The 72089-nt window shown below is 36.5% G+C and overlaps 6 protein-coding genes and 1 long non-coding RNA gene across 8 annotated transcripts in view; 6 read left to right on the plus strand and 1 right to left on the minus strand.

Moving 5' to 3' along the window:
- The first annotated feature begins 5882 nt into the window (after positions 1–5882).
- Positions 5883–14180, plus strand: LOC105444493. Its single transcript, XM_030995720.1, has 3 exons — positions 5883–6224; positions 7371–7469; positions 13975–14180. Exons 1-3 carry the CDS (start codon positions 5924–5926, stop codon positions 14178–14180), a joined length of 606 nt encoding a protein of 201 aa, XP_030851580.1. The 5' UTR covers positions 5883–5923.
- A 1997-nt stretch (positions 14181–16177) lies between these two features.
- On the plus strand, positions 16178–17172 carry LOC115928469 (E-selectin-like). The gene is made up of 2 exons (XM_030995684.1): positions 16178–16361; positions 16925–17172. The coding sequence occupies exons 1-2, from the start codon at positions 16301–16303 to the stop codon at positions 17128–17130; spliced, it is 267 nt and encodes an 88-aa protein (XP_030851544.1). The 5' UTR covers positions 16178–16300; the 3' UTR covers positions 17131–17172.
- A 330-nt stretch (positions 17173–17502) lies between these two features.
- LOC115928464 (E-selectin-like) lies at positions 17503–19100 on the plus strand. The gene is made up of 3 exons (XM_030995675.1): positions 17503–17681; positions 18154–18336; positions 18894–19100. Exons 1-3 carry the CDS (start codon positions 17534–17536, stop codon positions 19097–19099), a joined length of 537 nt encoding a protein of 178 aa, XP_030851535.1. The 5' UTR covers positions 17503–17533; the 3' UTR covers position 19100.
- Positions 19101–21691: 2591 nt separating this feature from the next.
- LOC115928486 lies at positions 21692–28434 on the plus strand. The gene is made up of 7 exons (XM_030995721.1): positions 21692–22311; positions 22972–23106; positions 24263–24517; positions 24880–24989; positions 25389–25605; positions 27719–27838; positions 28283–28434. The coding sequence occupies exons 1-7, from the start codon at positions 22023–22025 to the stop codon at positions 28432–28434; spliced, it is 1278 nt and encodes a 425-aa protein (XP_030851581.1). The 5' UTR covers positions 21692–22022.
- An 875-nt stretch (positions 28435–29309) lies between these two features.
- Positions 29310–54426, plus strand: LOC105445830 (adhesion G-protein coupled receptor G6-like). Of its 2 annotated transcripts, XM_030996477.1 has the most exons (8): positions 29310–29452; positions 36456–36638; positions 46446–46808; positions 47056–47196; positions 48075–48184; positions 48899–49182; positions 49669–49735; positions 52094–54426. In XM_030996477.1, the coding sequence occupies exons 1-8, from the start codon at positions 29333–29335 to the stop codon at positions 52680–52682; spliced, it is 1857 nt and encodes a 618-aa protein (XP_030852337.1). In that variant the 5' UTR covers positions 29310–29332; the 3' UTR covers positions 52683–54426. The 2 variants fall into 2 exon arrangements, with proteins under 2 accessions (XP_030852337.1, XP_030852338.1); XM_030996478.1 differs by lacking the exon at positions 47056–47196.
- On the plus strand, positions 37363–40762 carry LOC115928697. Its single transcript, XR_004066186.1, has 3 exons — positions 37363–37492; positions 39954–40030; positions 40471–40762. It is a non-coding gene; the product is annotated as an uncharacterized LOC115928697 (long non-coding RNA).
- A 12651-nt stretch (positions 54427–67077) lies between the features above and the next one.
- LOC105443285 (adhesion G-protein coupled receptor G6-like) overlaps positions 67078–72089 on the minus strand; it is a 9600-nt gene continuing 4588 nt past the window's right edge. The window contains exons 6-11 of the mRNA XM_030995663.1: positions 72025–72089; positions 71279–71391; positions 70152–70435; positions 68766–68832; positions 68047–68305; positions 67078–67854 (exon numbers count right to left, since the gene is read on the minus strand). The exon at positions 72025–72089 is cut by the window's right edge and continues 100 nt beyond it. Of these exons, the coding sequence (XP_030851523.1) occupies positions 67222–67854; positions 68047–68305; positions 68766–68832; positions 70152–70435; positions 71279–71391; positions 72025–72089 (1421 nt within the window). The 3' untranslated portion in view covers positions 67078–67221. The remainder of the gene's footprint in view (positions 67855–68046; positions 68306–68765; positions 68833–70151; positions 70436–71278; positions 71392–72024) is intronic.

The following is a 72089-nucleotide window of genomic DNA, read 5'->3' on the forward strand; positions in this document are numbered from 1 at the left end:
GAGTCGAAAACGGTACAACGAATCGTCCGCTTTCTCTAATAATTTAAGGAAATGTCAAAGCTTCCGCGCATCGCGCTAAAGGGGGAAAAACTGAATTCAGATAAGGATAAAGAGTCGAGAACAGTACAACGAATCGTTTGCTTTCTCTCATATTTTAAGGAAACGTCAAAACTTCAGCGATTCGCATGGGAGGGGGAAAAACTGAATTCAGATAAGGATTAAGAGTCGAGAACAGTACAACGAATCGTTTGCTTTCTCTCATACTTTAAGGAAACGACAAAACTTCAGCGGTTCGCACGGGAGGGGGGGGGGGGGGGAAAACTGAATTCAGATAAGGATTAAGAGTCGAGAACAGTACATTGAATCGTTTGCTTTCTCTCATAATTTTTGCTTTCTCTGAAAATTTTGTGGATACATTAAAGTTGATTGATATTTTGAAAGTGAGAAATGGAATGAAAAAGCAATTTACGTATAGACAATTTAATCCTTTTATGCGACTTGATTATTGGTTTGTATCCGAAAAACTAGATGAAATAATATCAAAATGCAATATAATATCATCTATAGCTCCTGATCATTCAGCTGTACAACTAAACCTTTTTAATTTACCTTCGAATGATATCAAATACAAGGGTTCTTATTGGAAATTTAATAATAGTTTATGTAAAGATGATAAGTTCATTGTGTTAATGAAAACCGCAATCACTGAACTGAAAGAGGACTATAAAACAGAAATAGAAAGTAAAAGAGTTTCATGGGATTTTTTGAAAATGAAAAACAGTTTTATCAGAAAATATTCGAAAGAAAAAGCAAAGCTAAGAAAGGAAAAAAATTGGGAATCTAGAAATAGAAATACTCTCCCTTGAAGACGATCTTTTGAAAGCAGTAAATAATGAGAAGATTGCATCTTTAGAACTGAAATGAAGAGAATTAAAAGCATGCTATGATTATATTAATGAAGGACTTAAAATTCGTTCTAGAGCATCGTACTATGAAAGAGGAGAAACAAATACTAATTACTTTACCCAATTAATGGAATCAAATAAGAGAAAAACAGTAATCAGAAAATTAATGATAAATGAAGAGAAAATAAGTTTTGATCAGAGAGATTAATTAAAGAAATACACAATTTGTATAGCAAACTATATGCGCATTCCACGGTAAATTCCAATTCTAGTGATGCTTTTTTCACAGATCTACCCAAACTAAATCCTCATTCTAAGGATATTTGTAAAGCGAAAGTTACAGAGAGGGAATGTATGGCAGTTTTGAAAGAAATGACATTTAACAAAACACCAGGTAACGATGGTTTAAGTGTTGAATTTTATTCATTATTTTGGCCGGTAATAGGAGACGTAGTGGTCGGTGCTTTGAATGAATCCTTTTGTGAGGGGGGAACTCTCCCAATCACAAAACAGGCAGTAATTACTTTAATTCATAAAGAAGGCAAAGATCTGTTACAAATTAAAAACTACAGACCCATTTCCTTACTTAATGTGGACTACAAGATTTTACCAAAGTTCTTTCAACAAGAATTAAAAAAGTATTACCAGAAGTTATTTGGATTGATCAGGTGGGATATCTAAAGGGCAGAAATATAGGTGAAGCTATTCGGTTAATTGACGACATGATCTTTCATACAACTCAAAATAAAATACCTGCTCATTTATTAGCGATAGATTTTGAAAAAGCGTTTGACTCGGTTTCACACATGTTTTTACAAAAGGTCTTAGTAGCCTTTGGTTTTGGACCGATATTTTGTAAATGGGTGAAAATAATTTATAATAAGGCTCAAAGTCGTGTTTTCAATGGACACGTATCAACTGGATATTTTTCTATTCAGAAAGGTGTAAGACAAGGTGATCCTTTGTCTGCCTATTTATTTTTACTTTGCATTGAGATTCTTGCTCGCGCAATCCGCAACGACTCGGCTATTCATGGGATTCCATTTGATGATATTCACGTTAAACAAATTCTTTATGCAGATGACATGTCGTTGTTTGTTCAAGATATTGAATCTTTTAATAGACTAAACTCATTGTTTACTAGTTTTGTAGATATGTCTGGATTGAAGATGAATAGAAACAAAACCTTTGTATTATTGTTGGATCCTAACGCGGATAAAGATGTAATAGATCCATTTGGTAAGATAGTAAACATTGTAAAGATATTAGGTATACAGTTTACGTTAGACGTGGAAAGCCAGGAAAAAAATAATTACAAAGAAATCTTAAGTAAAATTAAAAAGCTGCTTATGTGGTGGAAACAAAGAGATTTGACTTTGATGGGGAAAATTCAACTAATTAAGACTTTTGTTCTATCAAAATTAATATATGTATCAACACTCATACCTGTACCGCCTTGGGCATTCCGTGAAATTGAAGTGTTAATATTTTATTTTTTATGGAATGGAAAAGATCAAATCAAACGGAGTACTATGTTTTTAGATTACGATAAGGGAGGTCTTAAATTGACAGATTTGCAATTATTTATTCGAACACAAAGAATCATGTGGATGAAAAGACTTATAACAGGAGACTCAAATATGATTTGGAAACGTTATTTTAAATACCTGACTAGAAAATATGGCGGCCTCTTGATATTTTTCAGTAATGTATCGCCAGAATTACTTGCACTGTCATTACCAGATTTTTACCGTAGCATGCTTGAGGCTTGGCTGGGTACAAAAGCCTTTTTGCTTAAGAACGAAATTTCAAAAAGAAATCAAATTATTTACAATAATAGATGCATCCGCATTCAGGGGCAAATATATTTCCATGAAGACTTATTTCTAAAAAATGTTTTTAAAATACATCATATTGTTGATAAGAAAGGTGAATTGAAATCTATGACAGAATTTAAGATAATGGGTTTAAACAACATTGAAATAAATATAATAAAACAGTTATATGAAGGCATTCCATTCTCATGGAAAACTCTTTTGAATATATCTGAACATTCTTGTGAGGATACTGAATTAAGTTTAGAATTCACTATTAACGGAAACCCTCACTTTTTGCAAGGCAAAACATCAAAATATATCTATAGTACCTTGTTAAAAATGAGAACGGAAAAATCTTATGCTACATGCAACTTAGAACGTACATATAATATGGTCGAAAATGACACGAGAACAATTTTCTTAAGACCCCGAAGATCCACTCTGGACAGAAAGCTGAGGGAATTTCAATATAAATGTTTTATCATTTAATTTATACAAATAAGCATCTATACACTTTCAAACATGCAGTGAGCAATCTTTGCTCCTTTTGCAATAAACACGAAGAAACCTATGAGCATCTGTTTTTACCTGTGAAAAGGTAGCAAATATTTGAAAGTACTGCGGTGACCTCTTTGCTTTATCAGCGTTAACAAATCTACACTGGCAAGAAATTCATATCGGGATAAAAAGATCCAATGCGGGAGAAGAACAACTGTTAAATCACATTATTCTTTTAACAAAACATATGGTTTTTAAATATAGTTCAACTAAAAATAGACCCCCAATTCCTCAAGAAATTAAAAAAAAGAATTATAGAAAATAAGCAAGAAGAAAAGGAATTAGCGGGGGAGAGGGGCACTTTAACACTTCCACAGTTGAGGACGGCGAGACAAATACTTCTTTCTCAGACTCAGATATTTTTTTTTTTAAATTGGTCTTAAAGGCCCGGTCACACAGAGGGGACGCACGGGGGACGCACGGCCAGCTCATTGGAAATTTGCAATTTGGGCCAGTGCGTTGTCGTTCGCTAGGCGTGCGTCATCATTCGTTACTCGTTCGTCGAGCGCGCTGGACCAACGCTGGACAAGCGCTATGCATTCGTCGTCATTCGCTGTGTGCGTCGGTTTTTTTTTTAGCATGCTCAAAAGTGTGCGCGGAGCTCGACGCATGAATGTACACGCCAAAGGCACGCCAGACATGCGTGGAGCGCGCTAGACCAGCGCCAGACATACGCGAGCACACGCCCTGTATACGCACAGCGCGCTAGCTACACGCTGTGCATTTTTTTTTAAAGCTCGCTAGCTTTTCCAAAATCATGACAAAAGTTAGGCACACGACCTTTTCCGATTTCCAATGCGCGGGCCGTGCGTCGTAGAACGCAGTGCATGCGTGGACCATTCGTCCAGCGTGCTAGCAACACGCTGTGCATTCGTGGAAGTTGTTATCATGTGCGCTCTGTGTACGGTATGTATGCGCTCAGCGCGCTAGCAACACGCAATGCATTTGATGTCAGCTCGCTGTAGCTTCGACAAAAGTTGGGCGCACGACAACGCACTGGCCAAAATTGCAAATTTCCCATGCGCTGGCCGTGCGTTCCCCATGCGTCCTCTCTGTGTGACCGGGCCTTTAGGAAAAGGAAGAGACGGGATTTCCAACAAACGCGTAGATGTGAATGCTCGGGAAGGGAGGGGGGTTTTGTTGAGCTTTGAAAAAAAATTAAGGAAAGGTCAAAGCTTCAGCGCTTCGCGCGAGAGGGGAAAACTGAATTCAGAGAAATAGGGCTTATTAAGAGTCAAAAACGGTACAACGATTCGTCTGCTTTCTCTAGTAATTTAAGGAAATGTCTAAGCTTTTCGCGCTTCGCGCGGGAAAGGGGAAACTAAATTTAGACAAGGATTAAGAGTCGAAAACGGTACAACGAATCGTCTGCTTTCTCTAATAATTCAAGGAAACGTCAAAGCTTCCGCGTATCGCGCATCGATGCCGTTCCCTATAATAAATTAAATCACATATAGGAGTAGTTTTCTTATTCATCGAACGAGCATTCCAATGACTGACGCATATTCTTTGGACTGTCGCAAGGGCTAAGGCTATGTCTTGGCTTGAAGTAACAGCATTTGTCTTAGCATTTTTATGGAATGGCTGTTTAAAGGGAACCTAAACCACGGGATTAATGCTTTCACTATTCTTCCCGTCACTTTATCGCACAGTTATGAATGTTCATGTATTAAAAGTAAAAGTAGCATCTTACTCCAGATGATTCAAACAATCATTTCATGTCTATATGTGCTTTTCATTGTGGGTTTGGGGGATTTTTTTAAAAAGAGCAAATCTCCCATTGAGTTTCAACATATGTTAGGTCTCGATCAAAGCGGCAGATCACATTATTCGTCTTCTCGACGATTTCAATGTCTAGTTCAAATTGAAGTTCTGCTTTACAAAAAAAGAAGTCCGTTGAAGAATGAGGACGTCGCGAAACAACAGCAAATCAAATAAAGTGAATGTGAATGTTCAAACTTTAATTCAGGTCCTCGTGGTCCATTTCATACCTGGGAGTGCAAATCAGATTTAAGTTAATATAACAAGCAACACCACCACCTGATGATTTATTAAATTTGTTTTGTTTTGTTAAACAACATATCTTTTATGTGGTAGGTGTGTCTACACAGTCATCAGAGTTGAAAGGCAATTCTTTAAGTAGACAAGTCCGACATATCCAATCAGCATCTGACTGAAAATTGTTATATACTGTTTAAGAAAATTTTATATATTATACAGGGATACTTCTTACCCACGATAACAATCTGCTTCGCTCTTCACAAAGAGGAAACTTGGAGAGTTTCAACGTCATTATCACAGCGGATTGTTACTTTCTTGTCGTCATTCGTGAGACTCGTAATTCTGTCATCTGATGTCCATTTTGTTTCCGTGTTTTGTACAGAATACATGATTTTCCCGGTAAAATCATTTATGGATAATATAAAGTAACCTTTTCGAGAGAGGCTCCCAAATTTTTCAGTGCTAGTTGAAGGAGCTTATATATCAATCTTCAGTTGACGAACCTTTCATAATCATGTATGGATGCAAAAGTCTTTTTTTTTTCTTACATTAATTTTTCCCCTTCTTCTCTCTCTTGTCTTTAATTTTTTAACAGATAATTCAGCTACATATCTGCAGGAAGACGAATCACATTTCATAAACATGCCTTTCACCAGCACTAGCCGATTGTACAATGCATTCTTGCTACAGACACATTCAACGTATGGTTTTCGAATCGTGTTCCAATATTTGTATCTCGAGTATGATGGTGATGAAGTCCAAATAGGGACAGGTAACGATCCGTCTGACATACAGTCTGTCATCAAAACTATCCATGGATCTACACAATACGCTCCTGATGATCTCTATGTAGGTACTAATGAGATGTGGTTTACTATCATAGCAACAAAGAGTTTTACTAGGGTTAGAATCGACGTTGAGATCATCGCCATTGACCTATCAAGTAAGTGTGTGATTAGTCTCGATTTGTCTTCTAATGATAATAATAACTAGTATTTAGTACCCTGTCCACAGTACACTAAATCAAAGCTTTTAAACAAAATGATCATACATTTACTGAATGTCATCAGAAAAGGTACATACACAATGTTCAAAAGGGATATGGATAAGAAAAGGGCTTAACTTAACTATTTAGGGAAGAGGTATGTTTTTGAGAGTTTGTTTAATAGGTCTGTGTAATTTTCTGCTTTAATGAAAGAGGGGTTATTTTCCATTCTTTGAATGCAGTTACAGTAAATGTGCGATCGCCAGCTTTGCTTTGCTAGGAATGGTAAACAGAAATGATTTTTGAGAAGAGCGAAGATTAGTGCGAAATGTGTTATGAGATGTAAAGCAATCTTTGATGTATATACATTATTGGAATATACTGTTGGAAATCACTGCATCGCTCAATGTACTTCATTATCTAGTCATTCCAACAATAAGACCGACCCAGATCGACTAGGGACCGAACAAATAATTACATCGTCATGATAATCCCCAATGGCCAATGCAATTGATGGTATGGAGTCGGTTTGAAAATAATACGACAAACATAATGAACAGTTGTTCTTTTGTGTAATATTATATTTAGTTAATGTATTTCCATGTTTTTGTTTAACTTATTTTTATAGTTGATTTTATCATTACCTATTATAATTCAGTTTTGTCATGTTATTTGACTCCATTACCATACAATGCCTACAATTATCATTAATGAACTGTTTTTCTTTTGTATAAACCTATACTCAGTTAACGTATTCCCATGTTTTTTTAAAACTTATTTTGTAGTTGATTTCTATTATTATCTAAACCATGCATACATTGTGTTAAATGTTTAATAATCCGATATTGTACAGTTCTAATTGTAATCTATGTAATGTTTTAATGTGCTGTTTTTATAATCAGGGCTCTGTGGAAGACCAGGTTTTATTTTTTGTATACTGAACAGACTACCCTGAATAAAGAAGTGAAATAAATAAATAAATAAATAAATAGCATGTGACTAGACGATACACAATGTCCCCTATTGAAGCAGGGGTAAAAAAACTGAAAATTTCAAGCATTATGAGCTGTCTAAATATATTTTCTATTTTCTATCTTCTACCAGCCTTATTTGATTGTTCGAGCTCCAACATGAGCGTGTCACCGACTGTCCTGTGCGATGGGATTTACCACTGCGATCACTTCGAGGACGAATTAGCATGCAGTAAGTCAAAGCACAACTGATGATATATTCTCTATGTGCTAAACATATTTCCCCTTATTATATTTTCTAAATGCCTTCACGATTACTTTAATGCAATTATTGTTTTTATTTTTTCATTTGGTTAGCAATTGACTTGCTTATGCGTTTCTATAATTGGCAAGTCATGAAAAATTTGTAGAAATTAGGGTGTAGGAGTTCAAATTTCTATATTAATCAGAACCAAAAGAGGTTTTCCACAGGTTCGGAAGTATGGGGTGCTTTAGGAGTGTATGTCGCACAGACTTCTAATGAAAACCGTTAGTTAGTGCATGTGTTGCGCTAAATTCGGTTTGAGGACGTAAACTCGTAGTGACGTTATTTTCATTACATAATCAAATGTCCAATTTTGTAAAAAGTGAAAATGACCTTGAAAAATGTAAAGTAACGAAAAGAAAGAAAGAAAAGAGAAGAGATGAAAAACGGAGAAAAAAAGAAAAAGAGGGAGGAGAGGAAAGAAAGGAAAGAAGGGAAAAGAAAGAAAGGAAAGAAGGGAAAAGAAAGAAAAGAAAGAAAAGGAAAAAGAAGAAAAAAAGAGAAAAGGGAAAAAAAAGGGGGTAAAAGAGAGGAGAGAGGGGGAGGTAAGAGCCTGAGAGAGGAGGAGTGGGAGTAAAAGAGAGAGCGGGTTGTTGGGTGGAGTCGTCTCGTCGAGGGAGCAAGAAAGACACGGGTAAATATGTTGCTGTGTCGGGTCAGCTGTGTCGGTTTTTGCTCGATCCTCGTGTACTATATCAATGCAGAAGTTTAAAGTCGGTGAGATGTATATTGTTGGTCGGCCGACAAGTTTGTTCCCCTACGAACTGTGACTTTTTATCCGCTGTGACGACTTCGAGACTGACTACAACTACAATACTTGTATTTTCTCGAAGTTTCACTTTCCTATAATATCAGCTAAAGAAATCAGAGGTTTAACATTATCTGGGAAACTAAATTCAAACAAGGATTAAGAGTCAACAACGGTACGACGAATCGTCTTCCTTTCTGTTTATTTTGGGCTCGTTACTGTGAGCCCCCAGGATCAAAACCGTGTCGATGTGCTATCTTAGGGCCCTTTTATGAGGCATTAATCCCCATTACTGTCAGTTATGACTAAGGACGTAGGTCCCCTAGTTGATTAGCAAAGTAGCACACACATGCTTTAGCAGTCACGCAAAACAAACACTCCCGTATTGTCATTCAATAAAATCTAAGAATGTATACTATTATCTAGATCTATTAGGTATAAAACAAAATCATTCAATAAATTGGGGTAAAAAAATAATTATTCCACCATTATGACCAACAGTGTAGTATACAAATATTGACTGCTCATGAGGATGATGGTGTGAATTATATACCTCACTTAATAAATCCAGCCATCTGATTGATCGAAATTGTAGTCATGGTTTTAACCATTCCCGTAAATAAACGATAAATGCCAAACCCATGTAATAGTTCTTTAAAAAAATCCCAGCAAAATTCCAGTTACCATGGTTACCGGGAAAATAGTTCAGTCTTGGTAAAATACCCATAGGTTCACAGGTTAAAAAATGGTTTGAGCGATCGCGGATACCTTATGTGTGCGAAGAATTGGTCATGCCCATGAATTTTGATAATCATTTTTCAAAGTAAAATTTTCACAATAAAATCAGACAGTCGTTTAAACACGTAGACATTAGTAATACTTTTACTAATTCTAAGCTCAGGTTTCGTACATCTAGTCACGAAACTATATTGAAATCGCGGCTATAATGATGCAAACCCACAGATAACAATTTCAAAGTATCAAATCTCTTCGACTCGAGCTCAGCTAGCTCATCTCAGCTCAACTCACACACACTGCAGGTGGCAATGCACTGTATTGTACGCAGAAGCGTCGCTAGACCTATTTCAGTGGGGGGGGGGGGGGGGGGGGGAGGGGTGTACAGGCCAACGATCACCGACAAAACTAGCCACCAATTACCGATAAAATTAAATGTCCCAATATCTAAATTGTTTTTCCTATATGAACTATCTATAGTAATTGCGTATGCGCAAATGATCATTTTCCTCGACGACATAAATATACGAATTATTTCGTCAACTTAGTCAACATCAAAGCTATATATTCTAATGCAGGTGCGGAGCTAGGATCTTATTTTAGGGAGGGGCGGTAGTGAGCAAGCGAATCAGTTAAAGAGCGCGCGAAGCGCGCTCATTAGGGGATGTCGATGTTAGGCCTCCCGCACGAAGCGTGGAAGCTTAGACGTTTCCTTAAATTATTAGGAAAAGAAGACGATTTATTGAACCGATCTCGACTGTTAATCCTTGTCTGAAAGAAGTTTCCCCCCCCCTCCCGCACGAAGCGCGAAAGCTTTGGCGTTTCATTAAATTATTATATAATGTAGTAATTTGATGTACCGCTCTCGATGTTAATCCTTGTCTGAATTCAGTTTCTCCCCCTCCCGCGCGAAGCGCGGAAGTTTTGGCGTTTCATTAAATTATTAGAGAAAGTAGGCGATTCGTTGAACAGTGCTCGACTCTTAATCCTTGTCTGAATTCAGTTTCTCCCCCTCCCGCGCAAAGCGCGGAAGTTTTGACGTATCATTAAATTATTAGAAAAAGCAGACGATTCGGAGTCGGCCTACTGTTCTCGACTCTTAATCCGTATCTGAATTCAGTTTTCCCCGCGCGGAAGTTTTTACGTTTCATTAAATTATAAGGGGAAAGTAGACGATTCGTTGAACCGTGCTCTAGTCTTAATCCTTGTCTGAATGAAATTACCCCCTCCCGCGCAAAGCGCGGAAGTTTTGACGTTTCATTCAATTATTAGAGAAAGAAGACGATTCATTATAAGGTTTCCGACTCTTAATAAGCCCTAATTGTCTGGATTCAGTTTCCCCCTTTGGCGCGAAGCGCGGAAGCTTTGACGTTTCCTTAAATTATTAGAGAAAGCAGACGATTGGTTGTACCGTTTTCGACTCTTAATCCTTATCTGAATTCAGTTCCCCCCTTCCAGTGCGAAAAGCTTAGACGTTTGATTTAATTATTAGAGAAAGAAGACGATTCGTTGCACCGTTTTCGACTCTTATTTAAGCTCTATTTATCTGAATTCAGTTTCACCCTCTTGCGCGAAGCGCAGAAGCTTTGACGTTTCCTTAAATTATGAGAGAAAGAAGACGATTCGTTGAACCGTTCTCGACTCGTCTAAATGTAGTTTTCCTCTCCCGCGCGAAGCGCGAAAATTTTTGCGTTTCATCAAAATATAGAGAAAGGAAAACGATTCGTTGTACTGTTCTCGACTCTTAATCCTTATCTGAATTCAGTCCCCCCCCCCCCCCCCTGCGCGAATCGCGGAAGCTTAGACGTTTCCCATTAAATTATTAGAGAAAGAAAACGATTCGTTGTACCGTTCTCGACTCGTCTAAATGAAGTTTTCCTCTCCCGCGCGAAGCGCGAAAATTTTTGCGTTTCATCAAAATATAGAGAAAGGAAAACGATTCGTTGTACTGTTCTCGACTCTTAATCCTTATCTGAATTCAGTCCCCCCCCCCCTGCGCGAATCGCGGAAGCTTAGACGTTTCCCATTAAATTATTAGAGAAAGAAAACGATTCGTTGTACCGTTCTCGACTCGTCTAAATGAAGTTTTCCCCACCCGCGCGAAGCGCGAAAATTTTGGCGTTTCATCAAAAGTAGACAAAGGAAGACGATTCGTCGTACCGTTGTTGACTCTTAATCCTTGTTTGAATTAGTTTCCCCAAAAATTTTAAACCTCATGATTTCTTAAGCTGATATTATAGGAAAGGGAAACTTCGAGAAAATACAAGTATTGTAGTTGTAGTCACTCACGAAGTCGTCATAGCGGATACAAAGTCACAGTTCGTAGGGAAAAAAACTTGTCGGCCGACCGACAATATACATCTCACCGACTTCAAACTTCTGCATTTCATTTCATTTTATTTCATTTATTTTCCACTTCTCATAAAAAAAACATATAACAATTTACATTCAATATCTGATTAAATACAACAAAACAAAACAAGAAAATAACATAACAATATTAACAAAAATTTAAGCACCTACAACTTATACTTGAGACTTTGGTGGAGCCAACAGAGGCCATTGGCCTGTCAAGGGCTGGTCTCCATGAATAAATTAAAACATATATTGGTAGGTACAGAACATAATTGAGTGCACAACAAAAGGGGAACAGGCGGTCTGTGTGATGGAAAAGTATACACAAAGAATATTTGAGCATAAATAATTTAGGTGTTGTAGTAATTATTTAAAAACAACAACAACATATTTAGACATTTCAAAAGGCATTGTTTGTATTTGCCTTTGAAAGAGGCAAGCGAAGGGCTGTTTTTTTTATGTCATCAGATAATGAATTCCATAGTTGAAGTCCCAAGTGTCGGACCGTTTGTCTGGACGACTCATACTTTAACAATTGAACACGTGGTCTATTGGAATATCTGGTATTGTACGGATGCATTTCAGAGTTTAACATGAACATATTATTAAAAACCTCAGGCAGCAAGTTGTTTAAATATTTGTACATAAATAATGCAGTTTGCAATTCACAAATGTCAAACATATTTAAGACTTTAAGTTTCTTAAAAAGAGGATCACTTTGTGTTCTGGGATGAGAGTTAGTTATTGCACGTAGAGCTCTTTTTTGCAATACATATAGCTTATTTATTAAAGTATTTGAACATTTCCCCCATACTATATTACAATAAGAAATGTATGGCAAGATCAATGTGTTATATAAATTGGTTAAAATTCTCAGAGAATCAAAGGCCTAATTCTATACAATACTCCAATTGCTTGTGCTATTTTCCCCATGATTTCATCAATATGACAAGACCAAGTCAGGCTGTCATCTACAGCAATTCCAGGAAATTGTATGCAGTATACTTTATCAATCTTTTAATTATTGATGTATATATCCTCAATTTCATCATCAAGATGTCTATTTATGTTCTTAAACACCATACATTGAGTTTTTTTTTAATTGATCATAAACTTGTTTGCTGCAAACCATTGGTCATTTTTTGGAATTTCTGTACGAATAATGGCATTTAGTTCATTTATACTTTTTCCTTTTAAAAACAAAGTGGTGTCATCAGCAAATATTGTAGGGCAAATGAGTTGAGTAACATATTGAACATCATAAATGTAAAGCAGAAATAGAAGGGGGCCTAATATTGAACCTTGGGGTACACCTACAGAAATCTTGAGTAAAGACGACTTTATATCATCCAAGTAAACAAACTGACTTCTGTTATTAAAATAGCTTCTTATCCATTCTAGACATACTCCCCTTATTCCATAATATTCTATTTTTTTTTAATAATATGACATGGTTGATACTATCAAATGCTTTAGAAAAGGTCAATGAAGATACTAAAGGCAATATGTTTACTTTCAAAGGCATTATTTATATTATCAATAAATTTTAGTAACGCCAGGGCGGTAGAATGTCCTGAGCGAAACCCAAATTGTCTATTATATAAAATATTATATTTATTTATGAATGACATCAATTTAGTATAAACTAATTTTTCAAGGATTTCTGCAAAAATGGACAAAAGAGAAATAGGTCGATAATTTGAACTTAGATTCTTTTCTCCACCCTTATATATAGGCAAAACTTTTGCTAATTTTAACTTGTCGGGGAAGTGAACACTTTGTAGAGATACATATTAAATATAAGTTAAAGGCATAGCAATTATATGTATACATTTCTTGAGAACTAGATACTAGCTAACAACGGTTACCGATATTATTGCATTCATCCATTTTTTTTTTTTTTTTTTGGGGGGGGGGGGGTAAAAGAAACTTGGAATAGGTATGTGGAATCATGGCCATGAGGGAGGTTTGGAAGAAGAAAATGCTATTTTTAGTAAGAATTTATCTTACGTTACAATTTCGTAATGGACACATAGATGATCTACCTTACATTCCAATCATGCAATGCGAATTACCAATATGAACGGATGAGTGTTTATAGTGTTGAAGGTTCAAGGAGAAGAGAGGCATATCTTCAACCTGCCTAACCCATCGAAAATGCAGGCCTACTATGAGCGTTGAAATCGAAATGTAAGTCACGTATAGTGTTATGCTTACAGGTTAAGTATGGGTCCATTATAATGAACGAGATTTTAAGATTGTAGCATATCTGATGAATGTGAATTATGTTGTGTTTGCCTTCTTATTACGTCATTCCTATGTAGAAGGATATCTTTAGAAATGACATATGATAGCAGTGGCGGTCCAGGGCGCCCCACGTTCATTTTACCTTTTTTGGCGCTCAAGGGGGTGGGGGTGTGATTTCTCAAATTTTCGAGGGCCAACAACAAAATAAATTAGTGCTCACTACCCCTACGAATACAAGCGATAATTGTCCTTGAGTTAATTTCTAGAAACAAAATTGCAATCTTTTCCTATGTATTGTAACCGGGCAATGTGTACGCATGTTTCATTATTATTTTCTTGTCTCGGCAGTTGTTACGTGTAACATCCCAGCTTTTCCGGCAAACCTCACCACGGATAACACACAATGCGGAACAGAGATGAAAATAGACTACAATGCATCGTGTATGTATGAATGTCAGCCCGGATATGACATCATTGGTAACTCGTCTGTCATCTGTCAGGCTAGTGGGGCGCTGTCCGCCGATCTACCAACTTGTGAAGGCATGTCAATCTGACAATTCTTATCAAAAAACTAACACGAATAACTTGAAATATGTTTGAGCTCTAGTAACTACGGAAGCGTTAAAGTGCCATTCTACTTGACGACATGACAAGATATTTCATCTTGTCAAGTCGACTTAATATCCATATCATGTCGACATGTAAAGATATTTAACCTATTATGTCGACTTATCAACTTTTATTAGTCGACATGGCGAAATAAATTATCTTGCCAAGTCGACTTCACAAAAAGTTCATGTCGTCATGGCGACATAAGTTATCTTACCAAGTCGACTACCCAAAAAGTAATGTCGACATGGCGAAATAAATTATCTTGCCAAGTCGACTTCACAAAAAGTTCATGTCGTCATGGCGACATAAGTTATCTTACCAAGTCGACTACCCAAAAAGTAATGTCGTCATGGCGACATAAGTTATCTTGCATGCACCATCAATGGTGATCGTGAGGCGATCGAGGGACCGGGATCAGGACTAAAGTCACTAGACCTAGACTAGTCGACTGTGAATGAACTACACGTACGCGCACTGCATGAAATAGTCGTCACACTACATATCTCGCCATGACGACATATACTTTTGGGGAAGTCGACTTGGTGAGATAATTTATGTCGCTATTACGAGATGAACTTTTTTGTGAAGTCGACTTGGCAAGATAATACATGTCGCCATGACGACATGAACTTTTTGTGAAGTCGACTTGGCAAGATAATTTATTCGCCATGTCGACATTACTTTTTGGGTAGTCGACTTGGTAAGATAATATATGTCGCCATGACGACATGTATTTTTTTAGAAGTCGACTTGGTAAAATAACTTATGTCGCCATGACGACATGAACTTTTTGTGAAATCGACTTGGCAAGATAATTTATTTCGCCATGTCGACTAATAAAAGTTGATAAGTCGACATGGTAGGTTAAATATCTTTACATGTCGACATGATATGGACATTAAGTCGACTTGACAAGATGATTTATCTCGTCATGTCGTCAAGTAGAATGGCACTTTAACGCTTCCGTAGGTAACATAGTCCAGGACTGACTATGATAGTTCTAAATGGTTGTTTTTCTATTGACAGTTTGCAGCAAAAAGCTGATTACTTTTTGAAAGTTCGCTATAATTTATGGATTGACTAACCAAAATGTAATATGACTTGGACAACTTTTCTTCAGTCAGATTGTGCACTTGTATGGATCTCAATACTTAAAATGCACCTTAGCTTGTAGAGATTATGGGAAAGAAGAAGACCAAGACTCAATGGCATTACATTGGTACAAGCGAATCCCTCGAACGAAACCTAAACATTTTATTATTATTTTCTTCAACAGTTGTATCCTGCTCCATACCTGAGCTTCCACCACGTCTATCTCCTCTGACGTCACAATGCAATGCAGGACTATCCATCCATTACACAGAAAGCTGTTCATATTCATGTGATGTGGGATATAGTCTTGTTGGATCTGCATCAGTAACATGTCTGGCAAACATGTCTCTCTCTGATGTTTTGCCTTCATGTGAAGGTAAAAACTTTTTTTCTATTTGTCAAATGAGGGTAGATTTTTGTGGAAGATTTAAATTTGTATATTATTTTCTCAATGACTGATTGTTGGAGATTTCTGAAGGATTCATGGTCAAAAGCCATTTGCTGAGTTGGGTTGTTTACCCTGATATGTAAAGAGAATGCTTACACAGAAACACAACAACCTGTATAATGCCCCTGATATATACAAGTTTAGCGATATAACATATATTTTAAAGGAAGACTAATATGAAGGTAAAATCTTTCTATCAGTTTTTCAAATGAGAAATGTTCGAGAATAAAACCTGTATCAGGTTCTCCGAATGATCACTTTCCAAACAGCCGAATCTGTTATAATTATTGTGCACAACCATACATTATAAATGCTCTTCTCCTCACTCAGTAAAATTTAAACATGTATTTTTTCATCAATTAGTTTACCTGCCATTATTATTATCAACATTTATGTGCAGTTGAGACCTGTAACGTACCACAGTTGCCACCCAACCTTTCATCTTCATGCACGGAGGGACAGAATGTGGCATACAATACAACATGTGAATTTTCCTGCAACATTGGGTACGACCTTATTGGGATGTCATCTCTAGACTGCCTAGCCAACGGAACCTTCTCTGATGATATTCCAACATGTCAAAGTAAGATCATTCATTTGTCAATATAAGATTTTACAATGTAAATCTATTAAGTGATACATGTAATCATTCTGTTATGTGATGCCCAAAGTGAATTAACATGCAATAAGTGAGTTTCACGAATATGAAATGTACCGTTCTGCTTCATATTTACAGTTCTAGTCTGTCCGCTACTAGAAAATTAATCTGTTCAGGTGAAGTGTCTTCGGGGTTTGCAATCACATGGATTGCGAGGAACAATACAGATACAATATCTTGTGTAATAATGACTTAAGTGCCTTGACGGGAATAGAACCCACGACCTTCGCATCTACAGTCAAGTGCTTAAACAACTCAAAATTATAGACTTTCTCACAAAGCAACGAAAGGCAAAATCGAAAGCCTTTTGAATTGTGTGAATATCACACTTCAATGTTGGGCAATTCATACATAATTTCTACACCAATACATGCAAGAATTGGAATTGTCCTTGGGTTAATTTCTGGAAAGACTTTGCGATCGTTTCCTATGTATTGTAACCGGGCAATGTGTACGCAAGTTTCTTTATTATTTTCTTGTCTCGGCAGTTGTAACGTGTAACATCCCAGCTTTTCCGGCAAACCTAACCACGGATAACACACAATGCGGTACAGAGATGATGATAGACTACAATACATCGTGCATGTATGAATGTCAGCCCGGATATGACATCATTGGTAACTCGTCTGTCAACTGTCAGGCTAGTGGGGCGTTGTCCGCTGATCTACCAACTTGTGAAGGCATGTCAATCTGACAATTCTTATCAGAAAACTGACACGAATAACTTGAAACATTTATGAGTTCTAGTAACATAGTCCAGGACTGACTATGATAGTGCTAAATGTTTGTTTTTATATTGACAGTTTGCAGCAAAAAGCTGATTACTTTTTGAAAGTTCGCTATAATTTATGGATTGACTAACCAAAATTTAATATGACTTTGACAACTTTTCTTCAGTAAGATTGTGCATTTGCATGGATCTCAATACTTGAAATGCCCCTTAGCTTGTAGAGCTAATGGGAAAGAAGAAGACCAAGAATCAATGGCATTACATTGGTACAAGCGAATCCCTCGAACGAAACCTAAACATCTTTATTAATTTTTCTTTAACAGTTGTATCCTGCTCCATACCTGAGCTTCTAACACGTCTATCTCCTATGACGTCACAATGCAATGCAGCACTATCCATCCATTACACAGAAAGCTGTTCATATTCATGTGATGTGGGATATAGTCTTGTTGGATCTGCATCAGTAACATGTCTGGCAAACATGTCTCTCTCTGATTTTTTGCCTTCATGTGAAGGTAAAAACTTTTTTTCTATTTTTCAAATGAGGGTAGATTTTTGTGGAAGATTTAAATTTGTATATTATTTTCTCAATGACTGATTGTTGGATATTTCTGAAGGATTCGTGGTCAAAAGCCATTTGCTGAGTTGGGTTGTTTACCCTGATATGTAAAGAGAATGCTTACACAGAAACACAACAACCTGTATAATGCCCCTGATAAATACAAGTTTAGCGATATAACATATATTTTAAAGGAAGACTAATATGAAGGTAAAATCTTTCTATCAGTTTTTCAAATGAGAAATGTTCGAGAATAAAACCTGTATCAGGTTCTCCGAATGATCTCTTTCCAAACAGCCGAATCTGTTATAATTATTGTGCACAACCATACATTATAAATGCTCTTCTCCTCACTCAGTAAAATTTAAACATGTATTTTTTCATCAATTAGTTTACCTGCCATTATTATTATCAACATTTATGTGCAGTTGAGACCTGTAACGTACCACAGCTGCCACCCAACCTTTCATCGTCATGCACGGAGGGACAGAATGTTGCATACAATACAACATGTGAATTTTCCTGCAACACTGGGTACGACCTTATTGGGATGTCATCTCTAGATTGCCTTGCCAACAGAACCTTCTCTGATGATATTCCAACATGTCAAAGTAAGATCATTCATTTGTCGATATAAGATTTTACAATGTAAATCTATTAATTGATACATGTAATCATTCTGTTGTGTGATGCTCAAAGTGAATTACCATGCAATAAGTGAGTTTCACGAATATGAAATGTACCGTTCTGCTTCATATTTACAGTTGTAGTCTGTCCGCTACTAGAAAATTAATCTGTTCAGGTGAAGTGTCTTCGGGGTTTGCAATCACATGGATTGCGAGGAACAATACAGATACAATATCTTGTGTAATAATGACTTAAGTGCCTTGACGGGAATAGAATCCACGACCTTCGCATCTACAGTAAAGTGTTCGAACAACTCAAAATTATAGACTTTCACTAAAAGCAACGAGAGGCAAAATCAGTATCCTTTTGAAATGTGTGAATATCACATTTCAAAGTTATGCAATTCAAACATAATTTGTACACGAAGACAAGCGGGAATTGTCCTTGAGTTAATTTCTGGAAAAACTTTGCAATCGTTTTCTATGTATTGTAACCGGGCAATGTGTACGCATGTTTCATTATTATTTTCTTGTCTCGGCAGTTGTTACGTGTAACATCCCAGCTTTTCCGGCAAACCTCACCATGGATAACACACAATGCGGTACAGAGATGATGATAGACTACAACACATCGTGCATGTATGAATGTCAGCCCGGATATGAACTCGTTGGTAACTCGTTTGTCATCTGTCAGGCTAGTGGGGTGCTGTCCGCCGAGCTACCAACTTGTGAAGGCATGTCAATCTGACAATTCTTTTCAGAAAACTAACACGAATAACTTGAAACATTTATGAGTTCTAGTAACTTAGTCCAGGACTGACTATGATAGTGCTAAATGTTTGTTTTTATCTTGAAAGTTTGCAGCAAAAAGCTGATTACTTTTTGAAAGTTCGCTTTAATTTATGGATTGACTAACCAAAATGTAATATGACTTGGACAACTTTTCTTGAGTCAGATTGTGCATTTGCATGGATCTCAATACTTGAAATGCACCTTAGCTTGTAGAGATCATGGGAAAGAAGAAGACCAAGACTCAATGGCATTACATTGGTACAAGCGAATCCCTCGAACGAAACCTAAACATCTTTATTATCTTTTCTTTAACAGTTGTATCCTGCTACATACCCGAGCTTCTACCACGTCTATCTCCTATGACGTCACAATGCGATGCAGGACTATCCATCAATTACAGAGAAAGGTGTTCATATTCATGTGATGTGGGATATAGTCTTGTTGGATCTGCATCAGTAACATGTCTGGCAAACATGTCTCTCTCTGATTTGTTGCCTTCATGTGAAGGTAAAAAACTTTTTTTCAATTTTTCAAATGAGGGTAGAGTTTGGTTGAAGACTTAAATTTGTATTTTCTTTTCTCAATGAATAATTGTTGGAGACATCTGAAGGATTCATGGTCAAAAATCATTTGCTGAGTTGGGTTGTTTGTCCTAATATGTAAAGAGAATGCTTACACAGTAACACAACAACCTGTCTAATGCCCCTGGTAAATACAAGTTTAGCGATTTAATATATATTTTAAAGGAAGACTAATTTGTGTAACACAATTTAGGGTGGGCTTGTCTATTATGACGAATATAACTGTCTGATTTTCGAGAATAAAACCTGTATCAGGTTCTTCGAATGATCTCTTTCCAAACGGCCGATTCTGTTATAATCATTGTGCACAACCATACCTTATAAATGCTCTTCTCCTCACTCGGTAAACTTTAACCATGTATTTTTTTCATCAATTAGTTTACGTGCTATTATTGTTATCAAAATTTATGTGCAGTTGAGACCTGTAACGTACCACAGCTGCCCCCCAACCTTTCATCTTCATGCACGGAGGGACAGAATGTGGCATACGATACAACATGTTCATTTTCCTGCAACATTGGGTATGACCTTATTGGGATGTCATCTCTAAACTGCCTTGCCAACAGAACCTTCTCTGATGATATTCCACATGTCAAAGTAAGACCATTCATTTTCAATGTTAGATTTTACAATGTAGATCTATTAAGTGATACATGTAATCATTCTGTGTGTGATGCTCGAAGTTAATTCTCGTAATAAAAATAATAAAAACAATATTTATAAAGCGCAACATATCCATCTCTAGAGATGCTCAAGGCGCATACATATAATTTAAATTAATATTCAACATACTTAATATTAAAGAAATATTAAATGTTAACTTACATTAGATCACACAACTTTATGGTGCCATGGTACATACAACGTGGCATAGTGTGATTATTCGCTTTGCATGTATTGTATGGAAAGAACATTGAAATTTAACAATATGCATTGAGCATCAGGTGAGTATTAAGCCCAGTTTTGAAAGTAGAAAGAGTGTTGGTCGTCTGAATAGAGAAAGGTAACTTATTCCACAAAGAAGGAGTTGCTGATGCAAATGCTCTATCCCACCCAATTTCTTTTGGTACGTATTTCGTTAAGCCTAATATTGTGATGCGATGAACGTAAACCAGAACGAATATGAAATGTACCGTTCTGCTTCATATTTTCAGTTGTAGTTTGTCCGCTACCAGAAGTCTGTTCACGTGAAGTGTCTTCGGGGTATGCAAACACATGGATTGCGAGGAACAATACAGATAAAATATCTTGTGTAATGACTGAAGTGCCTTGCCAGGGATAGAACCCACGACCTTCGCATCTACAGTAAAGTGTTCGAACAACTCAAAATTATAGACTTTCACTAAAAGCAACGAGAGGCAAAATAAAAAGCCTTTTGAAATGTGTGAATATCACATTTCAATGTACAGTTATGCAATTCAAACATAATTTCTACACGAATACAAGCGGGAATTGTCCTTGAGTTAATTTTTGGAAAAACTTTGCAATCGTTTCCTTTGTATTGTAACCGGGCAATGTGTACGCATGTTTCATTACTATTTTCTTGTCTCGGCAGTTGTTACGTGTAACATTCCAGCTTTTCCGGCAAACCTCACCACGGATAACACACAATGCGGTACAGAGATGACGATAGACTACAACACATCGTGCATGTATGAATGTCAGCCCGGATATGACCTCCTTGGTAACTCGTCTGTCATCTGTCAGGCTAGTGGGGTGCTGTCCGCCGAGCTACCAACTTGTGAAGGCATGTCCATCTGACAATTCTTATCAGAAAATTCACACGAATAACTTGAAACATCTTTTAGTTCGTGTTACAAAGTCCAGGACTGACTGTGATAGTTCTAAATGTTAAAACAAAAATCCTGTGTGCAATGTATATGTCTCTATGTTATTGCTTGAACTTTGTGTAGGAAATCTTCAGGAAAAAACTATAATTATTTGGATTTCGTATATTCTCAAGATGATCATTTCGTATATAAACGCACCCAATGTGTTACATAATAGTTTTCTCAGCGAAATGATTACAATTTGTTGACTTATTAGATCGAGACGCTGAACATCTGTGATCTAATAAGTTATTCCAATGATTTGTATAGCAAGCCAGAGATTGACAGAGCTAGGTTCGGGTGGAGGCTTCATCGAATCGTGTTTTAGTGTCAAAGTAGTGTCAGCATGCAGACTAGCGTATGAACACATTTGCCCCTCTCGACCCAGGTGTAATGATGGCACTGTTAACATTGATGAGGCTAACCTCGTTAAAAAATTATATTATACCCGTAAACTGAATTTTCATTAATGTGTATCATATCTCCCTGTATACTTCCAGTTATTGACATATGTCAAAGGTTCACACCCTGCCCAAGGGTCTCAACCTGTAATGGGGGTATCAATAGCTACGACTGTGTGTGTAACGCTGGATACACACCCGTTAAGGATGACAGGACTCCATTTACCTGTGTGAACATCGACGAATGTGCCGGGTCACCCCAAGTGTGTGACAGTAACGCATTGTGCAACGATCTAAGTGGCAGGTACTTGTGCACCTGTATGGAGGGATTCACCGGCACCGGGACCTCTTGCACAGGTATAGTACTTACACAAAGTACTGTACTTGTGCCATAAATATTTTGGACCAGACCACTGTCATGAATGAGCTTTCAAGAGTGACAAATATGATATATTTCTGTTTCAGGAAGAAAAAATGTAGTTAGTTTTTATAGTGAAAATAAATTGATTAATATGGTGGTATCAATATTCAAAATATGCACTTTGACGCTTTATATCGTAATTTCCCATTCACATATAGTCCATTCTCTTCAGGAATAGGATATGTATTTCTTTATTAAGCCCCCCTCCAAACTAAAAATAATGAAAAATAAACAAATCAAACAAAAATAGGACTTTCAGAATTAATAGGAACTGGTAAAAGTTTGTCGATTATTTGTATGTCAGCTTAAATAAGTATCGCAGAAGAAATGTCCCCTGAATCGGGTTTCTATATATTATTGGAAATATAACAAGAGAGCGTTGACAAATTTAGTCAAGATTGTGTTGTGTATTCCCATATAAGCCGTACCCATTTCTATATGAAGTGCATGTGATCTCCACAGAGAGTGTAAATTTTGTATCATTTTGATGATTCCAGAAACTCACATACAACCTTTTCTGAATCTTTAACAAGCGATCACATGTCTTAAGTAACTCAACTTTATCTTTGAATGTCACGGTTTAACTTCACCCACAGCCACTGAACCTTGTGCTCTGTCACCTTGTCTAAATGGAGGCACTTGTACGACTAGCGACGATGGAGCATCGTATGTTTGCACGTGTGCAGAATCATACACTGATGTTCATTGTAACACTCAAATGAGGGAGGAAGGTAAGATAGATGTGGGTATGTGCGTATGTGAGTGGGTGTGTGTATATGTGTGGGTGCGTGTGCGCATGTGTATATATACATTGCGTTCCCCAGAAAAACCATACCTCAAAGCAAAGGGGAATTGTGAGAAAAACTATGATCTATATTAAAAATTGTTTATTGCTCTTCATAAAGTAGAAGTAATATGCTTCCAAATTATACTATGATTGCGATAAATCATAGCTGCTTCAATGAGCAACATTTTTTAAAATAAAAATGGCATGTCAATATCCATTCTGTTCCATAATTATATCCACATATATCAGTATATTTAACATGGTTCAACCAAACGGTAAAGGCATCCGCACGTATCTCGTTATATCTTTAATCATTTTGATGATTCCAGAAAATCACAATATAAACTTTTAAACTGTCATCATGTGCTATATCATAAATCTTTCCGAATCTTTCTCAAGCAAGCAATCAGATGGCTCCAACAGCTCCAGTTGCTAAGAAAGGCTCCAAGAAGCCTTTGGGCACGATGTCTTTGGGCATGATGGTAACCCTCTTGGCGTGGAGTACTTAGAATAATTTTCAGCCCCTGGTCATCTTCAGCTTTTATTGTAAAGAAAAAATAGTCCAAGCAAAATACATATGTATGTTTGTGTGTGTGTATTTAATGTTGTGAGCGTGTATGTGAGAGTGTGTGGGTGTATATAGAATGTTTCACATGTATGTATGTGTATGCATACTTTGATTCATATTTATATTAATATGACACCGGATTTAGTCTTGACAAATTATCGAAATGGTTCAGTGAATCAAGACCATGCACACCTCATAAATTTGTATCGCATACTTTTGAATAAACATTATTTCTCTCAAACCACATCTACTCGTCATTACGAAATATTTCATGATACATACAAAATACATTTTTTTTTAATATGAATACTTTCGAATAAACAATACTTCTCGTGAACCCTATCTACCCATCATAGGGGAATATTCTATGATACATGCAAACACTTTTAAAATCTTTATATCAAATACTTTCGATACTTTTGAATAACCAATACTTCTGTAGAATCCTATCATGGAATACTTTATGATGCATAAGAAATATAGTATTGTTTAATATATATATATATATATAATGATTAAATCACATTTTTAGGACCTCTTGCGGTTTTCACGAACCCGTTGTCTCAGATGGTAGATGTAGAGAAGCGGGTCACCTTTTCCTGTTCCATCCACAACGCGCGAAGGTACATGTGGTACAAGGACAGTGTCCCCATCTTGGGCAGTGAGAACAGGTCCCCGTTAGTTATCAGTCCAGCTCTGGCCGAGGAACAGGGATACTATTATTGCACTGCTGTCGGGGAGGACGGCAAAACTTTGACCACAAAACAAGCTTTGTTGACAGTCAATGGTTAGTTTGGAGTCTGTAGTTGGCGATTATGTTTGAAGAACCTAGTGCGATCTTTAACTCTCCTAGTCTTATCTCCTACTCATATCTTTATCATACTTGATATTTTGGACCGCACGTCCGCCGCGGCAAATGTGACCTAGGCATAACTTTAAAAAATTAATTCGATGGGGGTAATGTAACTATATTTATCTTTTATATCAAAGTCAGTGCACTTCTTTAGATGCCCCATGTGTCAATCGTTTATGTAATACTCTATGTTTAGTTTAACATGTTGCCTAATTTATATAATACACTGTAGTTAATTATTAAAAGGTTTCTATTGCTTTTTTAAAAATTCGTTATGAATTTTGTTTCACTTCCAGGTGTTGATAACTATGTAGTAATGGCGTCATTCAACAAGACTTTCAACAGCAGTCTTTTGGATAGATCTTCCTTATACTTTCAGCAGCTCTCAAAGGAATTAACCAAGTTTGTGAGTATGAATATTAGATTATCTGATCTGCTGACTTATTAACATTCTAAACAATTATCTTTTGTCTAAAATATCTGAAAATTTAATTTATCATAAATTTCGATCATCTACAAACATTTATATGTCATTTATCTAAAAAGAAATCTCCATTTATTCATTATTTCATTCAGATACAATACATATATCTATATCAAACATTTTATAGCCGTGCATTACCCCCTTACATCTCTGCTTTTTGGCTATTCACCTCTTACAGTGTACTTAACACTGTTTAGTGCATTCGTCCATACAAAATATTCCCGCAAGGAACCAAATTTGAATTCGATTCCTTTATATTCTAATCCAAGTTGCATAGATTAGGTTGGCTGGCACTCAAATGATATTCTGTGTTGCTTTCAGATCCTGACACCTCTCCAGAATAATTTTGAAGCCACCGTTGCAGTTGGAGTAAACATCTTCTCACCTGGAAGCGTGAATGCACAATTCGGTGTCTATGTATATAATGGTTCAGTACCCGATGGTGAACAACTGTCCATCATCAGTTCTACAATTACAAGCCTTGCTGAGGGGAACCCTAACTTCCTGGACCCAGCCTCTGTTCAATCATTTAGTGCAGGTGAGCTTTATCATTACGGTAAATGTTTGCTGATAACCTGATCGCCAATACTACGTCAACTCAAGGGCAATTTAAATAACCTAGCTACTGTATATTCTAAAGTAATCATGGTCGGGTTTGGTAATATATCATTGTAATTTTCGCGCATTTTTTTTTAGAGCTGATGGACAGGCTTTTTTTCTTCAAGTAAAGGCTGTTTGAATTGCCATAAGTTGATTTCTCGAAGGTAGTTGCGATCGGGTTCGATGTACATGTGTTTTCTGTAATTTCAAGCTATTTTCCTTTTGTGTATATATGAAAGTTAATGTTGCTCTATCTTTATAGCATTTAATGTAGTTGCTAGAGTCCACATTTAGAGCTGCTTATATCTTATAGCATCTGATATAAATTTATTAGATACAATTTCTACGAATCTAACAACGTTTCATTACATAAAAACTAAAAACGCTCCTTTGGTAATAACCTCCTTTATAGGTTTTTGTGCTGCCCAGTCACCATTGCTTTCAATACTTCTACTTTCTTAAATGAATTATATACCAGGGTTGGGCGGTAAATACCGAAGGCGGTAATTACCGGCGGTAAATACCGGTAAATACCGTCCGGTGAATAAGATGCGCGTCCGGTATATATGTAAAAAACGGGAAATATGATTTTAATTATCTATTTATTAATAATTTTACTTGTTTATAGCCTCATAACTGAAAATATTGTTCTGAAATAATTAGCAGCACAATACTCATAGTAGGAACACACAAACAGATTTATAAAATCCTCACTGCATACATGTACACACCCAAACAAATGGCATTTTGTTCATATGCTAATTAATAGGTATTCATGAATATGGTAATTAGCAACTGGGAACCAAAACCTTTATACAAGATACTTTTATTGTATAGTTTAAGATATTTGAATAAAATCAGTGAAAACTTGAACAAAATTCGGGCAAGAATAAGGAAGTTAACGCTTTTTGAAATGACTAGTCACTAGAGGACGATATTGAAATTGATGACATCATTTGTGGACAACTCTCCATGCCTTTTGTACATCAAATTTCATGTTTTTCCTTCTTTCTTGTGACTGAGATAATAGAATGCAAAATGATATTCTACTTCACATGTTATGAAATCCGATCAAGAACACAAATAAATAGGAAAAAAACGAAAGAATTGTGAAATTTGATGTACAAAAGGCATGGAGAGTTGTCCACAAATGATCTCATCAAATTGAATATCGCCCTCTAGTGACTAGTCATTTTAAAAAGCTTTAAGTTCCTTATTCCTTGCCCGATTTTTGTTCAATTTTTCACTGATTTTATTCAAATATCTTAAACTTTACAATAAAAGTAACTTAGTATAAAGGTTTTGGTTCCCTTTAATGAAGAACATAATATCTAGATTAGGTGTATATTTGGTATTTTTTTCCTGTATTTTTTTCCAGCATTACATAATTACAGACATAGACAAACACACGAACAAACACACACACACACACACACACACACACATAGTACACACAAGAGCAACCATACTCACCGCCATTGTTATTATGTTCAAAATTGGACAATCCCTATGAACAAGTGAGTGGAAAAATATATTTCCCGGTAGTGGTAAAAAAAAAAAGTGGTAAATACCGGTAAAAAGCGGTAAATACCGGTAAATACCGCTTATTTTCCGGCGTCCGGGAAATAAGCCTCTGAAGCGGGAAATATGCCAACCCTGTTATATACATAACGAATGGAAATAAGACGTAGGTATTACAGGTAACTACATCATAGATGATCCATTATGATAGCCACTAATAACCAAAAGGGCGTGTCTGTATTACGGGTATTTATGATTAATGCCCTTTTGTTCTGAGTAGAGTATTGTCGCTGGCAGAATATTTTGTGTTTTATTTATTTCGATTTGTCTAACAAAATTATGCATTTGGCCGCAAGGCTGTTTTTTTTAGCAAGTTCGTGCACAAAAGAAGACAATATTACCCAAACTGACATCGATAACAACTGCATAAATTATTTACAAAGAAAATAAAGAAAAATTACAAAAGAAATTGTTGTAAAGTACATACATTTTCCACCTACAATCAACATCTATTCTGATGATCTTCACAGTGACCTGTGCAGCCGGGGCCTATATGACAACATATGGCTATGTGGCCATGTTTGATAGTGGTGTCATCGGAAGCAGAGCTAACTCAACCGATACAAAATGCCCTGATTATACCGTAAATCGTAAGTCATTTTCATCAACGGATAGTTCATGTTCTTGTATCTGTTTGCCTGTGAAAGAATGGCCAAGAATGGCCAAAAAGTATCTATCGATTGTAAAAGGTTTTGGAAATAGTCTTATGTGAAAATAAAAAAAACGGTCTACTTTGGAACGAGAAAAGAAAATCAACGTGCAGTAAAACCCTCCTGCAGGGAAACTGTGGTGATTTTGTTTTCGTTGGGATTTATTCAATACAATACGTTTAACCATTTCATATTTGCTACCAGATAGTAGATCAATCTAAACATTTAACTGCAGGAATGTAAAGTTGATAACCTTCTGAACTCAAAATATGGTAATTGATTTGATATCCTTTGTTTATTTGTGTATATTTCTATTTATGTAACAGTTGCCATGTACATAGCATAAGTCGATATCGTGAACATCAACCTTTTATGTTTCCGCAGGGGATCATCGTATAGAAGCCAATTGTTCTGGTGACACTATTCGAGCTTGTGTTTGGAAACCCGTGATGAACTGTGGAAGAAACTCGACTGCTGATGAACTTCTCATGATCGTAAAAAAGGTTCGTTACGGTCTTTTCCTGTCAGGAACGTAACGTAGCTATGATTCTTTGCCAGAATAAGGTGATAGAGAAACATATTGTTCCTGCAATATCAAAAGGTGGAGGTGTTGTGGTCCAGTGGATAAGTATCTGGACTGTCAACCACAAGTTTTGGGTTCGAATCCCTGTCGTAGCCTTTAGTCCTTTGGCAAGACATGAATCTACATTTGGCACACTCCACCCACGAAACCCGGTAGGAATTAGTTCCCTGAAATGCTCGAGCGCTGTAATGGCAGCCGTGCTAAATCCAGGGTAGTAATCTAGGAGCCCCAGGAGTAGCAGTATATCAGCCCTGAGCGCTGTACAATACTTCAGTAACACTATTATTAGTAGTAAGGACAAATCGGCCAGGTATTCCCCGACATCGAAGGGGTAAAGCTTCGCATGAAATGAAAATGGAATTGACGCCTCTTGTTTTTACAGCTGTAGCGATTAACCGGACCGAACTTATATCCGCTGAATAATTCATGTGCTAAATGTTCTCTACTTTCTTTCGATACAGTAATTAAAGTAATTTGTTTCAACGCTCCAAGAGTCATGTTGTACCAGCAAAGCTAGAGCAGGACGAGCCTTTAGCGATCTGAAACATATTTCAGTTCTACGATACACCTTAAGGCGCCATGTAACGATCACTCATTAGAAGAAACCCTGATCAGATCACAAAATCCCTGCCGATTTAAAAGTCGTCGATTTGTTGATACATAAAAGAAAACAGAACCAGATTTTCATTTCATTCAATAGATATTGATCATAGTTTCATCTCAATTTTAGAAGCTTCATTGCAAGTTTCATTATAAAATGATATATTAAAAAAGTTTGTTAGCATTATAGTTGTTAATAAACTGATTGCCTCTGATTTTGGCAGGCTGAAGTCACAGCGGACAATGCAGAAATGATACTTGAAGAAGTGGCAGAAATAACGACCATGACTGAAACCATTTCTAAGGAAGGTCTGAAGATTGTGGCAGATATCCTCGAAGATATCATAGGAATAAATTCTACTGATGTGCAGGTGGGTAGGAGATCAGTCATCGCACGTGCATGACTAACATAATTTGGTTGAATGGCTTTTTTGTTTAACTCTCTGTTGAGAAAGCTGTAATGTTTCTTTAATTTCATGCTGTTTCAGGAAAACATAACAAAAATAGGCTGATGACATTACAGCTACACCTTATGCAAATAATGGATTAAGTAACGTAGCACAACAACCTAAATAACTTAGGTGGAGCAAATACAAAGGTTTTTGTTCGGACACTGTTCTAATACAGGGAATGCTAGTGTGACCAGCTGTCAACGCTAATTTGTTGATACCCGAATGGATATTTTTTCCCAATTCCACAAAATATATATATATATATATATATACAAACGTGTCAGACAATATAAGGTATAAGGTACTTACGTAGGCTTACATCGTTGTATAAAATACAGCTGTGGTGTCTGAAGCTTTTGAAAATCAATACTTGCCTGAAACCTAAAAGAAAACCGTGTTTTAAAGGTAAAGACCAGTTTTGGAAATGCCCCCCTTTCAAAAAATGAAATAGACGCTCTTATTACCAATATTGAGAAAGAATATATTTTGACAAATTTTGCCGAGAAGCCGCTACTAAATTATATATTTTTTTAATTAGTATATCTATTTGGACCTGATAGATATCGCGCACGTATCACGCACGTGTAGCGTAGTACCATATACATCTTTCTGTGTACAGTGCTTGTAACTTTACAAAGACTGGGCCAAATTTCTTATCATTTTGGTGATTCCAGAACCTTGCAGTAAACACCAATACTAATATGCTAGATAGTCAACCTTTTCTGATCGATTCCACAACGTTTCTTTCACAATGCAATAGCATGACCAGAACTGATCTTTATCTTTAATACTTCAAAGAAGGAAAGTGTGAGATTTGGAGTTTGAAAAGTTGGATTCCCTACAAATTCAGAATCACTAATTAAGGTGGATAAAAATCCAAAACAAATTCAAAATCAGAATTGTAGCAGCGGGATCGTGACAGTTATAGGACTATTAACGTCACTTTACAAGACACTAATCTGCATTCATTTGAAACTCTCCACCTAGGAGATAATTCGTACCTGCTAGGTAGCCAGTGTAACTGTTTTTGTCATTGCTCAATGTTGATGCATCCCAGGTCGAAATTCCAGTTGATACCAGTTGAAACCAGTAAGGATTTCCAACTGGTATCTACTGGTTTGAAATGGTCTCAACTGGTACCAGTTGATACCAGTTGATACAATTTGGAAACCAGAAATACCAGTCGACATCTGAGACCAGTTGATATTACCAGTTGCTTTACCAGTTGAAAACCAGTAGATGATAACCAGTTGATTTACCAGTTGAAAACCAGTTGATTTACCAGTTGAGAACCAGTAGATGATTACCAGTTGATTTACCAGTTGAAACCAGTAGATGATCACCAGTTGATGTACCACTTAAAAATCCAGTAGATGATTACCAGTTGAAAACCAGTAGATGATAACCAGTTGATTTACCAGTTGAAAAAAACTACGAATACCAGTTGATTTACAAGTTCAATGTATCTCATGCATATTCATGATTAATTTGCATGTTTTCACAGAAAATATAATTATCGTGATCTGTCAAGCAAATGTGACAATGCACATACATTTTGTGATTCATATTTTCTTAGTTAGTTATTGACAAATATATTACACATGTCTGATCATGTTTTTCATTTAATTTAAGACTTAAAAATTAGATATTGATATATGTAATTACTAACCAGGAAATAAAGTGTATAAATTTGTATATATCTATGCACGACCTAAAAATGTCAACTCACATAACGTCTTACGTCTTTCGGATGGTGACGTTAAAGGTCGGTCCCAGACGTAAATAATCATATCTGATTGATACACGTCTGTAAAAACCAAATTACACACACACACACACACACACACACACACACACACATCTGTAATCTTCTTCAAATTATCATTGGGATGGGGTAATTGCAAGATATAGTATGTGTGGTCAAGTTGCATTGGTGGCCAGATGCTAATAATGATTATTAATTATGAGTCGATTACTGGATATATCAACTGGTAAATCAACTGGTAAATCAACTGGTAATTCAACTAGAAATTCAACTGGTAATCCAACTGGTAAATCAACTAGTAAATCAACTGGTCCCAGTTAGCGTTGTTTCAAATTATTTCTATATTAAAAACCAGTTGAACCTACTGGTTTCAACTGGTACCAGTTGACTACTGGTTTTTACTGGTACCAGTTGCTTCTGGTTTCAACTGGAATTCCGACCTGGGATATGAACGGTGAAAAATGGTAGGAACACTCCCTAAGAAGTGGGGAGTGTACACATTTGTCTGTGGGCTTGAAATCCAGAAAGGGGGGGGGATACTAATATACATATATGGACTGCTTTGAGGGGCACGATTATAGAGCATGTTGTGATTTTGAAACTGCACTTTGCAGGAGGCGTAGTGTAGTCTTAAGATCACAAAGGAGCCAAAGTTTTATCCGAGACCCACAGATTCATCGGTCAATTATTGTGTATTTATATGTCGCATTAGAAAAAATAGCATTTTCCCCAAAATACCCCCTTCAAAATTTCTAATTTCCAGTATTCACTGCCCGTTCTTGCACTGTACGCGCGAATAGATTGTGTGCTCTGTCAATATATTTCGCTATTAATACTGCCCAGCATATACAAGAGAATTTAATGCCTGCAGTTCTTACTAATCAAAAGCATAGAATCATGCAGTATGCGGTACATAACACTTCGCCATGAAGCCGTTCAGACATAACTCTGTAAACCGCGGCATTCAATAATTTATGGATAAGATGCAAAACGCTTTACATGTCTGTACCATATAGCACTGAACTCTGCTAGTATGCGCGTAAGACCTTTGATGCGCGCAGTTGCTATTCATTTACGCGTTTTATAAGATGATGAAGCGGATCCTAATCAAATGATTGGTTGAGAGCGTACACGTGACCTGGTATTTATTTTGTCTAACACGTAATTTTACATATGACCGGTCATTAGTGAATACTTATATCTTCTTATAAAACAAATAATACAAATCATTTTGTTCGGGCATTAGTAAAATTACTCACACTCGGTACCTTCGAAACATTCCAAACACCAGACTGTTCCAATACCTTGTATGGGTAATTCTTACTAATGCCCTCACTGCTGTGTATTATAAAACGGGTTCAAGAATGTAGCCAATGAGAAGCGTCGAAGTGGATCACCTGTGTGTGCATTAACTTTTAGCATATGTACGGGGAATGCATTTTGGCGATAACGACCGTCAAATTATCGACTTAATACTCATATTGTAGACCCATCTTATGTAACAAATAGCACGGCTTGATTTTAGCTCGAACATTAGTGATATGCTCTGCACTTGGTTAAGTCACAGTGAGACGGACAATGAACTCTACAATTTATAGAGTCTCGATCATTATCCTAATGTGACTTAACCTGCGCACAGTGCGTATTTACTAATGCACTCGCAAAATTGTATTATTTGTATATTACAAGACGGATTCTAGAATCTAAGCACTCCGCTTGGTCAATTGACATCACGTGGGCGTGTATTAGTTTGTACCATCGTGCAAAAAAAGCTCCCATCAAAAACTGATAACACACGCTCGATACCTGCCGATATCGCTTTCGCTTAATTCAGTCAAATTTAATTTGTGCATAATTGTCAAGATCTAGATCTAGATATAGAATACTCTAGTCCTAGATCTACAGTGTAGTTAGATATAGATCTAATATCTTTCTCTTCTCTAGATCTAGACTATATCGTAAGAATGTATTGCCGACCCGTCTTATTAAACAAAATCATGTTTTGCTCGTGTGTTAGGGCAGTTCCAGTGCACTCAGTTTAGTCAGTGCGATATCGATAACGCACTGCCCTGCGGGCGCGTGCGTTATCACCTACTATGGCCCTGCGCTAACACACTCGCAACATTATTTGTATACTAATCTAAAGATAGATATAACGTTAGATTTCACACAAACGAAATAAAGTTGTCTACTCACCCAATTGTATATCTATATCTTGCAGAACTTGTCACTGTTTCCAAAAAATCCAACATAATCCAATAAGTCATCCATATAACTTTAAATTTTAAAGACTTCCAACGGGTCAAAAGTCACAATCAGCTGTTCAACAACCACGAACGCAACATATTTACACAAGCTAGGGTGCGGTTTTTGTCTACTTGTTAATCATTCGTTCGTGTCTCCTTAGATCAAGATTAATGTAATCTTGATCTTCGGAGTAGTTGCTACAACCGGCCGTGTCAGACACGTTGCCCCGGGGTGCGAGACTCTTGTAGCGTGCCCCCATTTAAAACAATTATACAATAACAGTTAACATTACATTAAATTAATGGTATGAAACTATTAAAATTACTCTCATGTTACGGGAAAAAATATTGCATATATATATTATGAATCAATGGATTTGGTCGATCCAGTTCGATGGCAATGTTAATGATCTTCCCAGTATGATGAAAGTGATACTGCACAACCTTTTCCTGGTCGAAATCTAGTTTGTTTGACACAAAATTCAAAGTTTGACTTTGAGGCGCAGACTGTTAATGTTGGTCCTGTGACTGTGAGTGTGACTTGTTGGGGGTTCTGGACTTCAAGCTCACCACTAGTCTCTGACTCTGGTCCAACTCTTAGATCTACGCGTTGAAGTTGAGGCTGAGGCTGAGCTGAAACGTCCGGCGCAGATCTAACGTTAGTTAGATGATGATGATGATGATTGTACATGATGGTCCTGTAGGTGGACCAGATCTTTGAGTCGAACCAGGTCCAGGACCAAATCTAGAACTAGGTCTAGAGCTTGGAGTAGAGAACCTTACTGTAGCTACAAAGTCTGTGACTTGGTGGCATTTCTCTGACAAGCACGAGCTTTTTGCCTTTTGTGTCCCTCTGCAACTCGAGAGTAATGTTTAAGACTGATCTTACTTTTATGTTCAGATACAGTCATGATATGCCTCGCTTCAAAACCGTGCTCATCTAATGAAGTGATAGTTGTAGCTCTAAGGCAGTGGTTCGTGTAGATTCTAGACGCGTTAGCTTCAATGCTATAAAAGGTGTTCATTTTGTTCCCCAAAGTGTGTCTGCCAACAACCTGATGATCATACCACGGCACACTTTGTTGTTCTTGTTCTACCGACCCGTATCCAGCATTGACATCTTCAGCCTTTCAGGAGCTCTTGATTTTGGCTGTTGCCAAAAATAGGAAAAGTCAGGGTTCAAATGTGAAATGTAATCACAAAACGTCTTCACGGGGCAAGTTTCATTCTTTGTATTATACATGCGACCATACTGGCTCATTCTGTCATCATCTTTGTCTCCTCAGTACAAATTTTGGTCAACTGGTTCTTTGCAAAATAAACGTACCTTCTATTATAAGAATTCGTAGCAATGCCAAAACCATCTATCTTTAGATCTTTAACATTTTCTCTGCCTCTGCTACACATATTTTAACATTAATTTTATAAATACAGCGTTCTGGAGACCTCAAGGAGTAGAACTGTCCAACGCTCGCAAAAAATAATTTTGCTTAAAGGTACTATGTCCCATTTGCAGCCCCCCCCCCCCCAAAAAAAAAGTTAAATTCCAACGGCATTTGAAAGATAATACTAATTTAGAACTTCCCTAAAAAAGGTGGGGCTTGAAAATGTCTTCAAGTGGGAAAATAACGACTATTAGTTGTCAAATCGACTTAGGAGCTATAGAGCCTATATATGTAATAGTCTTGATTTTCAGACCACTGTACCGAATGGTCATACGTTTTATGCGGCGCAAAGATGAAATCAGTTGAGTTTTGGCCATCACAAGAAGTGGGTTACTGATGTAGACAAATGCTCATGTACCCTTTACAGCTCTTTTTATGTATGTTATTACCAAAGAAGAAAAAAGCCAGTCAGTCACTCAATAGTGTTTGACAGTGAAGTCAAACGGGTTTCCTTGCATAATTTGAATATTAGGACACTGCTAACGTTTAAATTTTACAGAAAGGACATACATGACATATTCAAAATTCCTGCAAAGGTCTACAGAATGTGAGGTTGGCTGCAAAAGGGACATAGTACCTTTAAGACTTCCTTGCTTATAGACTCCTTGTGTCTTGTTACACCCTTTCCCTTTAGCTTTAAGCTTATGAAGGACTGCAACAAACGTGTCGTTCGCACGTCTAAATTCAACACTGTTTACGATGTCCATTGACTTTATTTTAAGAAAATGTTTCTGGAGGCATTAGCGTATTGTGATCATGGATCTCTTTGCCTAAAGTTCGCAATATCCTCGCCGTACCTCTGCGTAGAGTAATCGAAGTCAATCGCATAATTCTTGCTCGGAGTGTTCCTTCTCCACTTTTTCGAAGTCAAGACACTTTGCCCTGCAGTAGCAGTTGAATAGTATATTCAATGCTTGTTTTAGCACATTTTTAGTAGGTTTAGAATTCTTTTTGTCAAATAGCTGATCTAGTTCTTCATTGCTCATTAACTCGAATCGGGGCTCCAATTCGAAGTGTTGTTGTGGTACTGCGTCGCTCGCGACGTGTAAAAAGTAGAACTTAAAATTCGCGGGTCCAATTTATTTCCAATCGAGACTTTCTATCATTAATCGATCACAAACGATTGTCCGCTTTAGTCCTATGCAAATCATGTCCGTGTAATTGGTGACAAACATTCCTCAAGAGGGTGACATGCATTTATTACAAAATATATTAATTTCACCTGCTAGCGTGAATATAACCATCGGAAGTGACCGGCCAGGAAAATATAACAATTACGATCCTCGCAAGTACTGTTTCATCACGAGGTCTGGACCATCACATCTCGGTATCTGTCTTAGCTACCTAATATAAATGTATATTATTATCATAGCTATTGTTGTTGTTGTTATTATGAGTAGTGGTATTAGTGTTATTATGTAGTTGGCTTAGCATGAAATAACCAAAAACGTATCCATGACCAACAGGTGACTGAGTATGTCGTGGATATTGCAAGCAACATTGCGGATCTACCAGAAGGAGAACTAGAAATGGCTGAAGAGGCAAGTGGTGCTCCAAGCCGGGTAGTTATATCCCTTGAAGCACAACTCGCTGTAGTTGAGGTATTAAATGAAACTCTTCGGATCGTTAAGCCCAATATTGCCGCAGAGGTAAGCAACAAAAAGACATGGTTTAACTATTTCTATAGTAAAATCGTATAAGATAACGTATTCTACTTGTATATTTTTAACTTTTTATTTTGGGTTTTTACGTAAATCATTCTATTCATGCAATTATCTTCATGTATACTATATATTTCTTTCATTGCCTCAAAACATTAATTTTGTAGACCCAAATCATTTTGACAATACGTTTACCGTTAATAACAAAGCCATCGCTTTATGGAAAACATATAAGGACATCCTGCATAACGCTTTTTTTTTTTTTTTTTTTTTTTTTTTTTTTTTTTTTTACTTCATCCAAAGTATTCGTTAGAATGGAAAAGACTACGACTACGTCATTTTCCCTTCAACCTACCTATTACGCAAGCTGCTTTTTTAAAGTTATCCATTGAGTTCTTAACCAGCTCACAATATATTTATCTATACATGGACTTGACTCATACATAGAAAACTGTGTTCTGGAGGTGTCATATAACATTTTTTTTAAACACTTGACTGGAGTTGTGAAGGTCCTGGATTCGAGCCCCGGCGCGACGCCTGGTGTTCTTTGGTAATACATTTATCCACATTTGCCAATCTCATCCAGGGTTTTTAAAGGGTTATCGGTAGGAAGGAATTAATTGAATGTTGTGAGCACGAAATCGGTTCCTTAGCCATAGGCGGGGTGCGTCTTATTTTTTCGTACCACGGCGAGGCCGGATTCCTATTTTATCATGAATATTCATTAGGCAGGGTCGGGGAAAGTCTCGATTCTCTTAAATATTCATATCGAGGTGGGAATGCACGACGCGCGCTATACTCGCACAAAGTGAGAAGATTTAGTTCACGGAGAATGCATATGGGTGAGTAATTGCTTGAAATATCAGTAGATTAAGAGAATTTAGTCATTAATTTGAAAAAGCTGTAATTCGTGATCTACTGTAATTTCTTTATATTTTGAGACTGTTCTCAACAGATTTGTGGGGAAAAGGCTAGGAAAATATTTCTCTTGAAATTGCACTTTGATTTTCATCGTCGTGAAGTAGTTTGACTGCGGTTTGCCTTCATGTCACCCTTTAGAGCCCCGGGGTTCCGGCAGGCCCACGTTGGGGAATTTCGGTGCTCATCTGCATCAAGATAAAACTTTCTGATCAGGTTTTATTCCAAATTTGATCGTCATCGTGAATCTAATTCACCAATCATCCATTGAATTTAAATCTAGATTTAACGTTACACCTTAAAATAATCTATGAAGTATGATTTCTTTAATAATCCAAGAGGGTTAATTCTTGTTTATATCTTTAGTAGATGTCGACTCTGTTGGCTTTACTAGTATTACTAAGACTAAGTGCTATCCGTTCGCTCAGTTGCATCATTGGTGCGTGTCAACTTTTAGACCAAAATTGTTTGTGACCATGGATAATCAAACGGCTCCAAACCATATTTCATTTAGACGTAAACCTGGAACTTATTAATAAAAATATTCAAAAACAAACAAACTAGACCTAGGATTCATTTATTTAATGTTCAGATGTTGTGTGTGTCCAGTGTGCTTGTCAAGTTGTCATAACTTTTGTAGATCTAGACCTATATTAAAGATTTTTTCTTCTCCAAAGTGTGCAGTTCATTTGATAAATCTATTTTTTGTTGGACGTTGTATAAGAGAAGAACCCTAGGGTAGTTGACAATTATGTTTACTTATACGCAGAGGCGGCGGAGTCTTTGGGCGGAGCAACTTCCAAAGTGGGGGGGGGGGCACCAACAAAAAGGGCACTTTCTTGAAAAAAGGGCACCTTCAGAGGGAAAATATACCATTTTTTGACATTGGTATATACCCCTATTTTGTGATTACATTATCAGGGATGATTTCAATATTTGTTTCTCTTAATACAGCATTTAAGATATTGCTTAAGTATCATACTTTGCAGTTTTTGGCTTGCAGTGCGAAAAATTACATCTTATAAAGAGGAAAACCCAATCCTGATGGGGTTATATAAGCACAATCTCATAACGGAAGACTGAATAGATCTGTGATGAGTTACATAATTATAACATCTATAACGATGGGCAAGCGTAGCGAGCGAGCTTTGTGGGAAATTGCTTTTAGTCGCTTGAAATTAGGGACACGTTTAATGATGAGAGGAAAAGGGGACACTTATCGAAAGGGTTAAGACACTTATCAGAAAAGAAAAGAAGCATGTGTCAAAGTACAAAGGCTAATTATCAGAGGTGAAAATGGGGCACTTCTTACACCTAAACAAAGAGGCATGCACCAGGGATGATAAGAATATGGGCATTTGTCGACGGAAAAGAGGCACCCATCAGATTTTGATAGGGGGCATTTATAAGCAGTGAAAAGGGGCATTTATGAAAAAGGGATAGGTTCTTTATAAGAAAGGAAATAGGGTACATATCATTGATAAAAGGGTAATGAGAAGGGGAAGTGGCTCTTATTAAAAAGAAAAAGTGGCACATGTTTAAAAAAACGGGGCACTTATCAAAGACGAAAAGTGGTACCGGTAATTATGATAAGGGGTAAGGGTGCTTATAAGGAAAAAAGGCATGATATAGGAAGGAAAAGGAGGACGTGTCAAAATAAAAGGGGCATTTATAAGAGATGAAAAGAGTACTGACTAGGAGGGGAAGGGGTGCTTGTCAAAGTAAAACAAGTATCTCTCAGAAGTGAATAGGGTCATTTACAAGAGATGAAAAGGGGCACTTAAGAGAATGAAAAGGAACTATTTTCATAGATGAAAAGGGGCATTTATGAGAAGGGAAAGGGCCTATTTTTAAATGGGGGCACTTATAAGAAAAAGGGGCACTTATTAAAAATGAAAGGGAGCACATGTGAAGATATAAGGTGCGCTTATCCAAGTTAAAAGGGGTAGTTATTAAAAGGGGAAGGGGCACTTTAAAAACTTAATAGGGGCACTTGTCAGAGTAAAAGGGGCACTTTTAGGGTACTTGACCAAATGGGAAGGCACTCTGCCCCCCCCCCCCCCCTCTCGGAGCGCCGCCTCTGCTTATATGGTATGTAGTCCACCTCTTCTTGTTATAATAAACTAATTCTACTTAGTACTGCTTCGTGTTCATAGGCCATAGAAACCACTGTTTGATGCACAAGTTAAATCTTCCATTTAGTTTTACTTTGTACTGTGGTTCATTAAATAGGAATGTTGATTTCCACACCATATTAAAATTAAGGCCAACCATGACATAAAAATATCTATTAATTTGAATTATGCTAGATCTATTTTATTTTGTTAAGGAGAAAGGGATGCCTTGATTGTCGTATTGATTTTCTTCTTCTTTTTGTTCCAAAAGATTGAAACTGAAGAGCTGGAAGGAGGACATTACAACATCTCTTATATTTGCAAGATGAAGCAGAAAGTCCCATGCAGGTACAGTTATCAGGTTATTTAGCACACACATATTAAACGACCACCTATTAATTCACTCAAAAGGAAATGGAACTAAGTTGACATTGCAAGCATATATAGTGGAGGGTATATTTTATTCTAGTTCTGCACCTAGTATACAAATATTGATGTCTTTTCTTTCTATGTTTACAAAGGAAAATTTGTCCTTATTTACAGGAGGTCCTGTGTTTAGAAGAGCCATATCAAATGCACATTGTAAGCACTACATGTAGGGTATACACAGGACCCCTCATTTTTTTTTTTGTAAGGGGTACTTTCACTTCTTGAGCAATGAAGATGAAGAAGAACACAAAATAAGATTGATAAAAGTCTGTTTATAGGATGTATTATGGTTGATATGTATCCATCAGTATCAGTTTTTAATTGAAGTACATGTACCTACTTTGTTTTCTCTCATGTAGGATGATGCCTCTCTACAGTGGATGATGAAGGCATTCTGGTTTGCAAACTCAGGAGAGGAACAAAGAACAGATGTTGACGGGATCATATCTAGAGATGCGGGCCTACTACACTTCATACGAGCAAGTGTGCCAATATACATGAAGGTACCCCCAATAAATTTTTGTGGAACAAATGTCATGGAGAAAATTATAGATCTGAAACAGATATTTTTCATTGTCAGTTGACTTGTAAAAGAATAATTGACTTAATATCACAATTGTAATTTAGATTAAAAATTAAATGTCAATATAGATGAAATATAAGTCTACATTACGTATGTTTCAGTAGCATTATTTCCAGTACATTCTCTGGTCAAAGTTGTTTGGTCATTTTATGTCCCATACTTAACCGAGTATTATTCAATTACCGGTATGAGCACGAGTTGTATTACATTGTATTACTTATTTCATACCTTGTCTGATCCGAGCTCCAGCAGGCCTATCGTCTTAATGGGATCATCAGTAATAATTTAAGATGCGGTCAGTATTTAAACTAGTCTTGTACAAAAAATAGTTTAGGTTTGCCCACTAGAACCCCAAGTGAATTTCAGTCCTTCCTTTTTCTGAGCAGGTATCAGGGTGTATGTTATTAGTCATTGTTGATTTTTTTATATCTTATTTCATTTTTCCATTCAACAGACTTGGGTTATGTTTTTTTCTGAAAACTAGGCTACAACTTTAGCGATGGATGCAGAAGATATCTACACGAGACTACGTCTTAAAGATGCCACCCTCATATAATGAAAGAGGACAATAGAGATGGGTTTAAACTGGAATATTTACATGATATTCATTTGTTATTTGTATTATATGTTTGTAGAATACTACATTCAATAAAGCTAATGAAGTTTATCATCTTGTCGACTTTCAAATAATTAAAGATAACTAATCCTCAACGAATAAACATTAAAATTCTAACAATGTCAACTACCATCTTATAGGATGAAACTGAGGACTGGGCAGAAAGATTCTCCTTCAAATTTGATTGATAAAGGTCTATCAGTCTATATCAAAGATTGAATTAATCAATGATATTTTGATTATAATTATACATGTTAAAATTCATTTACCTCTATGGACTTCTGTATGGGAAGTTTTGTAGATTATGAAATTATTGCTACTTCAAGTATTGTATGTAAGAAGGTTTGAAAGACAACACTCTAAATGCATTAAATATGGAAACTGCTAATCCTCATTGCCTTTCGTATCCAAACTGGTAGCTTTCATAGAATCATGTTTCGATCCCAATAAACAGAACACCAAAAAGTAACCTCTTTTGGGAGTGTATTTTAAGTGATTTTAAAGTATAGTGCCTTTTGAACTAGATTTAAACGTTATCGACACGTGCCTTCATTTAAACAAAAAAAGGTACTCCTGTTCACGTTTTCATCTAACCTAAAAATCACCAGTTTATCACGCGACTGGAGTAACGTGATTCCACTTACCTCTGTAAATCAAGTGTTTATGACCAAATAACCACTTGACCAAGCAACGAGTTTTTTGTCAGTTAACCGATGGTGGCGATAAATACGTAATTATTTGGTCTTGTAAGCACCTTTATTGATTGGTTTCACAGGTTATCCAAGGTTGATGGTAATAATCACGTTACTTACACCGGCTAATCGTCTTATTGTTCTGTCCGTGAATCTCTGGTTATATTCAACTAGTAATTCTGAGGTGTCTTACACACCTCTTTGAAAGGTTTCAAAGTTACCATAAATTTCTTGGTTATGATCACGTGGCTCAAGCTGATTACTAATCTAAGCTGTGAAAACGTGATATGTAGGTGTGAAAATGAGTAATTATTAAGTGTTTTAAAACACCTATTTAAATGGTAGTCAAAGTTGCCAGCAGTTCCGCGGTGATGATCTCGTGACTCAAACGGAATATTAATCTAAGCAGGGCATACGTGACTTTTAGGTGTGAAAAATTAGTCATGATTAGGTGTCTTAAAACACCTATTTAAATGGTTTCAAAGTTACCATAACTTTCTTGGTGATGATCACGTAGTTAAAACTGATTACTAATCTAAGCTGTGAATCCGTGATATTTAGGTGTGAAAAATTAGTAATTATTAGATGTCTTAAAACACCTATTTAAATGGAAGTCAAAGTTGCCATAAGTTCCGCGGTGATGATCTCGTGACTCAAACGGATTATTAATCTAAGCTGGGCATACGTGACTTTTAGGTGTGAAAAATTAGTCATGATTAGGTGTCTTAAAACACCTATTTAAATCGTAGTCAAAGTTGCCAGCAGTTCCGCGGTGATGATCGCGTGACTCAAACGGATTATTAATATAAGCTGGGTATTCCGTGTTTTCGATGTGTGAAAATGAGTTATTCTTGGGTATCTTGATGGTTTCACAGTTACCATTTAAGTTCCGTGGTGATAATCCCGTGACTGTTGGCATATTTCTATTTTCACCAGTTGATAACTGACTGTTGGCATATTTTCATTGCACCAGTTGATAACTGGAGTGTGCATATTTCAAGTTGCACCAGTTGATGACTGAGCGTTGGCATATTTCGAGTTGACCCAGCTGACACCAATTCATTTGCATATTGAATATGGGGTGCGTGCAGATCTATGTTTTTTAAACAATTTATCTGAATTTACAGCATATTTCTTAATTACTGATGATTTAGTTATATGCAATTCATTTCGAAAATACTACAAATATAAATTAACAGTTATTAGGACATTTCGCTACTTCGTATAAATAGTTAAACATGAATAAGGGAAACATTAACTGTGAACTAAAATACTTTCAATAAAGTACAAGTATACGAAAATTGTTCGATTAATTCAATTATGTAAGTCTACTTATTACCAATGCCCTTACATTGGAAATACAGACGTACCAGTATTGAAGTATTGTTGCTGTTCAACTGGTTGGAAGTTTTACCAAATGGTTCTAATGGCTCAGCTAGACCAGTTGAATTATAACTGGCCTGGATCAACTGAATCATTTAGCCCATTTCAATTTCCAGGGTTACCAGTTGGCATTAAATGGTTCATCAACTGGACCAGTTGCAACTAGCTTTCTCTTCTGGGATGTTTGCACCCCCCCCCCCCCACCCACCCAACCCCCTCTAATCCCAAACTGCTTCCGGCGCGCCTGGACGTAATTATGGAAGATCCAAGACACGATGTTCAGAAACGGGATGAGAACGTCATTATTTTGGTTCATAACATTTGTAACATTTGCGTAATTATTGGGTTGAACGCGGGTTACAGTAACATACTTCCTCTTCGACGTAAATTTCACGTGAATGAAGAACATGATTCATCTCAAGTCAGCCTCGTAATATTCACGTGAATTTCACGCAGATATTTTGACTAAAACTATCACTAACGCTTCACGTGTTTCTGTGACGCGATAATTTCGTGTATGAAGATGTAATTTCATAACCAAACAAACACGGGAGTATTAGGTTTACAAACCATGGTCTCCAAGGTAGGGATAATCACGTTATTATAATGGTGATATTGCAGTGACAATTGCGTGATTTAGTGTACGTGTGTTTCAAGTTACCTAATGCAATAAACGTATTAACACATTTACGTAAATGTCCGGTGTTTGAAGAACGTAACTCTCCTCAAGTCGATACCTTGATATTGACGTGATTTTCACGTGATTTTGTTTATTGGGATGCTTCCCAACTAAAGAAAACAGGGAGTGGGGGGGGGGGGGCTTGCTATCCTCTTATCTTATCCTCTGTACAAATATGATTATATGTTTATATTAGAAGGATTTAGAAAGTGAAATTTTGAATTATAGCATTACTGTTGGTAGAAGTAATGGCAGTGTCGGGAGGGGGGGGGGGGGTTCCTGGTGAAATTTACGGTATGCCAATGTAATAATAAAAATTATACAGTACATGGGCCTCCTAACAAAAACCCTGGTACCACTGTTGTGTTTTGAGTGTGTGTTTTTTTTTTTTTGGGGGGGGGGGGGCTGGCAAACCAATTACAAATTTCCAGTGTTAAATTCAAATTTTTCTTTAACAAAATTATGTCAATATATTGTAATTAAACAATGTTTCACTTTCCTTTTTTTCAAGTTAGATATTTGAATAAAATGATTAACATACTTTCCGGTTTCTCTGGCCTCTACATTAAAAATGTTCTACTTCTAGCAAAGCTCCTGGAAAGGCTGCAAAAAGGGAGAGTGAAGAGAATGAAATTGAAATGTGGACAGTAATGGAGTGAATATGGAATGGTTGATGGTAGTTGATAACGAGTGAATGCAAATGAGTGGCAACAAGTACGACTGAAAGTGAGACAGAAAGGAATTGCAACAGGTTGCTCAGTCAAGAGAACAAACCTTGCAGAAGATAGTTTTCGAAAGACAGAGAAAGAGAGAAAAGGGGAATTATAAAAAAAAAAGGAAAAGGGGGCATGTGTCAAAGGGGCATTTATGAGAAAGGGTTGGGGTTGGGGCTCCTATTAAACAGGGAAAGGGGCACATATCAAAAGGTAAAAGGGCACTTGTTAGAAAGTTAAAGGGGACGCGTGTCAAAGTAAAAAAAATGAAAGGGCTTTTATCAGATATCACAAGGGGCACTTATGAAAATGGAACAGTGGCACTTATTATGAAGTTAAAGGGGCATTTGTTGAAGAAAAAGGGGCACCTGTCAGATTTGAATAGTGGGTAATTATCGCCAGGGCCGTAGCCAGAGTTTGGGGGGGGGGGGGGGGCAAATACATGTAATTGATCGACGTCCTTGGGAGGGGTCAAAAAGAGTTCAACCGATCTTGGATTTTTTTTTCTTCTTTTTTTTCTTCAATGTATGTGAAAGAATGTGTAGTTTTCTCTCGAGTTTGTCTCATCATGCGTGGGATCTGTGGGTGCTGGGGTTCCTGCAGCAACCCTGTACATGGATTTTCTTCAGTGGGTGCATATAACTCGTGGACTTCACATTGTAAACCTTCAAATGATGAATTATCATCGAGTCCCCCACCCCCCCTTCCCTCATTATTTTAGAAAGAAACCAAAGAGATCTTTTAAGAGAAAAAGAAAAAGGAAAGGAAAAAATGGTAGCTAGGCCTAAACAAAAACAAGAGGCAAGATAAAAGAAAACAAGATTGAAGATATGGTATCAATATTATCTTGCTCCTTTCCCTTTTTCTTTTGTCTTCTTTTCATTTCAATTTTCTTGCAATTTATTTCTTTCTTCCTTGGTATCTATTCCGTATTCTTTATTTCTTCCATTCATTTATTATTTATATATATTTTACTTTTTAACTTTGTTATTCTTCTTTCTAATCCCATTTTTCTTTCTTCCTTTTCTTCCTTATGCAGTTAAGTGAGCATAGATCATAGAAATAATTGAAGTGCAATACACAAGTATTTTATTTTTGATAAATGTCTGTATGTAGGCCTATTCTTGTTATCTATTTTATACAGTTTATAATACTGTATCACATATTCAATACCATAATGCAACCTCTGCTTGTAATATTTAAAAAGCAAACCTAGAACTGATTATTTACCAATTCATGAAAAGAACTAGACTCCCATTAATCTCAGAAAAGTAGGCCTAGGCTACTCACAAATTGCCTATCAAGACTCTTACTTGAAATATATGCTATATATCTTGTCTACCGGTACTGACATTTTGGCATTTACTAGTAATTAAACACAGCATTTATGACTGTATTATCTAAATGACCATGCCTGCCATTAATCCAACGTACTTGTTACACACGATATTCGATGCTGCGCATGCCTCGATCATACATGAATATTCAAGAGAATCGAGACTTTCCCCGGCCCTGCCTAATGAATATTCATGATAAAACAGGAATCCGGGCTCGCCGTGGTACGAAAAAATAAGACGCAGGCGGGGTAATATTTTAGCGCCTTGAGCACCTATCGCGGTGGATATGAACACTATATGTCCAATATTATATTATTATTTTGTGTGTCAGGTGTTTGATGTGACTGTGGATGAAATCAGCCGGGGTATAACCGTTGTCGTGTCAGCTACGTCCGATGGAAAAAGCATCTCAGACGAGGGTTTTCAGGTGGCAGGAGGCAATCGTACAACAGAGCCAGAGGCGCTAAAAGCAGAGGCGACCCTCTTCATTCCATCAGGGCTGACGGGCCGGGTGGTCATCACCACATATTTGAAAACGGCTCTCTTCAGGGACAGTGGACTAACGGAGTTGAATCTGAACCAGACAGGATTCATGCGAAAGTTGAATTCGAGGATCATAGCGGCGTCCATCAATAACGAAGAAATCGAAGACTTGAAGGAACCCGTGATGATTGCATTTACTCCTATCAGTCCGGTGAGTGCATTCTAGTGCTTTATCAGTGTTAATTGAAGCGCCATGAGCGTAAAATGTGACATACTTGAGCGCTATAAAATTACCCACTATTATTATTTTCATATTTCACGAGACAGTATCATGCAATAAACATTACGTAACTCTCGAACCAGATATTGTCCAGTGACATAAATGGTCTTCTTTTTTATTTGATGTTTACATATTTTTCCAAGCCCTGATAATTCTCATATTTTGTTTTCATTTCAAGAATGGGAGAAATGCCACGTGTGTATCTTATGACTTTGATGATAACCAATGGTCCACTCGAGGGTGTAAAAAAACAAGTAATGACAGCATACACAGAATTACATGCGAGTGCGATCACCTTACCAACTTCGGCATTCTCATGGTTTGTATCACGTTTGTCTGCCACGTAACGTACTGTTGCTTGGGATCTGTGTGTAGCCTCTGTGCAAAGTTATACAACAATGGCACAGGAAAGCTTAAAATCCTCATCTAACCCATTGTCTTCAATATTCATGATATCAAAGTGTTATTTTGATGAAATTTGTTTGTAAATTATGCAAAATTGATTGTTAATTACTATTTATTTGCACTGAATACCATATTAAATAAACCTCATTTATAGAATATATGAAGAATTAGAAAAGCTGGACTTAACGGCGTAAGGCATGCCCCTCCCCCGTTCCCATGTTCTGGATATATCCATTTGGTTCAAAGCACACAAAGTTGCTGTGTACATCAGGATACGACAGACAATATGCCTCAGAATAATTTCATGTTTGAAGCACCGTAGACGCCACCCAAGTTCCAAAGAACGGAATATGTTTGGAATATAAGACTGTAAACATTCAGAAATGTCCTCGCAATACCCTTTAGATAGCATTGATGCCCATGTAAGGTTCATCTTGCTTCGTTCCTTGATGATCAGCTCCTAAAACCATGGCTATTGAGTACATGTACTTGGTCTTCACATGGTTGACAAAAAGTCTCCTTCAGATATGAGGCGTTTTTTTTTATTACGTGAAATGAATTGCAACTGGACGCGACAACACGCCGTTCCTTCGCGTATTCACTGAGACTTGTGTTATTAGCTACATAAATGTAAAGTGTATTAATTGCACTTCTACGTCATCCAGAAGAAGAGGAAAAAAAAACCGCCGCAGGTCACCGCGTCATATCTGATCGAGGCATGAAGACCAAGATGAATTTTAATAGACTTGGCTGACGTCCCGTTTGAATATATATATCTTTACACTTTTACAGGACATCTATGGAGGACGGGCAGATTTCATTCTGGAGATCATAAGCTATGTTGGTTGCTGTATGTCAATATGGGGCCTTGTCATTACAATCCTCACATATGCTTTTAATAAGTGAGTATCATTTCTATATTCATGGATATTATGCATATGGGCCAGTATAAGGTATATTATCTTGTAATGTCCAGCACGTTGATTGATTGATTCGAATTCGAATGTATTCCATTTTATATATCCATTGTTTGCACAAGTTACCAAGTGATATGCAATCATAAGCACAAATAGAAGAAAAACAAATTACTTCATGTTTGGTCTCAGAAAAGCTCCAGTTGAGCAGACAATTTAATACCGTTACCAGTCTTACAAAAATCACAGAGATGCTCGGTATACGTAGGGAAAATGTACATTGGACTTACCCGTAAACGTAATTTTGATCATTAAAAACTGCTACCATATCACATTTGTTAGAAGAGCAGCTATGTACGCTAGAAAAATGTGTTGTGAGTCACGATTTTGTACATACCGGTACATAGAAAGTAAGACGGTCCGAAAATTAAAAAAATATATTTTTGTCTGTACTTGATACCCTTCAATTCGTGTCTTCTGCGTAATATGATCAACATTAATTTGAGCAAGGAAATACCATGGAATCTTTTAAAGGGTACGTCGTTCTAGGAGATCTTTGAATAATGCTCTCAAAACACTGTCCATTTAGATAATTGCCTGAGGTTCCAAGAGTTTATATTTGTGCGACACCCAGAGACAGCATTAACCATGTAAAATGTGTTAAAATGTATATAATTATTATGGTTTTGTCTTCTGTTCTAGGAAACTTCGTGATCGCAAACCCAACCAGATCCTGCTGTCCCTTTCCAGTTCCCTGCTCTGTCTCTACATCGTCTTCCTGGTCATGATATCTGTTGACACAGAACGAGGTGTGGCGGAAATTACTCCCCTGCCTTGCTGTATCCTAGCTGGTTTCCTCCACTATTTTACCCTGTCATCTCTATTCTGGATGGGAGTCGAGGGCTACAACATGCATATTCTCTTCGTTCGAGTTCTCAACACGTATCTACCGCGCTTTATGCGGAAGGCTTCACTGTTTGCATGGGGTAAGCCACCGTCCATTAATTATTTGCTTTTTTACTTGATAGATTAAATGCCATTTTGCCAAAATTTGTTACCAACATGATCGCCAAGGCTTTCCAAAAAAAATCAAGCTCAAGAACTTTCAATAGCTTTGTCCATCGCCTGTTGAAAAGTGTGTACATTACAACGACTTATTACATACTGAACTGAACAAAATTTCTAAAGGATATTCAATAGGATATGAAACTTTTCCTTGAAAGTCTTGAGGATCGTGCTCAGCAAGTAGAGTTTGATTTAAAATCTAATTTAACAAGCTGTTGATATTGGCTTTCAATATGGGCAATATGTGTTGAATAAAACATAGTATTAACTCCGACCACAAGTCTAGTTTATCCTTTGTTCCATTTAAGAATTGATTTTGACGATGATGATCATCGATCATCATCGTGATAATGACATTGATAATGATAATAATAAAGTAACCATTCCTTTTTTCCCCTTGCATTTAGGAGTCCCTATGGTGATTGTTGGAATCACTGGAGGAGCAGCGAGGCAGGCCTACGCGCGGACAGATTTGTAAGTTTTATATTTAATCCACGAATGTAACTTATAAATCAATTAGGAACATTATGAAAAAAACATTCCCGCTCCTTTTACTCTCATTTTAATTGAATGACAAAAAATGGCAAAAATGACTCGCTTAAGGAGAGAGAGAGGGAGAGAGAGGGATGGAAAGAGGAACAATTGGTATGCGGTTACTGCTATTTAAATGCTGAGATATACAAAATAGGCACATGATACTTAACTACTAGTCTAATTCATGAAAGGTTTTTGTTGCATTCATCAAAAAGAATCGTGAAGGTCAGTTTACTGCATCGGTTATTACCAAGTAAATAACAATGACATGACAACAATAACTGGTTTACATGATAATACAAATTCATTACGGTAACACAGATTTGAAATATCTGTTATGCAACATACATGTACTTTGAAAGAAGAAAAACGCAGTACAGCTACCAATGCGAAGAGAATTCCATATATCTGGGCCAGTGTGGCAAATATATTTAAGGGCTAAACAGTATTTGGATTGCACAAATGGAAATCAGTAGATTGTTTCGTAGGATAGGAGTGAATATATCTATATATATATATATATATATCTTCATTCAGTTGAAACATAGTAGAAATGTCACAGGTACCTTTTTTTAAAGGCGAAACATGGAAATGGCAGTTTGTAGAAAATTGATATCATTAACTGTCAGGGTAACTAGCATTTGAGAAAACAACTTTTAACAAATAAGTAATGGCCACATTCCACTTAATATTTGCCCATATTAAATTACAATATGAAATAAAAGGTTATATCATGGTATTGTATTTGTATAGCATTAATAATAATGACGAAGTTTAAAGAATATGCCTACATTACGTGATATTACATTACAATATATTTAACATGATCATTCCACTTCAGAGTGCCATTGATGAAAACTCCATGAAATGTAATACTTTCAGTCTTTTAAATAACCACACCATCCATAATAATTTCTGTAGCTGGTTACTCAGATTTTATATTCTGGAAATGAATAAAGTTTGTCTTTTTCAAATTTATTGATAATTTGTTGCACTCAAACCATGAAGATAATTTTGGTAATTCATTATTCATGGTATCAATAAGGGAAGGAAAGTTGGAATCAGAATAAACTACATTAGTATCATCGGCAAGTAGGATGTATTGCAACAAGTTAGATGTGTTTGAAATACATAAACACAAACCAAGAATAAACCCAGACCAAAAACAGATCCCTGCAGGACACCACATGAGATTGGTAATAAATTAGATTCGACATATTTACACTATACATATTGCTGTATGGGTTTTAAATAATCATTAAACCATTGGAGAGGTAATCCTCTTACACAATAGTTATGAAGTTTACAAGGATGTCAAATAACTTGCTAATTAGATCCATAAAGGCTCCTAATACATAATTATGATTAGCCAAGGCATTTGCCACTCTGTCGTACAAATGTGCGAAAGCAAGATCGGTGGAATGGAATTTCCTGAAGCAAAATTGATTTTCGTTAAATAAATTATTTTGTAGTTGAAAACTAGACAGTTTCTTATACACCAGCCTTTCTAAAATCTTCGAGAAACTCGCAAGAATCGATACTGGACGATAGTTTGACACTAATGACATATCATGACGGATCATCTTTTCTATATATTGGTAAAACCTTGGCTACTTCAAATGACTTCCCGCTATAGAGTACGGTAGATTTATTATTTTCTGTTAATACCCTCACTAAATATACTGAACGCAATTTCTTAAAGCATAATATGATGTCAATTGCTATCATGTTAACATGGCTCCAAATATTTGACACGTTAAATGTGTTATGCATCCCTTCCCCAAAAAAACTTCGTTTGTTGTTTGAAGTCTAACCTACTCATTTCTTAAATGGCTGAATGTTTGGAGGATTTAAATTAATATCTTCCTTTTTGCAGTCCTAAGACTGATCTCCAATGGCTAGAATATGATGTACATGATTAAAAAAAAATACAGATTCAACATTCAAAAAGTCCAGTCAATGCTATTTAACAATAGTAAGACTATTATTAGAGACATAGTACATGACAATTTCATGTTCATAGATTTCCATTGATGTTTTACGCATATTGTTATTTAGATGTAGTCATTGTTGTGTAGTAAAAATGTCAAATAGAATGAGGCCGAGTAAATTCAATATAATAACGGACAGTTGCACCAGTTATAAGGAATATCATGAAGAATATTGGTGTCCGGTTCGTAGTAAATTAATTTAATTAAATCAATCTTTAATACAGATTCATCATTAATATAATTGACAATTCATTATATAATGAATTAAAATATGAATATGTATTTGTCGTCGTTCTTGTTTTTGTAGTTGCTTCCTTGAAAAATTGCCTCTCATCGGTGGTCTCCTGATTCCAGTTGGTTTCATCATGATCTTCAACATCATCATCTTCATTCGTGTTATTATACGACTGAACAGAACCGTCAAAGGAAGGCAACTTGATAAGACGGAGAAACGCCAGCGCGTTCGACGTTTCCAGAATGCGGTGTGTATCCTGATCCTGATGGGCCTAACATGGTCTCTAGGTTACCTGAGCATCATCAAACCGGCCAGTGAGGTCGTCCAAGGAATCTTCACCATCCTCAACTCTCTGCAGGGGTACTTCATCTTCATGCTGTACTGCATGCGCCAGCCTCAGGTTCGCAGGACATGGCGCTCACAGTTCAGCTGCTGCTTGTCGAAGTCTTTTGCGGCATCCGGCGGCTTTACTTCAGGCTCTGGCAAAACTAATTCGACGTCCAAGAACAGCTCGGCCAAGCTCAGGGGACAGAGAGGCAACCGAAATGCAGGGCTGATGTCTAACTTCGATTCCAGTGGGTTCCGCCCGGAGACAATAATGCGTTCCCAACCTGAGAGACTGCCTAGAGCCGCCTACCAAAACGATGGTGCTGAGTGGTGATTTGAGAACTATAACGAAACTTGATAAATGTTTTAAAGGCAGATCGTGTTTTGTACGGAACTACACAGAAATAATAACGGTGATTTAAAGACACAAGTAGTAATGGTTTGAAAATATTAACCCATGCAGTCTTTCAACCAATAAAACAATCATGTTTTTCAACTTGCAGTTGACCATATTTGCATAGTAAATTCAGCATTTGTCATGTCTCTTAAATTGCTATTGTTGGAGTGGAGTCGTTGGTTATCAACTCTCCTGCTTATTTATACATCACTTAAATGTAGTCATCAAACAATTCCATTTTGTATCTATATTTCCAGTAAACCTATTTCGACTCATCACGTGGGTTGTAGCATGGGTTGTGATAATGAATTTGAATTTTATTAGTGTAATTTGCCAAAAGTAATTCTGCTTTGTTTATAGTGCCGTACATGGATTGTTTTGACCAACACGTTAACAAAACATTGTGAGGTTGACCATCACTAAGAAGCGCGACACGCATGGATCATGTATTATCTTGCTTGACGTGTGGTACAGACAATTATGTTTAGTTTCTTATCTTTCTGAGCCTATTACCGCCTTTTTTAATTAGTTTTATTTAGATTGTAGGAATAAATGTGGCTGATAAAACGAAATGAATATTCTTACCGTTATTTTAATCTTCTGAGCTGATATCGCGAGTGGAGGACGAAGCTGGAAAGGGAATCATGCAGAGGAAGAATAGTGCGAGTAGCGAGGTGATGACTCAGCTGCATGTATACACACGTGGAGCGCGACTAGCTAGCTAGCGAACGCGAATGAAGAAGGCACACAAGCCTTACAGTTCACTATTGCACTTTCCCGAAATAAACCAGAGGACGTAAATCTGTATTGCGATAGAGTCCTCAAAAGAACGATGTTGATGAAAACTCACTATTAAAGTGAAACCGACAAAATAACGCTTCTTGTAAAGTCAGGACTCTTCCTATAAAAAACGCGTCCGAGTGTCGAAACCGAAAACAGGAGGAGTGAGTAAAATTCGTGTGTGGAGACTTTTCCAAGTGCGCTTAAGGTGTGGTGATTGGCTTATTAAAACAATAAGGTGCGGTCCGATTGGAGTAACTAAAATAACACTCTTGTTGCTGGGTGGTTCCACGGATGAAATTAACTAAGAGAATGTTTAGAATGTTGCAGCTGTAGATTGTTATTGTTATTGAAGCTGGCAGAACGAAAAGTACTAACGTAAGGTATGCTTAAAATGCTGAGTATTTACAATGTTGGTAAACATTTATGACCTTAGAAAAGTTCAAGTCACTACAAGATGATCTCGGTTTGATAGAGTGCCAATATGTTGTATATTTTCCATCCTTTCAAGAGTTCCAGTTTAGAAAAGAATTGTAACGGTCACTGAAAATCGCAAAATTGGTTTCATTGGTGTCAAATGATATGTTATAAGTTAATCATTGACCCATATTTGCATTTCTATAAGATATTTTTAATATTTCCTATTTTTTTCATTGACGTTTTAATGTTACGAATTGTTTTGTATGTGAACGAAGTTTCTTTATAAAATGAGTATTACAATATATATATATATATATATATGTATATATTAACTTGAAATCTGCAGAATTTCTAGGATTTCGCATATTCAGTCGGAATTGATAGTAAAGGGGATATGGAATATTCATCTACTAAAGTTTAGCTAGCACAATCAAATATTACATTAATGGAGAGTTGGGAATTGTAATAAAGTTTTCTGCTACTATCCATTTTTACCCTGTGTATATATCAGATATATTGCTTCTTAGTAGGAGGTAAACCAAACATGAGGATATTGAGAACGGGAGTGTATTTCGAGAAAGATAATTTAATTAATATTTAGAAGCATATTGCTGTGCAATATGTTTAACAAGTGCTGAATATAATATTATGTTATGAAAAAGGGAATAGTCGTTTGGTAATTTAATGTTTAAAATGTTTAACGTGTTTTTGTAACCTGAGGAATTTATGAAATAATAAGATCTGTGATCATTTTTCCTCATTTCATGTTCGTAATGCAGCTGAATACAGGTGTTTTATTGCCGAGCAAGGATTATGTCCATTCAATTTTGTTGAAACATTTTAGTCAAGAGTAATTCTATTAATTACCAACACAATATACAAACAATGATATTTAGAATTTCCTTCTTATTCATAGCTCTTTCATCTGATCACCATTTTATTTATCATTTCGTTGTATTTTATGAAACGGAGAACCTTTATATCGATGTGTACAAGCAAGTTGGTGGTGCGTTGTAGGTTTAAGTTTAGGTTTATGGTTTATTCATTGATATTTTAGTCCTTTACACATTATTTTGTTGAATTGTATAGGAAGGAAGTCCCTTCATTTATTGACCATTAAAAACAACAAAATATACGAAACATCAATAAAATAGAAGAATGATATCAAATAACAACAACATACAAAAGTAATAATGGCCAGGGTCCCAGAGAGCAAGACTGATTGTAGTCGGGACCCTATATACAAGTACATTATAATATAAATATAAGTTTAAATGCACAAAATGATAATGATGATAATAATTATCTAAAAAAATATGAATAATAATGACAATGTTAATAGTGATAATAATAATAATTATAACGAGGATAATAATAAAAGGCCAGTGCCGGTTTTTGAATCTAAACAATCATATTTACCCACGCTAAGCAAATTCATGTATGCAATTTGCCCATACCCCGGTATTAATCCAACGAGTTCAATGTTAGATTTTATAATCCTTTTCTTTGTGCATTGTCGCCCTCATCGGGCGCATGAAAGACTTAACCTGTTAATGACGTAGTCCTACGTCAGCAATGATAATAATATTAATAATTATAATAATAAAATAAATGTATCATTTTTGAGACCCTTTCATGGAGGCAAGACGGGGTATTTTTCTTAATGAAACTAAAACATTTGGGTTTTCAAAGAGAAAGATGCCATTATTATTATTATTATATTCTATCCAAGATGAAAGTGCATAGCAGGGACTTTTAATATAGATAATATTACATTTGGGGTTAAGTTTCAAAAGAATGGTACACAACATGATATTGACGTCTTTTCATTTATGTAAGTTTGATATTCAAGATGATAAATAGCAGATCAATATCCAAGAAATTGTAGTTATATGTTTTTAATTGTAATGCCAGCTATAAGCATAATGTAGCGTTATGCATGTAGGTACGTGCACGTAACGGCCGGATCATCAGAAGTTAGCATTAGTGATACAAGACTAGCATTGCATGTGCTCTTACTCTTTTGTATTTGTCTTTATTTTATATTCTTATAACATCATGTACATTGCTCTTATTGTATCAAAAGCAAGTGATCTTTAATTTTCGCATATCCTTTCGTCTTTTTATATGAATAAAAGCTAATCTTACAATTTCACACGACTGTGCGATCAATTCTTCATTTTTTTTTCATGACAATCCATCCGTATCTTTTATGTTCATCTATATGTACACATGTGTTTAAACGGAAAATAATACTAAACAAGTACTAAACGGAGACAAGTTATCCACAAACGAGCTGTAATGCCAAAATGCCCAATGTCGAAACTGAAATTTCAGGAGTTAATTTGTTAGTTGATTGGTCCCTATTATCATTTAAAAAATGGTTCTAGACAAGATGAATGTGTACTTTCCTCTCTACACCCGGTAATATAATACTAGATGATTGTATGCAGCAATTCATTCCAGGCCAAGAGAATGAATAGTCATGGTTTGAAAACGTGCTTCAAAATTTTCCCGTCACCAGACTCCCTTTGCTTCTAAAATTGGTTCTAACCGTCTACATATTGTGTGCTCCAATCATCAGCTACCTGTAAGAAGGCCGTCACCTGGAGCGTACGCAGGGGGGGGGGGGTTGACCGCCCCATCAATTATTTATTTATTTTTTGCTAGAGGGGGGGGGGGGTTGTCGAGTAAAAAAACAAATGTAATGCTCCTCCCCCCCCCCCCCACTGAGTGAATTTCGGGGGGCCAAGAAGGGAGGGGGGAATTTATTGCTCACTACCCCCCCTCCCCCCACCCCCCCCCCTTGAAAAATTCCTGCGTACGCCACTGCCATTGCCAATATACAAAGTTCTTACGTACAGTTATTTTGCCCACGAAATATGAACATAACATCTTTTGTGTAACTACACATTTATTGACGTTTCTCTGAGCTTTGTTCCAGGGTGATGTCATTAAAAATGTAGCCATTATTTCGTGATTTTTTTTGAAGAAGGATTTCATTCCCTATCATAAATTGTCAGCTGTGGACCGGGGGAAAGGGGGGGGGGGGGAGTTTTTGGCCGACAACAAAGGGGAATGGAAGAAAAAAAGAGAAATATGAAAAAAGAAGAATCATGGTCTAATTAGTTCGTTGTTTTCATGTTTTGGTTTATTTTGCTTGTCAGAGAATTTTTCGGACTTATCACCACCCCCTCTCGACAGAGAATCGTCGATCCGCCACTGAGTGTGTATTTCACAATGATCATTTGAAGGTTTGTTTGACAATAAATATAACATAGATTTGGAAATAGAAACATAGTATCATTTATTGAAATACATTGAACTACATGACAGTTTTAGAACGACATGCTCACGAAAGAGAAGAAAAAGTATCTTCTCTAGTGACTTTTTAATTTGAGTAAACATTAGATGGTGTTGACTCTTTCGGATCATAGCTGTCCCTACTGCGACTATTCTTACTACATCGATTAATACTATAGGTAAGTCTTATTCTATAGCGAATATACGACATCAAGTTTTGGTGAATAAATAATGTTTGAAATTACTGTAATCCGATAAGAAGGGAGTTTTTTTGTAATGAATAATGCATGTAGTTCGATTGTAATATTCTTACAACTTGCTTTCGACGACAACATTAGGGATTCCTAACGGGTAAGGTATACGCAGCAATCATTTTAAGAAGGATTTATAGATTAAAAAATCATAATTTCTATCACTCATCGGAACCTTTTTTGTAATGAAAACTCATGGGTCATCTATTTCGTCAAATGTGTTATCTATGGCATTCACGTTCTAACCTTTGGCATGCAGTATTACACTAGACATGAATTGTATGCCCTTATGAACATACACATCCTTAAAGTTTATAAAATGTCTTACTAATGTGTTTGTAATTTGTAAATTGTAAGCACTTAGCTGCATGTTTGATGAGTTTAATGACAATAAAGAAATTCATACATGTATGTTCCACGTTTGCTGAAAGGCCTGCTTTGCGGTTCGAGGTTTAGTAAAGGGCTATAGCCTATGGTCAGTGTAAAGTTTATTGAGTCCAGATTTGAATTAAGAAATTAACTTTGACAGAGAGCAGTGTTTATGGCCATTTATTTTCCAATACATGAACAGGTAGCAGGTAGAAGACGAAGTGAATTATTATTGTGTAACAGTGACACCATCTCTTTTCCTTCATAGAAAAACGATATTTGTAAATCTTGAATTCGATTCATACCAGGCACGTTGTTACAACTACAGTACCAAGTGGGTCTTGATAACCAACAGAAATAAACAAAAATAGTCTTACAAAAAAATCGATACCAGATGAAATAAAGGAACAGGTTCTTCAAAAAAAAAATTAATTTTAAAAATGGTTTCTTTCCAAGCAATAGGTTTGTCTTCATTTATCTTCAAGATCCTACGGGATTTGCACAAGATTCAGGATGGTTGGGTCAGCGACAAGGAATCTTTTAATGATACTGTTCAGTTTGATGACGGCATGCGGTAAGTCTTTCGTTGCCAATTAAATAAATGACTTGATTTAATTTGAGATGAGTTTATGCTATTTGTATTATGTGTAGGCATATATATATATATATTTTAAAGGACATTTACGAATCGTCCATCTGATCCAAGTATTGTAATTGCATGGGATAGTTCAATAATTTACATTGTATGTCTGGAAAATATAAAAGCGATTGCAACTACTTTCGAAAAATCAACTCAAGGGCAATTTCAATCCCCTTTATACATAGAGAGGAAGAAAAAAATTCTCTCCCTCTCTTTCTTTCTCTCTCTCTCTCTCTCTCTCCCTCTCTCTCTCTCTCTCTCTCTTCTCTCTCTCTCTCTCCATTTATGATTGGAGTTTTATTTAATAACCACTATGCTGGTAAAGTACTTGAATACAATAAAATACCGCAGATAGAGTTGTAATTATATATATATATATATATATATTTTTTTTTATTATCTTATCACTCGACACAGTGTTACGAAGGAACATACACTATTATAGAAAATGCATGATTATGTTGAAAATAGGGGGAAAATTAAATAATCGATGCACATTTTTCTCGGAAAGATACACATGATACATTTGCAATATAGCAATGACAACAAATATATTCTAAGATGAAATACAGTGGTATGGAAATGAAGTGTTAACTATCATTCGGCGCTGAATAGTATAAAGAAAACAAAATCAATTTGTGAAGAAGTCTACAATGTCAATAATATAAAGCTCTCACCTTTATCATGACAGGAATGAGAGTTCATCTAAATATTGATTATATCAGGGTTCGCTCTTAAGGGCGAGAGACTTTAAGAAACGTGTTGAAAAGAATAGTTATTTGACTTGAAACATATTTATAATATCAATAGTTTTCTAAATCAGCCTTGGTTTGCTTAGTTTATATGAAATCCCTTTGCTATTCTTGTTCTTTATTTCTTAAATCTGTACAGCTTGTGTAACTATCAAATTTGATTGTCTGTGGTTTACTCTACCTTTATTTTTGTCGGTATTTTTGAAGTTCACAAAGTAAAGGAAGGAAAGCAATAGAATATCAAATTACTGAGTCTCTAACTCTAGGCCTGAATGCCCTTGCGGTTCTAGGACAATTACCCCCTGGGCAATCACCCCCGGAACATTACCCCCGGGAAAACTACCCCCTAAGGACAATTACCCCCCCCCCCCCCGAGGACAATTATGGGCTCGTAGCCATCTCTCAATGTGTCAAATCGTCTTTTGCTATTGAATCCTGATTTTCCACGGGGGTAGTTGTCCTCGAGGTTAATTGTCCTCGGAGGTAATTCAATTCAATTCAATTCAATTCAATAAGGGTTTATTCGTATGATGTTCTGGCAGCCGAAGCTGAATTGCAGATCATTTGTACAAGGTAAAAACATCATGATATTTAAAATACACTGAGCATTATACATGTTGACATAAAATAAAATTAATGACATATAAAAGGATAAAAATACTGGACACATTTATACACATAATAGACAACATCATTAAACATAAACATATACAAAAATATATGAAGCTTACTTTTTTGAATAATAATCGTTTAAGATACGAACAAAATAGGGAATAGAGCTGTTATTAAAGCGACTAGTTTTACAAATAAATTGAGAATATTTCTGTACATTTCGTAAATTAAATTTAACAATTCTTTGACTTGGTAGCCATAACGAACACAAATCATGCTTTTCTAATTTAATGGCGAAATCAAAACAAAGTTTATTCCTACGTTCTTCCAACGTTAACAAATTGCACAGTTCTAGAGCATGATTATATGTTTCATAATTAAGTCCCAAAATAATTCTACATGCCCGTTTTTGTATTCGTTCAATATTATCTGTTTGTATACGTGTTAGGTTGGAATGAAAAAGTGGTGCACAATACTCTAAAATTGGTCTTATGTATCCAGTATAAACAATAACGAGATCAATAATAGGTAAATTAAAACGTTTCAAGGTACGTAACATATATAACTTTCTATTGCACTTCTTTAACATTTCCTTTACTTGAGTATTCCATTTTAAATCACATTGAATATAAACTCCAAGAACTTTGATTACATTTTCTTCATTTAAAAGTGTCTCATCTATATACAACAGTTGGTGAGTTTGATTTTTCATAAAAGAGACTGTCATAGCAATGCATTTAGTTGGGTTAAGTTTCATATTATTGAGTAAAGACCAATTTTCTAATAACAATAATTCCGATTGCAATTTTGATATTTGTGTACAAGTCCGGCTTTCTACTATAGTTAAATCATCCACATACTTATAAAAAGGGAGTAAACAATCATGACACGCATCGTTAACCATAATTAAAAATAATATGGGCCCCAATTTTGTACCTTGAGGGACTCCTACATTGTTATTTTTTACATTTGAAATACGACCTTTATACCTTACTACTTGTTGGCGGCATTCTAAAAAATCTACTATTAATGAAATGACACATGGTCGTACATCCAATTTAACAAGTTTACAAATTAAAATATTATGATCAATCCGGTCAAACGCTTTAGAAAAATCGGTTAAAACTATTGTCGAAATTGTTTTTTGTTTATCTGCATTTTTGTATAAATTATGTAACATTGCAATTAAATAATGGCAAGTAGAAAGACCACGACGATTTCCATACTGGTTTTTATCAATAATATCACCAATATCCTCACACAACCACTTAGTAATGAAAGTTTCAGCTATTTTAGCAAAGTAAGAAGTTAGGGCTATGGGCCGTAATTCAAGTAGAGTTGGTGGATATGATTTGGGTACTGGTACTATCTCAGCATACTTCCATACTTGTGGAAACACCCCTTGCTTAAATGCAAAATTAAGAATATAACATAATGGAGAAGATAACTCATAAGCAAATTCACGTAATATTCGGACAGGTAAGTCGCCTAAAATAGTCGATTTTTGTAAATTAAGTTTACGTAACAGATCATACACTTCTTTCGGTTCTATTATTGGGCAATCCACAGGTGAAGGTAAATATGCTGGTAACTTTGTTTTATCAAGTTTCGGTAGGTCTGCTGCCACAGATAAAAACTTATCGTTAATGCAATCGGCTGCTTCCTTAAAATGTTCAGGCTGATCAGTTGCAATACCTGGTATGTCGATGGATGGTTGATCTTGAGGTCCTTGAGTTATGAGTTTTATATGACGATACCAATCAGCGGGATTATTTATTTTAAGTGTATGAATTCTTTTATTATAAAATGAGTCCTTAGCTAATATTATTGCATCTATAACTTTGTCTCTAAAATATTTCCACAGCTCTTTATTACCAGAGTGCCAAGCTTGCTGTCTTCGTTTAATTAACGATTTTATCTCACTAGATATCCAAGGTTTATCACTTTCATGAAATTTGATAGTCTTAGTAGGTAGGGACTGATCAATATGTTCTCGCACAACATTATAAAATAAATGACACATATCCGACGGGTCAATGATTTGATACAAATCTTCCCACGTGTGACGGGTTATCCAAGTGCCAAACGCTCGGATTCCACTATCTGTTAGAGGGCGCACTATTTTTGTCCTCGTCTCGTTAGTCAGCTTGCCAGGTTGACGGAAGAGGGCTGAAGGGCGCCACAGGATGCCGTTGTGATCACTCATCCCTAGCGGTGCAAGGATCTCAACAGGCTCATATGCGTAATCAAAATTTGTAATAATTTTGTCCAATATGTTTTGACCTCTGGTTGGCTTATTTACAACTTGACAGAAAGTATCATTTTCTAAAATTTGGTTCACATCAAGATCATTAAAATCACCTACTACAGTGAATCCTGCCTCTGGATATTGTGTTAATAAATGATCAATAGTGGAAACAATATGGTCAATATATATATCGGAAGTCGGGTGCTTAGGAGGGTAGTATACAACACAAACTATGATGCCCGAGATTCTCCTAGGTAATCGCGGTGGTCGCAGGTGAATCCAGATGACTTCCAGCCCATCAGGTACGTCGATCGGGAGAGCCCGTGGTTTGAAGCGATGCTTGATGTAAGCTGCTACTCCTCCGCCTTTCTTCCCAACTCTTGGCTTGGAGAAAGACATGTATCCGGCCATCGAGAAGTAATCAATCGGTGTATCTGGATCCAGCCAGGTTTCCGTGATCGCCAAAATATCAGCGTTATAATTATTAACTGCAACAACAATTTCATCAAATTTGTTTTTTATTGACCTCGCGTTCATCAAATAAAGAATTGGTAGATCATAAGTTCTCTTCACATTCAACGAGACAGAGGGTTTAATATGAATTAGATTGCTTGTACAGCTTCTTCTCTTCTCAAAACCTATGCTTCGAGTTTTGTGTGGTTGTAATAAAACTGAAATCTGATGACTGACATTCAGTGACGAAGTTAAATAAGTGTACTCTCGTTGAAAAGGTTGGAGTTTGCGCGTCCCAGCGCGCTTTCCACGATGATTACGGGTAGGGCGTTTGGAAATACCCAGTTCGACGAGGGTTTTCCATGTTGTGGAAGGTAATTGTTTACATCCATTGTGTGATCGTAGTTTATAAAATTCAGAAATCGAATAATGCCGGTTACGTTTCACAAAGACTGGACCCGGATTTGGGTGTATGTCACCACACACCAAAATGTCAATGTGAAAACATGCTGAAGAGTTCGAGTAATATAAACTCGGTGCCTTTAAATACTTGTGATGGTGAAGCAACTTTCCAGTTAATATTGGATAGCAATAACTAGATTTGCTCGTAACGTTAATTGTACATACTTGTTTATTACAAAACACAAGCAGTGTGAACAAGATGGTAGTACAAGGCCAGTACATAATGAATAGCTGTAGGCCTATATGCCTGTATAAATTTAGACGCACAGAAAAAATCTTTTGTCCAAGTTCAATAGGTTTATTGGCTTGAGTGCATCAAACACAAAAGACTGTCAATACAAGCCAATAGATTCAATGGATTGTGTACTAACCTATGGTACTGCTAACATGGCTGTACATAGGCTTGTAAGTACTGGAGGCATAAGTCAAATCTAAAATGTTTCTTCAAAGTACTCACAAACGGATGACCAAAATCTTCCGAAATTTGTCCAGCAGAACCCTTGTTATATCAAAATTCATATGATAACAACTTGGGGACTGGTCCACACAATACATGTTAGTATAACCAAACATTTTCCAAGCACAGAGCGGAGGTCGGCCTGTTAGGCGATCCATCACATTAGGGGGTAGTCGTCATCGGGGTTAATTGTCCTCGGGGGTAGTTTTCCTGGAAAACAGTTGTCCCCGAGGGTAATAATAATAATAATAACGTTTTATTGTCTCAGGGTAGCCACTTCAGTTATGAAACTTATCCAGAGGGCCCTGCATAACATAATATGTTATTACAACCCTTCTCCAATTTAATATGCTGAGCGCCTAGCTAGAAGGCAGAAGGTCCCATTGTTATAAGTCTTTGTTATGACTCGGCCGGGTTCGTACTCACGACCTCCCGTTCATGAGGCGCGCGCTCTAACCACTGAGCCACCATGCCCCGTAGTTGTCCTCGGGGGGTAGTTGTCCTCGGGGGGGGGGGGATTGTCCTCGGGGGTAGTTGTCCTCGGGGGGTAATTCTCCGGGGGGTAATTTTCCGGGGGTAATTGTCCTTGGGGGTAATTGTCCTCGGGGGGGGGGGGTAATTCTCCGGGGGTAATTCTCCGGGGGGTAATTCTCCGGGGGGTAATTTTCCGGGGGGTAATCGTCCTACGGGGATAGTTTTCCGGGGGGTAATTGCCCGGGCGGTGATTGCCCAGGGGGTAATTGTCCTTATACGGGAAGGATGATTATAATGATTACGCATGTGCAGTATTTACGGAGAGTGAAAATATATAAATATATATATATATATCATATATTATTTTGTAATAGAGTGTCGACACGGGTGTAAGGGAAAATGTTTTTTTGATAGGAGTTATTGCGTGCCAGGACTACCCTCTAGACTTCAAAATCTCGGACAATCTCAAGGAGAAAAACTAAAAGGGACACTTACTTCTAGACCACCAGTTCTCGACTACTAACCCCCTAAAATAATTCTTCCAATTATTATTATTCCTAATAGAAACCTGTCTGAGCATAAAACTGAAAAGTAGTTTGACCTGGGGTAGTTGTCCTGAGTGATTTCATCGGGGTACTTCTTAAGGAGTTTTTTGCTAACATGATATTGGGGGTAGTTTTGCAAATTAAGGCCAATTTTCCATTTTTTTAATAAAATTCAGCTGCTGGATATGTTCCCCCCAAAAAAGATGTTTTTCTATAGTATGCAGGAATGAACTGATCACCCCCTCTTTTTGTAGGTATTCTTCTCCTCTACATTAAAGGTCCTAATATATTAATTGTTTTCTGTGTGCCAAAAACGTGATGAAATAAAGATACTGTATGATTCGAAGTCAGTCATGTGTAAACGCGTGATCCCTGTGTCTCTATCTTAATATGAACTGCATGAACAATTTAGTGATCCGCCATTTCAAATTGGAGCTTCAGTTGTGATTGGTTTGAGGTTATGCTATTGATCTCGTGGATTTTGGGTTCTCGTGTTGTTTAATATCTTTGCTAGCTTCGACAGCTTTGTATAGAATATTTACAATTTGTGTACGTTTTCAAATTACAATCGAAATATGAATATGCAATATTGATTCAAAACGATTAATAAAAACAACGCAAATATGAATAACAACTTTCCAGTTCCCCATTTATTTGTATAACCAAGCTTGCTTTTACGAATATCTTGTCGCGCACGATAATACAAATGACATTCACAGCAATCTAACATTGAAACGAGCTACAATATACAATTACTCAATAATCCCAAATTATGTTTTCAATAATATATACATCACTAAGAACCTCATATTCATTTCTATCACATAACAAAACATGACCGTTAAATCAAATATGGATGATTTTAGACGTTCAGAAGTGGCAGTGACAGAAAAACAAAACCAGTCGAAGAAAGTTGTTTTGAAAAGATAAATGATTTGAGAATATCAATTATCGAAACTCATGGTATAAAGCCTGATATTCTCATATTTCACTTTAAAACATTGGAGGCTAGCTCAAAGAGCTACCTTGCACACAGTAAATTAAAAAAGGTATTTCTCTTGTGATTATCAATTTCGTTATTTGTAGTTTTGTCTGTGCACATTTGAACCCATTACTTATACCTTTTTGTCTTGCATTTGTATTTATGTACGTTCCTGTCATATTTATTACATAAGATTTCTTCAATAATTCGTATAAGTTATTATGTATAGAGCTTAGAGACAATTAACCTTGATATCTGTATGAAGGTAAGATATTTATTTACTTACTTTTTTTTCTGTTATGGGCACATTAACCAAAAGATATTCAGGATTACTAAGTAATTTAACAATAAACTTGAGTCTCCTTTTTTTAGGGACACCCTGAACAATGAAGTTAATGCTTTAACAAAATCGCTAGCGCATGCAAACAAATTAATCTAGAATAAAGTACATATTTCTGAGTAAAATATGGTGATATCAATTTCGACTGAGATACTTGAAATTAAGAAGCACATGAAACTATACAGACAGGTTAATCATGGAGCAACAAAGTAAATTTAAGAACTGCATGTGTGAATAAAGTACGTTTTTCTGAGTAAAATATGGTGATATCAATTTCGACTGAGATACTTCAAATTACGAAGCACATGAAACTATACAAATAGTATAATCATGTCATTTATTTGTAATCTTGAACATTCAGATAAGTTTCGTTTGATTCTGTGATAATTAATTTTCTTTTTTTACCAGAACTCAAGTTTATCTTTAAAGTAATGAATAATGATTAAACCTTTTGTTTCTTGAGAGGCCTTTAAGTTTCCTCTGCCTACAAACGTACATAGAGGGAAGTACTTCTTTTGTTCAATCGTTAACCAGGTAATGACGCCGTAAAGTAAATATATATCTACAAACACATATATACAAATACATCAATATGTATTTTTCCAAGAGATTTGCAAAAGCGGTTGTATACGTTATTTCTTTACTTTTACTTATATTTACTCATACGTGTATCTGAAAGCATTCGCTTGGATCGAACTGAGTCACGCGGCTTGTCATTGTTCAAAACCCACCTGCCCCCAACAAAGGAATTAATAAATGAAGGTTGGAGATTGATCAATCCGTCGGTAAATTGAATCTGTGTGTCGCCGTAGCCAGTGGACCGTCTCTGTGGACCAGTGTTTAAGGCATTGGCGTTCTCAGCCTTTGTAAACATGTACGTTCGCAATATATACATATTTATCATGTCATGATTAAAAATGACAAATAATAATTTAGAAGAAAAAAAATTCATACAATCATCATCATAACACTTTTTTCAAAAATAGAAAGACCTCTTCTCTGAGTAACACACCACAAAGTACCATTTAAAAAAATGTGTATAATCATTTAAGCTAGCATATATATAAATGAGGAGATATGATTTCGTCAGTGAAATACAATAAAGATTATAACATATTACACATTGATCGCCTAGTTTCCGAATATGTGGTGACGGAATATTGGTAATTCCAAAATGCTCGGAGAAGGGGGGGGGGGGGTTCGGCCGACGACCAGCCAATCCCTCCCCTGCCTAGTATGCCAATATAAGATCATGCTTGTGGTTTACATGAATAAGCATTTATTTATTTTAATTAATAAGAATGAATGCATCGCTTTAGGCAAAAAACCTCAACTGTGCCAGTGGTTGTTACAAAATCGGTAGTGCCACTGGTATTTATGTCTCTGTTCTAATTTCCTTTGCTGACATCCGTTGAATCCATTGGAGAATTGACGGAAGCATCATTAAGGAGACTGATAGCAGCATCATTGTTGGTGTAAGCAACATCATTGGTGCCCTTAGTAGCTTTCCCGGCCTCAGTTGAATCCAGAGTAACGCTGACCGTGTCATCATTCGTGGTGGAGGAAACATCATCTCCTCTTTCGGTGGAATTTGTGACAGATGCATCAAGAGGGAGACTTACCGTCACAACATCAGTGCTTGCTGCATTACGATCCGTGTCCTTCTTTTGTTCCTCGGTGGAACTTTGGATATCTTTGTTCATAGGTGGTGTGGCCCCTTCCTCAACCTGGCTAGCATCAAAGGTCGGATTGTACATACACATAGGATCGGGATTGTCGTCTTTGGTAGGTAACGAGTAATTACCCGAGGCTCCTGGGCGCAATTTGCTTATCATGCCAGATGACGAGGATAGCGCCGTCGAGCTTACGACACCGCTGGAGGTGCTTGCTTCTCTCTTTAGGAACTTGTCGAAACAAGTTAGCCCCCATTTCTTACGGATGTGAGGCTTCCGGACGCAGTAGAGTAGAAAGATGAAAAATCCTTGAAAGGAGTTAAGGACGACGAAGATTGGCTGAGCCACCTGTTAAACGCAAATGTTTCAGAAATAATAATTAGGTATATGGCATTCTCTCTTATTTTCTTCAGATACTAAACATCTAAAGAGGTATTGCTGGTGTAATTAATTATCGAGTTATATATTTTGTTTATCAAGATATCTTTTAGAAGAGATAGATACAACTCAGGAGTTATTCTTGGAGCTAGTTGGCTTTACCTGACTGAATAACGGGATCAAAAGAAGATATCCGGTGACCCAGGTCAGACCGAGCAGGAGCAAGATGCAGATTGCGTTCTGGACGCGTTCGATAGTCTTTCGACGTTCTACCTTAGCCTCCCTTTTCATCCGACCAGTGATGTTGGCTGACCGGAGCAATTGTCGAACCACCAGGATGAAGATGACAATGTTGATGAGGAGGATGATGGACATGGGAATCAGAAGACCACCGATTTGAGCCCAGAATTGTAAAAAGCATCTATTGATAGAAAATATGCATTTTTGTAAAGTGACTGAATTAAAACAAAAATGCTGACTATATTAGCGATAGTAATACAAAATGTCCATGGTCCTTAAAACATTTTAACCGAAGATTGTTTATTGTACATTATTACCGATGATTTATGTTGGCAAGTCCAAGCTTTGTTGTCCCATCCGTTACCAACAACATCTGAGATGTTAGTATGTGTGGAGACTGTATTCATTTGATAGCCTTTCTAGAGCTTAGATCCCACCACATACCTACGAATGTGATACTTAAGATACAAATTATAGATCATAATTGCATACTTACTAACTCGTGAGAAACCTTAATACCAAATGCCTATAAACTAGACAGAATTACAGAAACGTGATTTTGCTGAATCCGAAATTTAAGATCATTATATATACCCTATGCTATGCAATACAATATTCCAGCTAAAAGTATTACCACTTACAGATCATCATGAGCATAAGAACCTCTAGCGATAGCTCCGGTGAGAACCACGATGAAAGCAGGAATTCCTGAAATGACATACGTGTATAAGGAAATACATCTTTTTAGTCATTCACACCACGCCTACATTGGGCGTGAGCCTAGCTTATTCCTTTTCCCGTTTCTTCGATATTGGCCTATATTCATGTTATTGTTGTGCTGTCCTGCCCAAGCTTTTCCAATGGTTATGGCGACACTATGATTATTTTTTAAATAAATAAAATAACTCGATTATTATACTCTCTGGGGTTTGAAGCCTTCTTTTTACAAATCACATGCTATGCCGAGTACCGTTTAAAGGAATAGTTGAGCTTTGTTGCAGAGGGCGCTACACAAAATATTTTTTTGTGAGATAATAAAAAACGGAGTGAAACATTTGAAAGAACATACAATTCAAATGATACAATCATCTTTGATAAAAATCTGTTCAGAGACGTCTGAAACATCCACTAAATAAAACCATTTCTAATATTTGTGGAGCCCCACAAGTATTTGATAATCTTGAACCAGCCGTTCCTAAAAAGAGACAGCTTATTATACGTTTTATTCCAGCCAATGCCAATGTTGGTTTTTTGATGGCTTTTTCGTGTTGGTTATAAATACGCACAACCAGCTGGCCCGTGTATTGTTATTATTATTATTGTTGTTATTACTAGAAATTAACGGTCACCGTACTTTTTTGAAAATGGAACTGAATTGGTATGATCGAATTTAATCTAAATTTCACACAGTTTGGGGTCTTACATTACCTTCGTATCAATTTTAGGTCATAAAGGGCAGTATAAATGTCATGGATAAGAATAAGAGCAATAACCACGCACATCAAAGGCATTTGCAGGTTTCAAACAAGAGTTCGACTTTCCTTTTAATAATAATAATAATAAAGAAATTACACATAAATTGCCAAAATGACGAATTCATGAGCATTTTTAGTTGATGCCTGTTGGTCCAGGACTAAAGTCTGTCCTAATGTGATATTTCCGTAATTTATGTCCCTTTTTTAGCATGGCTAAATAAATGTAATATCTTGCTAGAGTATTTGGAATCCTTTCGTTTATGTACAAAAAAAAACAAATAAACATTTCCTTTGTTTTATTAAATTTTTAATATAGTATTGTATTCCTTTGATCGCCCATTCAGCATTATTTCTATTGCCGAACTCATAGTTTTATCGATACTTTCAGTAACTACATGTATATCCATGTATAAGTTCAAACAAGCCGGTCGAAGGTTTCTGATCTACAGACATATATCTGTACATACAAAGTTACAAACATACAGACACTTCAGGTTAATAGTAAGCACTATTCCCAAAGAAAGAAAAGATTTAAGGAAACAAATATCGTACCCCATGCAGCTAAGAAAGCCTTGATCATGAAGTTTGGGATGTACGAGTTAAAGATCTTCACAATGATGAGGTAGGTATTGTACCCTTCCACACCCATCCATGCAATGGAGGACAAAACGAAGTAGTGAACCAGGGCCGTCAGGAACCCACAGGGTCCAGCTTGGACCTCACGATAATCTCTGATGGTATCCAGAGAGATCATGATGACAAATGTCGTGTATAGACAGAGCAAGGTCAGGCACAGACAGATGAAGATCTGGTTAGTCTGTTTGGTCCTCAAATCTCTATCAAGATTGTAACAATAAAATTAGGTCAGGAAAGCTGTAGTTACATACATGTATATGCATGTACCGCCTTACCATCACTTCATCAACAACACATAAGCATAGAAAGGTTACACAACAAAAACAACAAAGCAAAAAAAATAAATGGAAAATGTGTATGGAATGAAGGAGACTACGTGATTGTGCTCTACTGACATCCGTTTTTTTAAATGGGCACAAACCCTCAGAATGTCGACGTGTGTTGAAGTCAAACTTTTTGTAACTATTTGAAACGATGTCAAATGAATAAAATATGTACGCCAAAGCTGTTCGAAATGAAATTATTCATATTGATATATTAACAAATAAATATTGTAACTTATGTACGACCCTAGTCACACAACCCTTACATCACCGAGCAAGTAATCATATTATGGCCGTTTCTCTTCTTCTTCTTCTCTTCTTCTTCTTCTTCTTCTCCTTCTCCTTCTCCTTCTTCTTCTCTACCTCCCCCCATCTTCCCCTCCTCTTCCCCTTTCTATCACGAAGTGTAAATCGGTAATATTAGTTCGCACCAGACCTGCTGGTTCAAACAGAAGTGATACCAAACAGAACTGTGCTGCAAGTTTACACGTATCTCACAATTCATTTAATTTTGAAATAATTTGTATACAAAGGGGACATATTTACATTTGCATGATTATTTAATACATTCTAAACAATGCATCACTTTCATAGTATATGTAAACATTCTTTGTTCAAAAGCTTCCAACTAAAATCGACGATAGAATGGCCAGAGAATAATTACATATTTTGTCTCCTTTGCATTACATGAATAATTGCATATTTTTTCAATGAGCTCACTTGTTCCACAGGTAGGTTGCTAATGTGACAAGAAGACTGAAGATAGAAATACAGCATCCAATGTAAGTCAGGATGTTGTATGCCTCGGTAAATGTCTCCTGTCTATGAATATCCTGTAACATGAAAACAATTTGAGCCCAAACTGAAACATCCCCTTCGAATGCTCAAATAAATCTGATTATTTGAAATGAGCTTTCAAAAAGTATTTGTGTCGTTAATTGAAAACTGAGAAATTAGGGGTTTATTTCAATAGAAAGGGATGAGAATTCATATTACTGATGGGAAAAAGAAAAGGATATAAACATTACTAACTTTTACACAATTGTCCATACCTTAAAACTATATTTGATCTCAAGTGTGAGATTATTATTCAAACCCAATTGAAGAACAATCGTATACTTTATTGTTTTTTCTGAAGTAAAAGGGTTACTGTTAGAGGTCCAATGATGACCGCTCGTCCCCAAACACATGGTAGTATTTTTCACCAGTTAGAAAAGGAACTAGAAGCCGTATCCTTTCGCATTACAGCTGGGGTATTACATACTGCCCCGCACTATATATTACAAAGACCATAATATTTAATCCATAGGACCAACTATTACCCCTAGGTCATGAAGAGAATTATCACGCTATAGCTCTACCAACTGTGTGTAGTTAGTCGGGTTATAGTTGTCCGGGGGAAATTGCCCGGGGAGTAGTTGACCGGTGTAACGGATATAATAACTGCCTAATTGCTTTTCACTGACCATTATAACAGCGAAGTTGGTAAGATGATCACACGCACATCGCACGCCCTCCTCATCATAGCGCT

Source organism: Strongylocentrotus purpuratus, unplaced genomic scaffold (assembly GCF_000002235.5).
Source record: "Strongylocentrotus purpuratus isolate Spur 01 unplaced genomic scaffold, Spur_5.0 spur5_scaffold_3, whole genome shotgun sequence".
NCBI lineage: Eukaryota > Metazoa > Echinodermata > Echinoidea > Camarodonta > Strongylocentrotidae > Strongylocentrotus > Strongylocentrotus purpuratus.

Excerpts from the sequence above, each read along its gene's own strand:
- LOC105444493 (XM_030995720.1), top strand. The coding sequence starts at position 5,924 with ATGCCTTTCACCAGCACTAGCCGATTGTACAATGCATTCTTGCTACAG. Across the intron at positions 6,225-7,370 it reads CATCGCCATTGACCTATCAA|CCTTATTTGATTGTTCGAGC; the intron begins GTAAGTGTGTGA and ends ATCTTCTACCAG. Across the intron at positions 7,470-13,974 it reads CGAGGACGAATTAGCATGCA|TTGTTACGTGTAACATCCCA; the intron begins GTAAGTCAAAGC and ends TTGTCTCGGCAG.
- LOC115928469 (XM_030995684.1), top strand. The coding sequence starts at position 16,301 with ATGTCATCTCTAGACTGCCTAGCCAACGGAACCTTCTCTGATGATATT. Across the intron at positions 16,362-16,924 it reads TGATATTCCAACATGTCAAA|TTGTAACGTGTAACATCCCA; the intron begins GTAAGATCATTC and ends TTGTCTCGGCAG.
- LOC115928464 (XM_030995675.1), top strand. The coding sequence starts at position 17,534 with ATGACGTCACAATGCAATGCAGCACTATCCATCCATTACACAGAAAGC. Across the intron at positions 17,682-18,153 it reads TTTTTTGCCTTCATGTGAAG|TTGAGACCTGTAACGTACCA; the intron begins GTAAAAACTTTT and ends ATTTATGTGCAG. Across the intron at positions 18,337-18,893 it reads TGATATTCCAACATGTCAAA|TTGTTACGTGTAACATCCCA; the intron begins GTAAGATCATTC and ends TTGTCTCGGCAG.
- LOC115928486 (XM_030995721.1), top strand. The coding sequence starts at position 22,023 with ATGTGTATCATATCTCCCTGTATACTTCCAGTTATTGACATATGTCAA. Across the intron at positions 23,107-24,262 it reads CACTCAAATGAGGGAGGAAG|GACCTCTTGCGGTTTTCACG; the intron begins GTAAGATAGATG and ends TCACATTTTTAG. Across the intron at positions 25,606-27,718 it reads TGTTCAATCATTTAGTGCAG|TGACCTGTGCAGCCGGGGCC; the intron begins GTGAGCTTTATC and ends TGATCTTCACAG.
- LOC105445830 (XM_030996477.1), top strand. The coding sequence starts at position 29,333 with ATGATACTTGAAGAAGTGGCAGAAATAACGACCATGACTGAAACCATT. Across the intron at positions 36,639-46,445 it reads AGCCCAATATTGCCGCAGAG|GTGTTTGATGTGACTGTGGA; the intron begins GTAAGCAACAAA and ends TTTGTGTGTCAG. Across the intron at positions 49,736-52,093 it reads GCCTACGCGCGGACAGATTT|TTGCTTCCTTGAAAAATTGC; the intron begins GTAAGTTTTATA and ends TTGTTTTTGTAG.